Source organism: Ahaetulla prasina, chromosome 2 (assembly GCF_028640845.1).
Source record: "Ahaetulla prasina isolate Xishuangbanna chromosome 2, ASM2864084v1, whole genome shotgun sequence".
NCBI classification, from domain to species: Eukaryota; Metazoa; Chordata; class Lepidosauria; order Squamata; family Colubridae; genus Ahaetulla; species Ahaetulla prasina.
The window spans coordinates 163,386,704-163,448,896 of NC_080540.1; the positions used below are offsets into that span (position 1 = coordinate 163,386,704).

Genomic DNA, 62,193 nt, shown 5'->3' on the forward strand with positions numbered 1-62,193 from the left:
AGGAACGACTAGCACTTACATGCAAGGGGAACCTTTACCTTAATGATCAACATTCCAAACCAGGGACAGGCAATGTGTGACCCTCCAGCTGTTCTTGAACTGCGATTCCCATCCAGCATAGCCAGTGATGAAGGATAATTGGTTTTGCAGTCCAAAATGTTCTTATTCTGTAGCATGGTATTTTTGGCTAAATTGCTAGTGTATTTTATCTGTAATTTATTTCACTATCAACTGTCAATTGTTCAGAATAAAAATGCCAGGCTGGGACTTTTGCATTTTTCTAAGCTGTTCCAGTCACACAGCCAGATTATTACGCTCAGCTGGTAGTTTTCTCTGAAAATAAACTTGAAGTAAATACTTATTCTGAAAATAACAAATTGACATACTAGGATGAAAGAGCAGAGAGAATATGGTGGGGAAGTCTTCAAAGAAAAAACTGAGAGCCCAGAAACAAATCAAATTAGAATTTTGGAACCACAGTTCATTGTTTTTTTTTAAAGGAAAAAAGATTTATTTAAAGATTCCAAGTATGACACTATGTTTGGCTGATCTACTTATCTACATAACACAAAGGCCCTATTTGTGCAACATGAATGATCCAGTTCTCTTTAAGCCAATTAATTCACATAGACATACTCAGGGTACATGATCCCAAATGATAAAGATGGTCATTCAGAGACATTGTATTTATAAAGTCCTCATAGGAGGCATCACTTTCTTTACTTCATGCTCCACCCCCTAGGAAAGTAAATTTCAAATTAAAGTAGCCATCATGCAATTAAGGTGGGTGTCACTGCAGATTCATGGAGTTACACATCCCAACAGTATCTGTTCACTTTTCAGACATACACACCTGGAGGGCAATAAATGAAAAATCAAAAGGACTATAGAAATGAATGCCCACAGAAGGAGCATTTTATAGGGCTTCTCTAGTAGTATATTGTGATCAGTTGTTAAGAGGGAGTTAATTGTCTATTAAGTACCAATAGTTTGCAGGGGGGGGGGGAGAGGAAAGACTTCTTGCCAGGATAGGTTATGGGTCAATTAACTCAATTTTTGGAGTACACACATGATTAATTAGATACCCTTATAATCTAACTAAACATGTCATGCAAATAGCACCAGTAATAAGGAAGATAAGAGATAGGAAGGAATGAAAGGAATAAGATGAGAAATACAGGTTCAAGAGGGATGCTATCCTTGCCAACTAATTTCTATTTGTTCAAAAGGTTCCTGTTCTGACCTGAAGTTAGAAAATTTGGGTGAAAATGGCTGCCTAGCATTTTGAATGCAATTCAAGCAACATGTTAGCAATTTTGAAAGAAACTAGAAAAAGGCCTTCCCCAAGATTTAACTTGCTTGTTATTTTGGTGACCTAAGAATCTAAAGCCTGTGGTAGATCAGTTGGGCCTGTCCTGAATTCAGGGAGTTCCTGCCATTTTTAAATCAGTAACAATGATGCTTAATAATTCTCTACACAGAACATGATGATTAAACAGCCAGGCAGGAAGAAAAGGCCTGGAGGCTCTGAGGAAGCTTTAAAAACAAGAACCATTATTGTTATTAATGATGAGGTGATAGAACTCCACACTGCATGTCAATCTCCTGGAGGGAAACCAAACGTGACTCACACCATTTATGTTATGACTAAACCAACCAATATCAACATTTCTCCTGTCGAGCACAGTAATAAGCACATTTGCATGGATGCATTTGGGCAGAGGGAAAGGGAGGGCGGATATGTACAATTATGGATGGACAGAGAACCCCAGCCACTTTAGCTTTTCACTGTTTCCCGTTCTTTGTTTTCAGCATCTTCTGGGTATGCATGCCAGGTCAGTCTCTCTTCATAAAATGCTATCACAATTTGAGGGCACTTCACATTGGCTTCTTTTGCTAGAACCAGATCAGCCTCATCTGTGTCTTTCCTAAAATGATAAACAAAAAGCAACAAAATGAACATTGGTCACTAACTGGTTAAGCAAAAACATCCTATCCAACAGGTGGCACAATAAAAATAAACAAGGTTTTACATACCTATTTTATAATGGAAAACAGTAACAAAACAGCATCACTAGGAAACCACCAACAGCACTACCAGGAAGCCCCTATTTGAACTGCCAATTAATTTGGGATTATGAAGGGAGGCAGGTATTGCAAAGTGTCTGATACCTATTGATTTTATGAATTTTAGTTACATTTACTGCATATCATATAATATTGTACGTTTCAATGTGAATATGCTACTGCTTTAATAAGCAACTGCTCCTTCTGGACAATTCATTTATGGATGGATACTGCCAGCAGTTTCTTTTATCCCAGCTACTCTGGAGTGCTAGTGGCTAATTTAAGAGGACACTGCTGGTCCAGTGGATCCAATCTTTTGAAACTGAGGAGCCTAATGCTGCAGAAAGTTTACTGGTGTTGTAACTGCTATTAACATTCAAAAGAAAATCTCACTGCATCCTCAACTGCTATAATTGATAAAAGGGGACAGATGTATTTTTTCCATAATTCTATCTCCAGCTACAAAATGACTGAATTGCAAAAGGGAAGAGAAACATAGAGAGATATCTCCTCTTTAATTGTTTACAGGAGCTTTGTTTTTTTCAAGTAAGATGCCAAAATAAAATCAATCTGTAAAATCTGTTTTTAAAAAATATGTTCACTAACGTTTTGCCCGATTAACTAACCTGAAAGTTTTAATGACACATTTTTAGTGCAAATGCTTATATGAGTTGAAGACAGCAAGCCTCTTTTTGAGAGGCATAGCCATTTTCCAGAAGTATTATCTTAAAGAGGTAAATTTAAAAAATTTGCACCCATCTTTGGAATCTTTTATTCAATTTTGCCCAGTTTCACAAGAGATCCCCATAAAGATAATCAAGGGCAGAAAAGTACTCCAAATGTTTACAGTGCACCCTCTCCAAAAAAACCCTGTTCCTCAGATTCCCAAGTTTCATTTTCTTGATATATCATTTGGCCTTGGACTTGTATTTATGCAAATGTGTCTTTTCCTACTCTCTACAGTTATTTTAAAGACTTATTTTCTATTTTAAAATCTTAATACAAAGTCATATAAGATGAAAAGGTCCTACAGACAAATGAAAAATTGCAAAACTATTAAGCAAACAGAAAAAGTACACAACTCAATTGAGTTTGACACCCGTGTACCGGAGGGAACATCTGGGTGATACCTGGATGAGGAATTCTAACTGAAAAAAAGCATCAGTTGGTTTATTAGCTTTGTCTGTTGTTCAGTTCTACCCCTGCCCTACCTGTTTAACTACCATTCAAGGAATAGTAGTACTGATTAAGCAAACTTTAATTAATTAATGGCACTCTACTAAAGATTTCATCAGAATTAATCTTCACCCATTTAACTAAAGGGGCACAAATGACGAAAACACATTCTGAGACATCTCTTGTCTATCTGGATGCCCTATAACAGTGGTCACCAACTTTTCAGACCTCAAGGACCACTAAATTCATAATTTTCAATCCCGCGGACCACTAATATGATCTGCCTAATGACTGACTGGGTGGGCGTGGCTAAGTGGTCATGTGACTGGGTGGGCATGGCCAAGTCGATGCCTGTTGCGATATTATGCCATATGAACCCCTTTATGAAACTGTTTATAAAATTACTTATGTGCAAATATAAGCATGAGCAAGTTTTGAGAAATTGCTTATGTGCAAAAATATCAGCATAGGTAAGTCTGGCTAATTTTCATCATGTAAGCAGAAATCTGTTTGATGCCAAGGTTACAAAGATGTTTGCCAGTAAATGTAACAACACCTATGAGATAGCCATAGAACATTCCTTCTCTGATAAGGTCAGCTTCACAGAGCTTCAAAGAAGTTTGCTCCTACACACAATTATATGAGATTTATTAGTATGTAGTCAGGATGTTTCAAGATGTATTTCTGTTTGCTGTACCACGTAGGCAAAAAGCGGAGAACAAAGAACCACTTCACGGTAAAACTCCTCCCAAGAATCATGATCTTTCTCCCAAAATCATAGGCTTGTGGATGTGCTTGCAGTCACGTGTTCACGTGTTGAATATATGCTAATATGTAACCTCCCCTGCTTACCTTTTGTAACCACCCATTTTTACCTATACACAATAAAAGAGTTTGTCTCGGGCTAGCTCAGGGCTTGCTCACCCGAGGAGAATTGAACTCGCGTCTTCGTTCTCACTCCGTCCGGTGCGGATTGGCCGGACGATCTCGTGGCGAGCCCGCTGGCCGCGAGAAAAGCCACAGATGCCATTCATGTCAAGGGGTGCCTCACCAGCCTCTACTCGCCCCTCCCTTCCCAGCCACTCCTCACCTGCCCGCTCAGGCTCCTTAGGGCCCCAGCAGGTAGCAGTTGTTGGAACTAAGCAGCCACCAGGAGAAAGACTCCATAGTTTGAGGACCCCTGATTTCATGCAATATAAAAAATGCAAATAATTTTTCTGCGGACCACCAAAATTTTCTCGCGGACCACCAGTTTGTGACCACTGCCCTATTACATGGGTGTCAAACTTGTGGGCCGGATGCATCATGTGCTGCCCATGCCTGGTTTAGCGAAGGGAGAGGGAGAGAAAGTTGCAATATGTCACATGATGACACAAGTTTGACACCCCTGCCCTATAACTATGCCAGCAATTCTGATAAAAGAAATTAGAGGATGACTTTTGCATTTTTAGAAATTAGAGGATGACTTTTGCATATGTTCCCCAACGTTAGTACTTATAGTCTGTAATGCAAAAGCTTTTACAATAATCAGTAAGATTGTCAATTGTCAATGACAATTGATACAAATAAATGTTTAAGCCAAGATTTTACAACTGTAACCTTAATTTTGCTTTTTTTAAAAAACAGTAAGTACATTATTTCATATTCCAGCAGAGCTGAAAATATAGCTTTTCCTTTTTTTCTTTTGTCTATAAAATAAAAAACTTTAAAAATATATAGCTTTTCTTACAGCTATAAAGGTTACTGCTTACTAAATTTGCAAACAATTGCTACCTGATGAAATTCTCATTAGAAAATCTAATTTTTACTGGGCAAATGTAGAGCAAATGTAATAGGATTGCAATCTTAATTCAATAACCAAGTTAAAGAGTAATAACAATATGTGTTACTAATGAACATAAAGCCCATCAATTTCAAAGGTACAGTTGTGATCATAAGTTTACATATCCCGGCAGAATTTATGATTTCTTGGCCATTTTTCAGAGAATATGAATGATAACACAAAAACTTTTCTTTCACTCATGGTTAGTGTTTGGCTGAAGCCATTTATTATCAATCAACTGTGTTTACTCTTTTTCAATCATAATGACAATAGAAACTACCCAAATGACTCTGATCAAAAGTTTACATACCCCAGTTCTTAATATGGTGTATTGCCCCCTTTAACATCAATGACAGCTTGAAGTCTTGTGTGATATGTGTGGATGAGGCTCTTTATCTTCTCAGATGGTAAAGCTGCCCATTCTTCCTGGCAAAAAGCCTTCAGGTCCTGTAAATTCTTGGGCTGTCTTGCATGAACTGCACATTTGAGATCTCCCCAGAGTGGCTCAATGATATAGAGGTCAGGAGATTGAGACGGCCACTCTAGAACCTTCACTTTATTCTGCTGTAGCCAATGACAGGTCGACTTGGCCTCGTGTTTTGGATCGTTGTCATGTTGGAATGTCCAAGTATATCCCATGCACAGCTTCCGGGCTGATGAATGCAAATTGTCCTCCAGTATCTTTTGATAACATACTGCATTCATCGTGCCATCAATTCTGACTAAGTTTCCTGTGCCTTTGTAGCTCACACATCCCCAAAACATCAGTGATCCACCCCCGTGTTTCACAGTAGGAATGGTGTACTGTTCATCATAGGCCTTGCTGACTCCTCTCCAAATGTAGCATTTATGGTTGTGGCCGAAAAGCTCAATTTTGGTCTTATCACTCCAAATGACTTTGTGCCAGAAGGCTTGAGGCTTGGCTCTGTGCTGTTTGACGTATTGTAAGCGGAATACTTTGTGGCATTTGCATAGTTGTGGCTTTCTTCTGGCAACTGGACCATGCAGCCCATCTTTCTTCCAGTTCCTCCTTATTGTGCATCTTGCAACAACCACACCACATGTTTTCAGAGAGTCCTGTATTTCACCTTAAGTTATTTGTGGGTTTTTCTTTGCATCCCGAACAATTTTCCTAGCAGTTGTGGCTGAAGGCTTAGTTAGTCTACCTGACCGTGGTTTGGTTTCAACAGAACCCCTCATCTTCCACTTCTTGATTAGAGTTTGAACACTGCTGATTGGCATTCTCAATTCCTTGGATATCTTTTTATATCCCTTTCCTATTTTATACAGTTCAACTATCTTTTCCCACAGATCCTTTGACAATTCCTTTGCTTTCCCCATGACTCAAAATCCAGAAATGTCAGTGCAGCACTGGATGAAGGATGCAAAGGTCTGTCAGAAGGCCAGAAACTCATTGTCCTTTTATACAGACACTAATTACATGCAAACAGATCACAGGTGAGGATTGGTTCCTTTAATAGCCATTCACACCCCTCTGTGTCAACCTGTGTGCATGTTATCAGGCCACAATCATCAGGCTATGTAAACTTTTGATCAGGGTCATTTGGGTAGTTTCTGTTGTCATTAGGATTGAAAAAGAGTAAACACAGTTGATTGATAATAAATGGCTTCAGCCAAACACTAAGTATGAGTGACAGAAAGGTTTTTATGTTATTCATATTCTCTGAAAAATGGCCAGGAAATCATAAATTCTGCCAGGGTATGTAAACTTATGATCACAACTGTAAGATTAAAAAAAATAATCTAAAGCACAGCACAGAGTTAATTACAATTAGTGTAGCTGAACTTTGCAATCTATTCTAAGACTGTCCTGATTAATTCCACTATATAGGAGATTAGGCTCTTTCGAACTAGGTAATTTACTGGTCTGAGTGCAAATGCACTCTAAGGAATAATTTGACCTTGGCCTACAAGCCTTAGGTTTGAATCTAAACCTGAGTCAAATCTCATTCTTTTAATTCAGTTCTTTTATAAATCAGTAAAAGCAATCTAAGTCACTAGAACGTGCAAACTTTTCTATAGTATTTACTGTAATTCTTATATACAGAAAGTACTCCAATAAACTATATATGTTTAGGATGTCTAAAATATTACTCTATTAGCTTTACTGAATACATTTCTTGTCCTTCAGAATTCAGATCAGCTGACAGTGATAACCCTACACATTCAAACAGTAAGCATTTTTATCTTATTTTGATCAATAATCTGGGATTTGAAAATTAGGGCCTCAAAGTATACAATCACTCCTAAATTACAACTGCAATTCAGGTGATGCTGCAGGAATGCTCAAATTAGGAATTGCAACCATTACGGGATAATTCAGAGACCTGTTTGCATTCACTCACAGCCCCCAGCCTTCGGTCACATAACAAAGAAAACATGATGGTGGAAAACTACCAGGCCCTTTAGTACATGCTCTTCCTTCCCTCCCCCCTCTTCTCCTTTTCTAAAGAGTAGCCTGCAGCTGGATCCCCGCCCCCACTAGCTTGCGAGGAGCAGCAGCCCCATCCATCTCAGCCTAGCCAGCTCTAGAGACAGGAAAGGATGACAAGGGCTTATTTTCTCCAGTGCCTTGTTGTGGGGGAAGACCTGCTCTCCTAAGATGGAATCCTGATGGGGTTTCGAAGGAGGAAGAGGGGGGCATGGGGGGGGAGCAGCAAAAGGCAATTTTCTTAAAGGCAGCTATGCTATAACCTCTGGCTGGCTGATAAGCCAGGCTCTGCTCTTTGTCTCGGCTTCTGCTGGGGGAGGGGCAGCTGCTGCATATGCAGCCTAGCCAACTCACTCTCTGTCTCTGCTGCCCTGCCTGTCTGTCTGCAGAGAGGCTTCCCGCAGAGATAAGCTCAGGAACAAAAACAAGAGGCAAGTCAAAACCTTTCCAGAAGGATTTCCTGTGCTCTCTCTACTTTGGGGGAACAAGGAGAGAGGCAGTAAATTTGCCTTCCTTTAAGCAAAATCCATACAACTGTAAGCTCAGGGTGGACTTGCATCTGTAAAGCAGCTTAACATCCACTCCAGGGAGAACAAAGCCCAGCCAAGGAACTGCCATTAAACCATGGCGCCTCACCCAAGAGTGGCTAATTTACTGGGGTTATTTCACAAAGGAGAAAATATTCAGTTATCAGACCCCAGGATGTTTAAAAAAAAAATTAAAAATAAAGAAACACACTCACCATTTCATTAGGAACATTAAATCTCCGCAGGAGTCTGTGGCTCCGATGATTTTTTCTGGCTCCAATCCTCTTTCAAAGCCCCTGGCAATATCGGTGCTCTGATGGAGAGAAAGTGAGAAGAAAAAGAGTTAAAATATTCCTATTCCTTAGCCATTTGTTAGTCTCCTCAACCATGAAGCAGAGGCTTCCAGGGCCACTCAGAAGCAGGTGATAAACAGATGCCATACGTGGCGTGATTGTAATTAGCAGCCGAGGAGGCCTTAATATCTTTCCTGCCTGTATTATTAATCTTTACACACACACTCTCTCTCTCAACACTACATGTTGGGAGAGGGAGAGATTGTGGAGGGGAAGGAAAGAAGCCTAAAAGGGAGGAGGGAGGGGGGGGGAAGACCGAAGTCGCCATGAAAATGAGCTAAAAAAGCGATGGGGGCAGATTGAGGGAATTAAGTCATCTTGCCTTTGCAGCAGCTGCTGCAGCAGCAGCCATTCGCGATTTCCAAAGCTCCCCATCCCTGCTACGCCTCCCCCGCTCCAGAGCGCACCACCTCTACGGGCTCTCACAGTCCTTGAGGTCTTTGTGCCGGTGGTGCCGTCGATGGGTGTGTCCCATTCATGCAGAAGGGGGGGAATTTTTGGTTGGTTGTTGTTGCTGCAACCGAGAACTTAAGCCTCCGGGGGCCCCAGACAAGGGTCAATCAGCTCCCTCTGCACATACCATCTGAAGGCTGGTAACAGCTTTCAGTCACTGCAAGCCTGGAGCGAGAAGCGTTCTCCCTGCTTTGCAGCAGCAGCAGCAGCACCACCACCACCGCACGCTATTCTGCTAGAGATCCACACATTTGTTGCTCACACATACTGTCTAGCAGATGCAGCTATGCAGACCAAGCATGTCAGAGGCAGACTGCCTGGGTTTTTTTGGTTTTTTTTGCAAGTACTAAAGCCAGTTGCAAAGTGTGAAAGAAGGAAAAGAAAAGAAATGCATTACAATAAGCTGCAATAGTTAAGTGGAAGAAAAGAAACGGAAACAAGATCGAACCAACTCATTTAATGATTGGTACAACCCAGAGGAAGGAAGGAAGGAAGGAATTTACAAATTGTGCCATCTATTGCAAAAGAAATCCATCAAAAAGTACTTAAGCACACTCGCCTTTTAATTTTTCAAAAATGTTTAATATTATGGACAGGATTTTTTTTTAAACCTAAAAAAAAGACAAATTCATTTAGTGTGGGAAATTTTAAGATACAAATTGATCTTAGCCTCCCAAGACATGCATATGGTGATGATAGAAAAAACTGAGAACTTGATGCAGAATTAAAATTAGAAAAAAAAATCCAATGTATCTAGATTCAGCAGAAATGGGTACCTACAATCCTCCAATATCTCCAAGATACTGCTAAACCACAACTCCCAGAATGCCTTATTACTGGCCAAGGGAGTTGAGGTTTTGGGGAGTTGTAGTTCAGCATTTTACGTGGAGTGCTATAGCATCCCCATTCAATTTAGATACCAGTAAATAGGCATACGAAAAGAGTTTCTGAACATTTAAAAAATATCTAATTCCTTAAAAGTACCAGCAACCATTAAAATTAGTGTAGCCTTAAAGATTGCTACTATATCAGTCAGCAACTTGGTAGAAAAATTTCTTCAAACCAAAGGTCTTGGTACATACAAATTAGCCAGAGCAGTAACAGAATAATAGACTGACTAAATTATATTACTTTATAAAATTCTGTATTTTCAGCAGGATTTGTAACTATCATTAAGATTTGGTCCTACATTGTGAGATTGTAGGCCACTTATCTGTGACTACAGACAAGAGTTTTGTCTAAGCAAGCTTGTAAACATATTTAGCAAATTTAGAGACTGCCTATTTTACTCACAACACGCAGACAACTTCTTTTTCCCTCTGATCGCATTTGAAGGTTTTGAAGAAAGTTTGATTTGTTTGGGTTTTATATCTGTATATATGTACAGTTTATTAATACCATTTTGGGATGTCCAAAAAGCAGATCATACAACTTTTAATTTAAAACACCAATGCAGAAGGGAATGCTGATATTCCCTCCGGTAAATATTCCCAAAGCCAAATTCCATTACTGAAAATAAATTTAGTAAGTTAAAGATGTCACACCTTTGCCTACATTCTCCTCCTGTGCTTTAAATGACATGCCCCAAATCTGCCTTGCATATAAATAAATAAAATCTATTCTAGAAGACGAGAAAGCCCTTCATTCTTCAAAAGGCTTGCAACCAGCCATATAGAGAAAAAAAGAAAGTGAAAACCACCATCACCACCACCAATAATTTTAAAAATCCAAATAAATACTTTTCTTTGAGTATAGTGCCTATTGGAAGAAATATCCATCTGGTTCAGTTCCAAGCCAGGAGGAAGGCACTGGAAATAAAATGGAGGCTGGAGGCTGATGGGAAAGAGGGTCCATTTATTGATGAACAAAACCACATTTGTGGTTCTGGTGCAGCTGACCAAATGGAATTGTGAATGGGTGGTTTTTATACCTTCTTTGGGCTTTGTATTTGAGCTTCCTGTTCCTGTGCTTTAAAATTCTATTGGCTGTTGTGAGATTCCTATGGGGTCATGTAGGGATCATAGCTGGCTCTAGAGGCAAAAGAGGAAATGCAAATCCCATGTTGTCAGAAATGCTTGTCGGAGTGAAATTTGGTTGAAATTTCGACTGCTCTGGGGGTGGTGCAATGTCTGAAATACCCTTAGGCGATTGTACAATGTAATGAGCTCTGTGTCTACTGCCACAGAGAGGAAGGGGTCAAGCTATTTTCCAAGGCACCCAAAAGTCAGACAAGGAATAATGGATGGAAACTGATCAAGGAGAGATTCAACCTAGAAATAAGGATAAATTTTCTGACAGTGACAAAAATCAACCAATGGAACAGCTTGCCTTCGGAAGTTGTGGGAGCTTCATCACTGGAGGCTTTCAAGAAGAGATTGGACTGCCTTTTGTCAGAAATGGTTTCCTGCTTGGGCAGGGGGTTGGACTAGATGACCTACAAGGTCCCTTCCAACTCTGTTAATCTATAATCTTCTGCTATATGATAATGGGTTAATCCTGTTATGTTCTGAAAGGTCATGTCCTGTTCTTAATTCCATCAACCTGAAGCTGAAGGTCTTTTGTTTTGTAGAAAGGCTGGCCCAGTCTTAATGGATACAAAATATCTGCTTTGGGGAGATGCTATTAAGAAAGAGTGAGTGTGCTTCCTGCCTCTAACAAAACATCTTTCTCCATTTCACCCTCTGAGGAAATATAATATCCTGCCCTTTTTAATATTCCTCAAAACATTTCATTCTTCTAGGAGAGGGTAGGCCCTGACTTTCTATATGCCATTAGTACCGCAGAATCTTGAGATACCAAAGCACTTTTATAAAAGAGACCTACCTTTAACAAGCTTCATTATATTCTTGTCCCCTAGAGGATATAGGAGGCTGAGGTACAATCTACAAACCACACATTATATGCATGCACAATATTTAGTAAACTACCAAATGTGCACAATCTGAATTGATCACTCCTCTACAACTAGAGCGTTTCTCAAAACCCTAAACTGACATCTTGTAATATAGATTCAATGGCTGGATCAAACTAATACAAGACAATAACTTAAAAGATTTGTTTTTCAGGGCTGGATCTAGATATTGAATATGTTTTGGGTTCCTATTCATCCAGGCAAAAGTGTATCTTGTTCTTAAAACATTACAAACACCCACATACTGTAATAACCTTGCAAAATATTTTAGACAAGATAAAGAGAATTGAATATAAGCATCCACCTAGGCAAAATTTAAGACTTTTCTTTTAAGTTAATATTGTCTTGTGCTCCTGGTTCTTCTGCTATCTAAGTTTCTTCTTCTGCTCTCTAAGATAACTCACACGTCTATTGAACTCAAAAATAGCAAATAAGTGAAATATGTGTATTATTGCACCAATTACTTTTCCTTTCAAGTCTGATGTTACAATCCCAATTCCCTAACAGCAAATAGTTCAAACCTGTCTTTCTACTCAAAAATAGCAGATAACTGAAAACTGGAGTGATGCGTACAAGTCCATTTTAGATTGGCTTCTTTTCCTTCTTTATAACATACTGTGGGAAGTATACTCCAAAAGGACAGTGCCAGAAACCTCACAGCACCAGAAACCTCAGAAACAATGCCAAGAGACTCAAGCCAGCCCTTCCCCCTTTAAGAAAACCCCAGGCAAAAACACCAGCTGAAAGGAACACTTAGATAAGGGGAATCAAGCTAAAAATAAACTCTTCAAGATAAAGGGAAACTCCCTTTTTCCTGAGTCCCTGACAGGATTAACTCCTAGGACAGGAAAAACAAAAGACCTGGGACCAAGATTAACTCAGGAAAACAAAACTAGAATCAGAAACACATCAAAACCCATCAAGCTGCAGGAGCTTCAAAGGGGAATTAAGCATAAAAGGCTCAGAGTCACTCTTCCAAGTTTGCTTGCAAGCTAGGAACCCTCGAGCTGTGTCACTATTTTTTTTGCCTTCCTGAATTAAAGGATCCCTTTTCTGGCAGCTGGCTTTCATGTCTATTTCTTCTCAGCATCAGTGACTGCTTCCCAGTTGGGAAAGGAACTCAGGAAATTTTCTTCCAACAATACCCTCTTAAGATCAGAAAGTGAGCCAGAAGTAACTACTAAGGGGGGCTAAGGGGAACATCAAAGGGGTGATTGGACATTGTACTCTTTGGGATATACAGACACTGCAACAAGATATATAATACAGTAAGGAATGTTCTACTAAAAAGATGTTTTGCTGACTACCCTCTTAATCATATCTAAGTACTAGAGAAGATACCTACATAACAATAACATTAATTAAATTTATAACTTACAGAAAGGGAGCAAAATTGCCATGTAAGTTATTATCAGAGCAAAATGGAGTCAACTATATGCACATTTTTTTTACAAAAATACCATATATCAAATCATAGGAAAAAGGTGTACAAAGAACACAATGCTCAGAAACACATCTGATCAACATCATTGCCAATCTATGATTTCCAGTAGCTCTCCACTACTTGTACAGCCTCCTCAGAAGGCTAATTTATGGGTTGAATGTATATTTAGAATATTAACTGCTGTTAAGATTGCAAAGCCTGTTTAATAACAATAATTAAATAGCATGAAGAAATTAGGAACGTTTAGCCTTGAGAAAACTGAGGAAGAATAATGAAAGCATTCTTCAAAAACATGGAAGGATATTTATTTATCAAATTTTTACATCACCCATCTCACCTACATGACTCTGTGATATCTTCTTAGATCACTAAATTTAAGTTAAAGTCAACTGAATGGAATCTTCAATTAAATGTTAGGAAAAATATTATAAAGGCAAAAGTGATAATGGAAGCAACTATCCAGAGATGTTACTGGACACATTCACTGAATGTGTTGAAGCAGAAGCTAAAAAGACACTTATTTTAATTTGGATTCCTGTACTTAAGAGGAAATTAGGCTTCTATGAATCCCTGGAATGCATAGTTCCAATCAATCATAGTTGCTCTGAAAAAACAGAGGCACCATGTTGAACAGGAAACCATGGCAACCTAAAATGTTAAAAGAGTTGAAGTAGCTCTGGCAGGAAACAAATAATTCATTTCACAACTGACAGATTTACTTCCCACATTTTAAGGAAAAATCATAATGGTTTTATAAAACTGTAATCAGAATACACTGATAATAATCTGCTGGATATGAAATGTTTGACCTTATTACCTCTCATGATTTCATTAAGGGCTAAGAGTAGAGTGCAGATTTGAATCTCTAATGACTTAGTCATAATTTTATATAGGCATAGATGTAAAGGGCATGGCATTTTTTTTTCCAAATAAGACTCTTTAAAAAAAACATGGAATTACAGATGATTTTTCTCTTCCAGAGGGGAATGGCAAGATGTAAAATGCCACTCATAAGATCCTCATTTATATAAATTTCACAGGTTCACAGTGCCCAGTAAAGATGTCTTTTAATACTATATAACTTGAATGAATGAATGTGTAAACATAATGTATATTTAGGTTATAACTACAATTTTTACGACCAAATCCACTGAAAGCAGATTCCATGCAGCATATTGTACAATGGTTAAAAATAACATGAAAAAACATGTAATTAGTGGAAACATCACAACCAAAATCAATAGTAAGCATCACACGGGCACCTTATCAACCTGTCCCATAGCTTGTGAAACAAGCCATATATTTAAAGAATATTTCAGGGTCAGGCAGTCCAAACTTCCAGAAGGATCTATTCCAAACCTCAAGTACTATGACAGGGAAGGCATACTTCCAAAGACAAAGCAAGGGACAAATATCCAGTACACTGAATTCAGTGAGCATCTAAACTCCCAGAAAGGTTCTTTTCCCTGGTTTCCTCATGAATCGCATCTGCTCTGAACATCCTATAATTTCAGCACCAAAAGTTTCAGCACATTTAGATGCACATTTCTCCCCCCACCCCCAAGAGATTCTTAAACTACAGACTTTCAAAGCTCTTTTTTCTAGAGACAAAAGTTGGAAGAAGTTGAAGCAAACTAAAGATAATAAAAAGGAAGAATCTATCTAGGCAGAGAAGTCTTCAGCCTCATGCATTCTTTGTTTATTGTCACAATTAAGAATCTTGCTTCAGCCAGTCTTTCCAATGATAAATTGCATTTCTTCAGCTCTTAATCCACTCTACATAGTGCCCTGTTTGATTGTTAATCTTTATTATATTTTAAAGGTTGTAATTACTTTAGTGCTTCTTTTCTTTACAGTGGTAAAGAAAATAGTGGTGGCAATTAGTTTAAAATACAGCTTTAAAATACAATTACCTTAGAATGTAGTGGTGGCAATTAGTTCATTCTGTTTTACAAGATAGTTTTCCACAAGAGACATGTAAAAATTAACACAAACGAAGTAGGAGCTTTATTTTGAAAAGATGTTTTTCACTCCTGATATTATTTGAAAATCCAAACTGAAGTTTTCTGTCCAATTTTAAAACGCAGGAAGAACTGTCTAAATAAGAATGCCAAACAGAAATTGTCATAAAAAGAGGAAAGATCTTCAACGATACTCACCTCTCTCTTTTTTTTGGTTTTTATCTCTTCAGCGTTGTTGGCAAGGCTAGACTTTCGCTTGGTGCCCTCTGATTTCTCCCGAGGCTTGTTTTCACCTTCCTTCATTTTTTTGTATTTTTTCATAAACTCAGCAATCAGTTCAGGGCAATCAAGGTTCTTTTCAGGTTCCCAGGTATTATGCTCCCTGACACAACAAGAGATGGGCAACAGTGGGGGGAGAGTAACAAACAGAAGAAAAAATGAAGGCATTCCCACTCAGTGATCACAAACGTCAACTGAGAAGTGAGAGAAGTCATAATTTATAATCAACGTATGAAAGGACAGTTCCATTTTTTCCCCAGGAATTCATGACATTTACCAAAATAAATATAATTATTTCTCAAGTTTACTGAAAACTAGATTTGCTTTAAAACTCAGGCTTATACATTATGTTTTGCATTATGTTCTAATCTTAAGATAATTTTTATAAAATGATGTATCATTGGTATTTGTCACCAGAGAGATTGTCTTGAGTGTATACATATACTTCGAATCTTTGTTGAAAATGTGAATAACATGAAGGAACATTTTATCATGTGTGATGGACATGTAAAAAAGCTAAAAAATATCTTGGATACTAATAATACAGGTAGTCTTCAAGTTAATATCACAATTGGACCCGAATTTCCATTGCTAAGCAAAATGATTGAGACCTGATTTTACGACCATTTTTACATGGTTGTTAAGCAAATTACTGTAGTTAAGTGAATCATATGGTCATTAAATAAATCCAGCTTCCCCCATTGACTTTCTTATCAGAAGCTAACTGGGAAGATTGCAGATGCTGATCACATGACCCCAGGCACCGCAACCATTCTAAATACATGCTGGTTGACAAGCACCTGAATTTTGGTCATATACTGGTAACTATTGGGATGCTTCAACAGTCATAAGTGCGAGAACTGGTTGTAAGTCACTTTTTGCAATGCTGTTGTAAATTTGAATGGTTGTTAAGCAAATGGTTGTAAGTCAAATATTACCTGTACACTAATTCAGAATATTTTAAAAGTTAACATGCAATTGAAACCAGACACCTTTCTTTGAGGACTAATGGATAAACAACTAGAAAAAAGCTATGGAACTTTGTTTTTTACATGTGATAATTGCATGCTCATAAGTGGAAAAGTTTTATAATACCCACAATAGAGAAATGGCTGGTGAGTATGATTTATCCAGAGATGAATAAATTAACTTCTTTACTTAGAGAAAAAACAATATTTTCATTTATGACTGATTGGAAACCCCTTATAGAATGTAAAATGTAAAATAGAAAAATGTAGTTTGCAAAATATGATATTCAGGCACTTAAGAAATTTGTTATATTTATCTACCAATCTCATTCCTGCATAGGGCTGTTATTTACAAGTCAGTTTTGATACCTTGATATACAGATAGTCCTCGACTTACAACAGTTCGTTTAGTGACTGTTCAAAGTTATAAGGGCACTGAAGAAAGTGACTTGTTACTGTTTTTCACACAGGACTCTTGCAGCAAGCACATGAATGTGTGACAACTGACTCACATTTATGACGGTTGCAGTCTCCCGAAGTCATGTAATCCCTTTTGCGACCTTATGACAAGCAAAGTCAATGGGGAAGCCAGAATCACTTAAGAACCATGTAGTTGTAACCATGTTACTAATTTAACAACTGCAGTGATTTACTTAACAAATGTGGCAAGAAAAATTGTAAAATGGAACAAAACTCACTTAGCAACATAAATTGCGAGCTCAATTATGGTCGTAAATCGAGGATTACCTGTATAAAACATTAAATGTACATCTTTTTATAGAAATGCATATTCTAAGAATCACTTTTACAAATGGAACATATCCAGGCAAAGGGCATTTTCCCAAATATTAGGTGGATTTCCTGTATACCAGACCAGCATGACATTTAAAATGCAAAGTATTTGTCAGAAGACACCCTTATCTTACACATCCGGTTTCTTAAGATGGCAATTAAGATGTTAAATAAATGCTAATAAATAATATAATAACCCTTTATTAAAGCCAATTAAAACCACATGGCAGCAAACTAATATCTGAGTGTCAAATAAACACTTTATCCAGGCTAGAAGAAGAAATTAAAGAAATCCACTCAAGGAAAAAAGACATGTTGAGATGAAGGGGAAAAAATCCCACAGGTTAATTAGGCTAATTTGTATCCAATATATGGATCACATATGCTAAATAAATAAGATCACAGCAAAATACCATATATATCAACACATTTTGGGAATAATAAAAAAGATTAAGCTTATATGCCACCCAACTCCAAACAAGTCTGGAGATTAATAATCAACAGCTATTTTACCTCGGTAACAGAGTAAAACAGATTAACTGAAATATTGCAAGCCCCCGCCAAATATAGAAAGTTTCTAATTTTTTGCTGTGATATCAGAGGGACCTGCTGTTTCAGTTGCTGCACAATAGGTCAACATCTCAATACTGGCTTGATGGATTTACCTTCCTACAATCAAGTAGTGTGCATCCATTTAAATATCACATCCTTAAATCTGAATCTTGTAGATAATGATTTACAAACAGATAACCTACTTTGATCTTTTGGAACTGTAAAGCTAACTGGCAGAACCAGGTTAATAAACCAGGATACAAATACATATGAATACACACATTCACAAACATCTTTTTGAGAGCAATTATTCTGTAGTAAGTTAAGTGAGAAGGAATGTTCATCTTGGGTGCTTAACACCCCCTCACTCTTCTGCATATCTTGCTCTGATACACTCAACTGGGCAGTTATCTATTCACTTAAGCTCCATTACATAATCCTGGAAATTCTGCTTGGCCTATCTTGGCTTCACAGATTTTCAGGCATTATCTTGCAGTTTTCAATTTACTTTAATTGCTATAGCAGCTAGAAAGGTCCTTTAAAAAAGTAAAAACGGAAATATCCAGGATGCTGTTTAACATCCAATACCAAAATTCTGTGCTTTTATAGCATTCAAGGAGCTTACAAAATTTCCCTATGATGCAATAGAGAGATGATATTAATTTAAATGGTAACTCAATTAAATCTCAATCCGATTTGATGTTAAAATAATGTTAAATTTATTGCATATGATGCCATGGTAAAAATTAATCCATAAGGCCTTCCAAAAGAACCATGCATCTGGCCTGCTTCTGAAAGGTCCTGAGGATCCTCGCCTTGGGGACAAGGTATTCTAAAGGAGGGAGCTGCTACAGAGAACACCCATCACTAGCCTCCCCCGGCCCTGCAGTACTTCCTGATAGGTTGGGAACTCTTAGTTGTTTGGGTAGGAGGACAGAAACAGCTGGGAAAAGGCACTACTTAAGATGCCCAGGTTTTGAGCCATTGTAGGGCTTTGTAGATAATTATCTTGAATTGCACTTGGAAACTTACTGATAATCAGTGCAGCTCCTGCCACAGAGGCAGTTTTGTAATTCTTGGCTGAGCGTGCATATTGTATGAAGCTTCCACACAGTCCTCAAGGGGAGCTCCAAGTACAGCAGGTTATAGTAATCTTATTTGAAGATGAGAAAGGCGTGAAGTCATCTTCAGTGCACTGTGTTCCAAGGAAGCTGCACTGGTGAACCAGTTGAAGCTGTGCAAAAGCCCTTCTGGCCATGGTCTCCACCCGGTCTTTGACCAGTAGCCATTCACAAACCCAAACTGATTGCAATCGTGTGCTTTGCCCAAAGGTGCACAAAGCTGGTGCAATCCTAGAATCAGACATTCTCTGAAACAATAACTACTCTGTCTTGCTTGGGTTGAGTATGAACCTGCTTTTCCCCACTCAGACTGTGACTGTCTCCAGACATCAGGTCATGACTTCTATCTTTCTCCTAGTAGGCCTAGGGTAGAGAAGTGTAATCACTTATAGATGATACTTTGTTCCAAACCAACAGATAACTTCTCCCAGTGGTTTCATATAGATGTTGAAGAGGATAGGGGAAAGGACTCAACTAGGGACCTCATACAGAATTGTCTAGGAGTCTGACCTCTTTCCCTCCACAGTCAACATCTGGACACCTCAGGTAGGAGTGGAACCATTACAGAATCGTGCCTCCACCTCTCATCCCTTGCAGGCAATGCAGAAGGACTGTGGTCGACGGTATCAAAGAGATTCAGAAGAACAAGGATGGTCACGTCCAAGCCTCAATGTAGGACAGCCAGAAGAGTGACCAACATGCTTCCATCCCATGCTCAGGTCTGAACCCAAACTACCAAGGGCTAAGATAATCCACCCTCCAGAGCCTTCTGCAATTGCAGCACCACCACTTAATCAAAAAAGGAAGAGGATGTTTGTTGTATCTAGTCCTGTTTTTTAAGGAAGTTCTTCTTTAGGGGCTTCTAGGAATTCCCCTTCTCTCAAAAGAATGATTGATTACAGCCTGGATGCTACTTCTAGTCCCCTGCTTGACTGCTTTTATTAGCCAAGTGGGGCAAAAGTCCAATCCACAATGGGGAAGCTAAGATAACAGAATTATTGCAGAATTAATATATTATAGTGTGGAGTGCAGGGAATTAGCTTTTTTTTCTCTCCATGAAGCGCTTTAAGCAATAGTGCTGGTGAATAACTCAAGTGGAACTACCAACTCTGTGAAGTGAGAGAGGGAACGCAGATGCCAGTATTTCCAAAACACATTTTAAGGTCCCAGGCTTTGCCTCATGACCCACTTATTTAAATGGATGCACGCCACTCTTATTTGGAGTGAGCAAAGCAAGCTCCCACCTGTGGGGTTTACCTTCCTCCTTTAAGGGAAAGCTTGAATAATGGCAATGGATTTTTAATTTGAAACACTGCCTGGAGCTCTGCTACCAAGAAAGATCAAAGCCCATGTCAGAAGGAAAGTTGGACTTACTCAGAGAATCCTTTCCACTTGAGAAGATACTCCACTTGACCCTTCACAACACGCCTGTCTAGAACCTTCTCCACAACATATTCCTCCTCTTCTTCAGAGGACGAACTATCTGCTGTCCTCTTGTTTCTTTTTCCCATAGCGCAGAAGTTGTACCTAATGCACCAAGGCTACCCAATTCCTGCAAATCGGAAGTGAAATGTTAATTGGTGGTAACTGCAAACCGGTTTCTGTTTCCATAAATCTCATGCTAAACATCCATCCATATAGTACACATATCAAAGGTCTCATATCTGATTACTAACATTCATTGCTTAACAGGGAAATCTAGAAGCATATTTTAGAGGAGAATTTTGATACCAAGGAGAAATAAACAGTTAATATTTTTCTTACATGTTCTCCTTTAAGATGGTTGATACAAGCATAATAATCCACAAAACCACATACAATTTTAAAGCTACCTACAATTCAGCTAAAACATCAACCATTTTGATACCAGTTGCTAAAGACTGTGCAGCTGAATTAATTGATATAATTTATAACATCCAGAAAATAGTTTCTCTTTCATCTCATAAAAAAATCCACAATGGTAAAATTAGCCCACAAATTATTAAATACCAATGTTTTATTTATTGCAGATCTGACTGGAATTCAACAAACTGAGCATTGTTTGGCTGTTCATTTTAAATTCAAAATTCTTTGTACATAAACAATGAGAATATCCAAATCAAGGCCCAATCTCCTACATTTATTAGCATATTCTTAAGCCCTATTTATTTAAATTCTATCTTTCCTCTAAAAAGTGTTTTAACATAGGGATCAATTATTTAAAATGAATGACTGAAACCAAGAAAAAGTCTTGTCCTTGCCTCTGTCCACAGAAATTTATTTGTGCAGTATCTTATTCTTAAAATGAATGGTAATTTCACACATATTTTAAATGAATAATTCATTTACAGCTTCCAGAAAACAGAATTATTTGTCATTGTCATCTGCTATGTACACAGGGCCTGTAAGACTGTTTAAAAATCTTCTCAAATGTAAACATTTAAAAGTTTGAGAAGTTTAAAAATCTTCTCAAGCAGAGGGAGCATCCAGATTATTGTTCTCCCACGTTTTCCCTACCTTAATATTTACTTAAGTGCATGAAGAAATGCACCTCCCACTTTTTTCACCTTTAGCACTTTTTACAGATCTTCTTGAAAACAAATTAGAATGAAACTTTGTTAAGTCACTGACTGAATTCAGACTTTTCTACTCCACCTTGGAGCAGAATTAAAAATTTCCAATTTAGCTTACTTTGCCTCAGGATCCAGGTTCCACCAAATCCAATATATAGTCACAGAAAACTCTGGTGAACTTCAGGGGTTACTAACGTTATGACGTTAGAATAATGTTGAACATTAAAAAGCATACTTTTCGTGCTTTCTGCTAATCACTGTATATGTATTCAATATAAAGGTTTCCAAATAGGCATTTCACTTTCTGGAAGTAAGAACTAATGAACTCATTTGTACTTACTTTGGAACACAGTACAAAGATAAATTTGTTACTTTAGTACAAAGATAAATCTAAGTAACTTAATTGAGGAAAGAAAAGGCAGAAAGTATGTCAAATTGGAATCTACAAGAAGTTACCATTAGAACAGGAACTGTATTTATTTGATAGTCTACATCCTATTTTTCAAAAGCTCAAGGCGGCTTCCATGGGGATTGCACTTCATTTCATCTCCACAACACTCTTGTGAGATGGATTAGTCTGAAAGAGAGTGACTGGCCCAAAGTTACCCAGTAATTTTTCATGGCTAAAAGTGGATATGAAGCTGGGTATCCTTGATCAAAATCCAACACCTTAACCATTATACTATAGCACAATGATGGCTAACCTTTTCCAGACCAAGTGCCCAAAGCGCGCAAAATCCCCAAAATACAATGCATGTGTGCCCCCTGCCCCCACGCATGTGGCCCTCCCATACATGCCCTTCCCCCTGCACATGCATGGCAGAGACTCAAAGACCAGCTAGCCGGCAGGAGGCATGTGCGCATGTGTGGCAGAGCTGAACTGGGGCGATGGCTCACGTGCCATCAGAGAGGGCACTGCGTTCCACCTCTGGCACAGATTCATAGGTTCACCAACACGGCTATAGCATAATGCTCAGAAAATAAACGTTTGCTTATATTGCTAGATTGCCCTTATTACTCATGTTATAGAAGCATATAAACATTTTAACATTTATAGTGTTAGATATAGCGACTAGGGAAACAGCAAAGGAGTCATTCTGGGAATATTAGGAATGTGGATGGAGAATGGATTTCAAAAAGAAAGATCTAGAAATAAAAAGGAGGGGGGGAAGAGAGACATGACACTCTTGACAGCAAGAAATATTTGATATGAAATATTTAAATCTTTGCTGCAAGGGTAATTGGATGTTTATTTCGTTAAAAAAAACACCTTCAAATATTGCTCTACTTCTACACAATTAAAAGATAAACACATTATCTTAAATCCTCATCTTCCCATTGCAAAAACAAGACATACACATACATAATAAGTTATTTATATTCATAGCAGGTAGATAATTCATTTGTTAATTAGGTAATTTAGTGGACTTATTGATAAACAAAATTAAATTTTTTAAAAATGCCATACAAATAAGTGGAAGTTTGAGTCAAAAGTGGAGTTGAAAGACTAAATAACTGAAATGATTGATTCTTCTTATGACCTAGAGTCCCACTGCTACAGCTACAATAACCTGGACTGCAGTGATGTTGTGTTCATGGATCAGTAGTTAAAAGTACTGTCACAGCTACTTATACAAAGGCATTATTTTCCCAGCAATTTATAACTTGGCTATAAACATTCACCGCAGTTTGAAATATTGACTTAGGAGGACTCAGCTCTGAGTGAATGCTAATATTCCGCCCTTCAAGGAAACATGTGGATTTGATTGATTATATGTTCTTAGTGAACCCATAGACTTCTTCCAAGATGATCTGTCTCCAATCTGGCTCTTCAGGTCTTCCAAGAGTAAAAAATCAATTACCTGTACCACATGAGTTACCAGACTACAAGAGGGAAGGGGAGTAATTATACTTTCCTTGGACAATTATAAATTACATTCCCAGTTTTAAATAATTTGAATGTAGTAGATGATTACTACATAAACACAATTCAGCTGTGCTTGGTGCAGTTTTTTTAAAAAAATTCTTATTAATTACATCATTTTCATTAATATAATTACACAATACTGAAATAAAATTATGTCAATGTCTTAAACTGCTTTATTAACAATGGTAATTTTATTTTGCAATTTATCTCTAACCAGATTTTGTCCATTGTCTAAGACCAAAATGAAATTCTGTTTATTGTTTCTAAAGTCCTTTAAGCTGAGTTTTGGAAGTCTCCATTTTACTATACTTCCAGAAGACTAAAGCTATTAAATATTAATTAAATATTGATTTAATAATAGCACAGGGCACGGACATCTATATTTAAACAATAATTTTATTTATTAGTGACCCTGAGTATGAGTTCCAACCCAAAGCACTGATGATGTTACCTAGTTTGGGTAATGAAACAAGTGAGTTCAGAGAGCATCAAGGACCCCACAACTTGAAGTCTTCATGCTTTTGCAATCTATAACAGTATGGCGCTAAACCTTTATTTATTTCTGAATAAGAGTTTAATATTTTCACATTTAATAGATTACATTTAAATTGTCTTAACTAAATCTGTCTACTTTGCAAAATACTATCAACCTAGGGATCAAAATAAGAAATTTAAAAAGCAATCTCCTTGCGGTGACCAAGCAGCACTGAATGACAGTCTCTTTGGCAAACATAATTGAAGAGAAACAATGACAAATAAACCTTGACATGAAATATGTTTATTTGCTCACATATTGTCTAAAACGTTTTGGTTCTTTGTACTAAGGCTAAAAGGAATATTTCTCTGCTTGTTGAAACATCTGTTCACAATCAGTCACTTAACAGTGACACTTAATGTCTCAAGGTGCAATAAACCAACACATACATATATACATATATATACATACATACATACATACATACATACATACATATATATATATATATATATATATATATATATATATATATATATACACACACTCAAACTGGCCTTCAGAAGGCCAGTTTGAGCAACATGAAAACATAAATGTAGAAAAAATGTTGTAACTAGACTGTATTAAATCAGTGGTAGACCACATATTATCTACCCCTAATATTCAAATGAATGTGCTTGTAATTTATCCTAGCAAATAGCTTTAGACCGGAGTTATGTATCCAGACTTTTTTCCCCTTCGCTAAACTGGGCGTGGGAGTGGCCAATGCGTGACCCATCCAGGCTGCGGGTTTGATAGACAATGTCAGACAATGTAAAAATGATAAGAACAGAGTATTTATTTATTTACAGAATTTATGTGGCTGCTGGCTAAACTTTAACAATGACTCAAAATGGCTTAAAACCCACCCAAACAACAATAAACAATAAAATTAATGACAGGCAACCTGATTCACATTCATACTATTTCAGAGTCATTTTGTTACAAGATGGGCGGCAAATACATTTAATAAATAAATTTTCTGATGGGAATTTACTCAAGCCCCAACACTCAGGGTAGTCATATTTTCAAGCCCTTTTTAAACAGGGCCAACTGAAAAATGGGAAAGAAATTGTTCCAGGGGGCAGACACCATTACTGAAAAGGCAGCTATTGGCTCCTATCATGTGGCACCGTTTCAGTGAAGAGATCCAAAGCATGGCCACTCTATTAAAATGAGAGAGACAAGTAGATGTCTTTAAAAAGAGGTAGTAACAAAAATAACTCAATCCTTTGCCAGATAGGTTTATAAGTATAACCAGCATCTTAAATTGCCCCTGGAAACTATTAGAGAGCCACTGAAGCTCACGTAGTGCTGTTACATGGATAACCCAAGGTGTGCCCATAACTACCCACACTACCCTGTCTTTACAAACACGGAGGAGATTCTAACACAGGAGGAGGCAATTCCCATGGAACCATGGATTACTAAAAAAACCAAACGACGGAAGCGAAGGAAGAGAGGTAAACGAGCTGGGATCTTAAACAGATTAAGAAATCGCATTAAAACTCCTCTGCCTTCGATTTTCCTAACAAATATACGTTGGAAACCATACTATTCGCTTCGTGAATTTTCCTCATTTCTTCTGATTGCTGTTTATGTCCCACCACTAGCCTGCGTAAACAAGGCATTACGAACTCTAGCTGACCAAATCATGGAGGCTGAAGCCAAACACCCTGATTCACTGGCCATTGTTTTGGGAGATCTAAACAAGGCAAACTTAAGGAAAGAGCTACCAAAATACTTTCAGCATGTCAATTGTCCCACCAGAGGCAAGAATACTCTAGACCAGTGGTTCTCAACCTTTATAATGCTGCAACCCCTTTAACCTTTAACCCCACGATGTGGCGACCCCTTTAATACAATTCCCCATGATGTGGCGACCCCAACCATAAAATTATTTTTGTTTTGAATTTATCGCGCCTGAAGCCGTATTGGCTAGCGATCTGAACTGCTTGCAATTGCCTTGAGGACGGAGGCATTAAAGCGGAGACTCCTCCCCTATTAAGTTTATGACGCCTGAAGCCAGATTAGGCTAGCGATTGGGAGTGATTGCAGCTGGCTTGAGAGGGAGACATCAGAGCAAAGATTTCTCTCTTTTTTAATTCATCGCGCCTGAAACCGAATTCGGCTAGCGATTTGAAGAGCCTGCAGCTGGCTTGTGGAGTCAACCATTGGAGCGCGATTCTTCGACTCGCAAGTATACTTCCCATATTTCCGATGGTCTTAGGAGACCCCTGGCAAATCGTCATTCGACCCCCAATGGGGTCCCGACCCACAGGTTGAGAACCGCTGCTCTAGACCATTGCTACACAACACTAAAAGATGCTTATCGGTCTTTACCATGTGCAGCTGTAGGACACTCTGATCATTGCATGCTTACAGGCAAAGACTTAAAACCACAAAACCAACAATTAAATCAGTAAAGACCTGGACGGAGGAGTCAAAATTAAAGCTACAGGCATGCTTTGACTGCACTGATTGGAATATTTTTGAAGATACCTCTGCAGACCTGGATGAACTCACAGATACTGTAACATCATATGTCAGCTTCTGTGAAGACCTAAAGAATCAGTTTTCAGCAAATGAACCAGCAAACATGTGGAAAACTCTTAAAAATATCACCGGCTATGGCAAACCTCCTTCCCAGGCTGAAGGTAATCAACAACTGGCAGATGACCTGAATGAGTTTTACTGCAGGTTTGAAAAGAAACTACAGCCACCTATCTCCACAACCCCCATCTCAGACACACCAACAACAGCCAAGCCTCCTACAACTGACCCCATCCCATTGGGTTCACAACACCTAGTGATCACAGAAAAAGAAGTGCAGGACCTATTTCACAGACAAAAGCCAGGAAAAGCTCCAGGCCCAGACAAGATAAATCCTTCTTGCTTAAAAGTCTGTGCTGACCAATTGGCCCCCATCTTCACCCATATTTTCAATAAATCACTAGAGATGTGCTATGTTCCTTCTTGCTTCAAATGCTCTACCATCATCCCAGTGCCGAAGAAGCCCACCATCAAGGAACTGAATGACTACAGACCAGTTGCTTTAACATCTGTAGTCATGAAAACCTTTGAAAGGCTAGTGCTTTCCTACCTGAAAACCATCACGGATCCACTGTTAGACCCCTTGCAATTTGCATACCGAGCAAATAGATCAACAGATGATGCTGTTAATATGGCTCTGCACTACATCCTACAACATCTTGAGTCTCCAAAGACCTATGCAAGGGTCCTTTTTGTAGACTTTAGTTCAGCATTCAATACCATCATTCCAGACATTCTTCTAACTAAGCTAAACCAGCTACAGGTACCGGAACAGACTTGTAAGTGGATCACAAGCTTCCTAACAAACAGGAAGCAGCAGGTGAAGCTAAGCAAGATCACATCAAATACCTGTACAATTAGCACAGGGGCCCCCCAAGGCTGTGTGCTCTCCCCACTTCTCTTCTCTCTGTATACCAATGACTGCATCTCCAACGATCCATCTGTTAAACTACTGAAGTTCGCAGATGACACAACAGTGATTGGTCTCATTTGAGACAATGACGAATCCGCATATAGACGAGAGATCGAACGACTAGCCTTGTACAACCAAAACAATCTGGAACTGAACACACTCAAAACCGTAGAAATGGTCGTAGACTTTAGGAGAAACCCTTCCATACTTCCACCTCTCACAATACTAGACAACACAGTATCAACAGTAGAAACCTTTAAATTTCTAGGTTCTATCATATCGCAAGATCTAAAATGGACAGCTAACATCAAAAACATCATCAAAAAAGGACAACAAAGAATGTTCTTTCTGCGCCAACTCAGTAAGCTCAAACTGCCCAAGGAGCTGCTGATTCAGTTCTACAGAGGAATTATTGAGTCTGTCATTTGCACCTCTATAACTGTCTGGTTCGGTTCTGCAACCCAACAAGAAAGACACAGACTTCAGAGGATAATTAGAACTGCAGAAAAAATAATTGCTACCAACCTGCCTTCCATTGAGGACCTGTATACTGCATGAGTCAAAAAGAGGGCCGTGAAAATATTTACAGATCCCTCACATCCAGGACATAAACTGTTTCAACTCCTACCCTCAAAACGACGCTATAGAGCACTGCACACCAGAACAACTAGACACAAGAACAGTTTTTTTCCCGAAGGCCATCACTCTGCTAAACAAATAATTCCCTCAACACTGTCAAACTATTTACTAAATCTGCACTACTATTAATCTTCTCATCGTTCCCATCACCAATCTCTTTCCACTTATGACTGTGTGACTGTAACTTTGTTGCTGGCAATCCTTATGATTTATATTGATATATTGACCATCATTTGTGTTGTAAATGTTGTACCTTGATGAACGTATCTTTTCTTTTATGTACACTGAGAGCATATGCACCAAGACAAATTCCTTGTGTGTCCAATCACACTTGGCCAATAAAAAATTCTATTCTATTCTATTCTAGTCAATGAGGGTTGAGAGGCGGCAGGATCAGCAAGGAATGATGAAATACAGGATGAACATGGAAATTGAAAAGTAATTTGAGCCGGAAATCATTGGGTTGATAATAGCTTCCATTGGAAATGGCCCTAGGAAGCAGTGATCCTATTTTTTACTGTGTTATAGGAAGCAAGAATGAACACCCATTCTAAGTCCACACAACTCGGAGGATCTGCCTGGCAACAATGGTCAGCAAAGTGTTTATAAAATCCCTGGACTTCTGTAACTAATTTTGAAGAATTTGATGAATAGCTTGCAGTTAGTGCAAGAGCTGATCTGAGTTTGGGAAAGAAGCAGCTGGTGATTCAGTGGGAAAAAATCAGAGGTGGAAGGCCTAGTTAGCATTGAATGGCATTTGGCTGGAGATATAGTGTGCATTATCATAAACAAACTCCACCTGTGCTAGCTATCTTGGAGTTATACAGGGAAGGATTTAGAAAACACGTGCTTGTGGGGGAAAGGTTAAGATTGTGTTTCTGCCCACTTAGTTATATAGAAATGAATAAGTTGAGAGATATGGGGAAGCTAAATCATAGCAGAATGGAGTTGAAAATATATAAAGACAATGTGTATATATTGAATGTAAGGATGGAAAGGTATTAAGAGAAATAGTGAATTTTTTTGGTGCAAGTTACATTAAGTTTCTGGAGTTTTCCTTATCTAACTAATTAGATAGAGATACACAGAAGGTAAAGTAAAAGGTAAAGGTTCCCTTCGCACATACGTGCTAGTCGTTGCCGACTCTAGGGGGCGGTGCTCATCTCTGTTTCAAAGCCGAAGAGCCAGTGCTGTCCGAAGACATCTCCGTGGTCATGTGGCTGGCATGACTCAATGCCAAAGGCGCACGGAATGCTGTTATCTTCCCACCAAGGTGGTCCCTATTTTTTCTACTTGCATTTTTAGGTGCTTTCGAAACTGCTAGGTTGGCAGAAGCTGGGACAAGTAACGGGAGCTCACCCCGTTACATGGCAGCACTAGGGATTCGAACCACTGAGCTGCCAGCCTTTCGATCAACAAACTCAACGTCCTAGCCCCTGAGCCACCGTGTCCGGATAAGGAGTTTTTCTTATCTAACTAATTAGATAGAGATACACAGAAGGGTAGTTTACTATTTCTTACTTTTCTATGCTTTGCGTAATATCCCTTACCTCAAAAGGAAACCATGTGTGTTTTAAAAAATTAGATATTCTGATGGTTGTGTAATTACTGTTGAATATTTTGGAGAACAATTAATCATGCTAAACAGATGCACATAACATTGAACCATATTAGGAAGACATAAAAAACCATGGTTATGATGGAAGAGCAAAGCAGAAAAAAAGATATTCAAGACACTAAAGTATTGAACTGACTCAGGTGATCTACTGTGTAGAATGATACAAATAACTGCAGGTCTATTATTATTAGAATAACCCAATTCAAGAAGAAAGTATTTCTGAACTGCTGATAGCACTTTCAAAACTTTCCAATTAAGGAATTGCTCAGTGTCCTGCTCCATAGAAAAATGATGTGACTGATCAATGCCTTAGTTCCTCTGTTCTTCAATGTTTAGAAGCCAATCAGGAAGAAGCATCCTTATTAACTTGCTTTCTTTTTATTATGCTCCAAGCAAGTACCAATATTTTTGAGGATTACCTACAGTGGATTTGTAGAGATCTTAATCTTCAAAAAAGGAAAAAAAACAGATCCAGGAAACTACAGACCTATCAGCCTGACCTCAATACTGGGGAAGATTCTGGAAAAGATAATCAAGCAACGAATCACTGAAAACCTAGAAGCAAACAACGTAATAACCAAAAGCCAACATAGGTTTGTCAAAAACAGATCATGCCAGACTAATCTTATTGCATTCTTTGACAAAGTGACAAAATTAGTAGACCAGAGAAATGCTGTCGATATAATTTACTTGGACTTCAGTAAAGCATTTGATAAAGTAGACCATAACCTACTACTAGATAAAGTAGAAAAATGTGGGTTAGACAGCACCACCACCAGGTGGATTTGTAACTGTCTGACCAACCGCACTCAACGTGTAGTCCTCAATGGAACTACAACCACATGGATGGAAGTATGAAGTGGAGTACCCCAAGGCTCTGTTTTAGGCCCAGTACTCTTCAACATCTTCATCAATGACTTGGACAAGGGGATAGATGGGGAACTCATCAAATCTGCAGATGACACCAAGCTGGCAGGTATAGCCCACACTCCAGAAGATAGGCTCAAGTTACAGAAGGATCTTGACAGATTTGAACATTGGGCGCTATCTAACAAAATGAAATTCAACAATGAAAAAAGTAAGGTTCTACATTTAGGCAAAAAAAACCCAAAATGCACAGGTACTGTATATGTGGTACCTTGCTCAATAGCAGTACCTGTGAGAGGGATCTTGGAGTCCTAGTGGACAACCATTTAGATATGAGCCAGCAGTGTGCAGCTGCTGCTAAAAAAGCCAACACAGTTCTGGGCTGCATAAACAGAGGGATAGAATCAAGATCACGTGAAGTGTTAGTGCCACTTTATAATGCCTTGGTAAGGCCATACTTGGAATACTGCATTCAGTTTTGCTCGCCGCAATGTAAAAAAGATGCTGAGACTCTAGAAAGAGTGCAGAGAAGAGCAACAAAGATGATTAGGGGACTGGAAGCTAAAATATATGAAGAACGGTTGCAGGAACTGGGTATGTCTAGTTTAATAAAAAGAAGGACTAGGGGAGACATGATAGCAGTGTTCCAATATCTCAGGGGTTGCCACAAAGAAGAGGGAGTCGGGCTGTTCTTCAAAGCACCTGAGGGTAGAACAAAAAGCAATGGGTGGAAACTGATCAAGGAAAGAAGCAACTTAGAACTAAGGAGAAATTTCCTGACAGAACAATTAATAAGTGGAACGACTTGCCTGCAGAAGTTGTGAATGCTCCAACACTGGAAATTTTTAAGAAAATGTTGGATAACCATCTGTCTGAGATGGTGTAGGGTTTCCTGCCTGGGCAGGGGGTTGGACTAGAAGGCCTCCAAGGTCCCTTCCAACTCTGTTGTTATTATTATTAATGAGATGAATTGATGCTGTTCTACTTGCACATACATAGTTCTCTTCTCCAACCACAATTGGGCCTGAAGTTCTATCAAGTGAAGCAGCTGTTAAGGGAGACATATGAGACTGCTTCAATGACTGCAATCCCAGCTCACCCAATTGTGGTCATTAAGTGAACAAAAGTGGAGCACTAGGAGAGGACCTGGGCCTCCCAGGCTTAGTGGAGTAGATTATCAAGAGTTGCAAGCAAGTAAAAGCAGTAGGATAAATTTTCTGAAATGTTCTCATAGTTCAACTCATATTCTTAAACTATATTACATGATTACATGATTGTTGCAACTATAAAAACGAAAGTATCTGAAACTATGCAAATTATGTCTTTTTTAAAACAAGTGGTTATAATAAATTATAAAAATGTTCTTGCCTAGAAATAATCTTCATTCTATCCAATGCATTCACTTATTTGCAATTCCTGGTTACCTGCAATTACCAGTTAAATATGAATTTAAGCTGCACTAAGCTAATAATCATCTTATAAAATGAACCTAATGGATACACCAGATTCTGTTCTGGCAGCTAGTTTCCATTTCTAATTATAAAGTTCAAAAGAAAAAGCAATCTGTGTACATTTCCTTTCTGGTTCTTTCTCCAAATGAACCCCAAAGCATAGCCTTATACCAGATAAAGCCTATAGAAATTTCAAGTACCTTCAGTAAATTTTAAAAGTGGCTGAAATTTAATTATGTACCAAAAGTTTATTAAAGGCATGATAATGCCTCTTTCAATTTTGTATTCTAATATCACTCAAATGCACTTGTCATACGGATTATGTTCAAGTTTTAAAGCCTAGAACTTAGAGACATAAAATCAAAATAGTTTTGAAGTTTCATCCATACCATGCAAGAGTAACCCTGGCAGAGTCTTAACCATCCATTATAATCCAAAGCAATTTCTCTTTACAGCAATTTAAAAGCTGTAAAAAATACAATGGTTGATGACAGGAGAAACAAACCACACTAGAGGTTATTGAACCTTGTAGGTTGTCTGAAGTGCCTCCATTGACCTTTTAGTTTGAGTAATTTTGCTACAATATCTTAAAATGTGCCCAGTGTTGCAGACACTATTATTTGAATGGCAATCAAAAATTTGGTTCCAAAAATGAAAATACAAAGAGAAAGCTTTCTAATAGTGTTATTTGTGTTATAAAATGAATCAGTTACATAATTTAGAGACCTGAGAAAAATGTCTAAATAGTGCTTACTAGAGTCATAAATATAAATCTAATAAACTTGTTTTAATATGAATAGCACAAGACTGATTTTAAATTCATGTGTGTGTTAATTTAAGAATTAGTTTCACAAAGTTATTTCTCTTTCCTGATGAAGGAATGATCTTTCTCCTATAACACTAAGCACATTAAAACACAGCATGACCATAATCCTGAAAAGTGACCAGTTTCACCTACATATAGGACCAACATGTCCCCTTCCACCTATTTCTGTTCTAAATAACCTTGGGGGAAGAGTGACCATGTCATATTAAAATTCAATATAATGCAGACCAAGATTTCAGTCCCAATTGTGGTCATAAGGAAGGACAATCTGTAGTGACCTCATCAGAATTGACAGAGCCAACTTTGGAATCTAAGCTATTTTAATGATGCAAATGGAAAGGGAGTGGGAATACTTTAGTAGGTCTCTCACTCCATTCCCTCAATTTTAAAAAGAGAAAAACTCAACTGTCAAGTCTCAGCCATTTTGCTATTGAATTTTTAGTAGCATGACTTTCCAATAGGGAGGAAGGTATAAATTGAAAATCTGGATGGATCCCTGCATTGCCTTTCCTTGTACTGGATACAAGGTACTGGATCTGACCACAAGATAAAGAAAAATATAATAGAAATGTCTCTTATATGAAGAAGAATACAGGGAAAACCTATTGGTTTCATCATAGTACAATATTTTGCTTCTTATCCACTTTATGTTATTTGATCAAAGTTTGTTCATCTTTACACATCTTTACACATCTCACAATGCTGATTTCTAACAAGAGATCAGTGTATTTGTGGCTGTTAAGCACTTCAACAGGTAGAAAAATTCAGTTGGCTCCATACAATCACTTTTATTTTCCACTCCTGATTCTTAGCTGTCACTACAGGTAGCTCTTCTGATAATTTTGAAGCAACTGGGAGTGGAGGGGGGTGGCTGCAACAAATAAAAGGTAATTTGATGGGGAGAAGCAACATTATTTTTTTTAAGTAAAATCACCATGACTTTATAAAATGAATCATATATTTATTTATTTTTATTTTTTTTGAATTTATATCCCGCCCTTCTCCGAAGACTCAGGGCGGCTTACATTGTGTAAGGCAATAGTCTCATTCTATTTGTATATTTATATACAAAGTCAACTTATTGCCCCCCCAACAATCTGGGTCCTCATTTTACCTACCATATAAAGGATGGAAGGCCGAGTCAACCTTGGGCCTGGTGGGACTCAAGCCTGCAGTAATTGTAATTGCAGGCAGCTGTGTGTTAATAACAGGCTGCATTAGCCTGGTGAGCCACTTCCCAGCCCTATTAAAGTTCATTTGTAATTTTAAGTATGATTGATGTATAAAACTCAACATTTCAGTTTATTCAGACAATAAAAACATTGTTTGAATTTAAAACCATGTTAATATTAATTGCAAATATAGCTACAAGCCACTGAAATCTGGAGAATTAAGAGATGGCAATATATAGCCACCATTTTGTTAGTTGCTTGTCAGTTTCTATGACGTCCAAATGAAAGTCCATATCAGATGACTTTTGATATTCATTGCTGAAATGTCCCCATTTCTTCAAATAGTTTGGTGAGTGCTGCCATTTTAGCTTTCAGTCCATAGTATAATTAAGAGAAACTACCATTTTCAACATTTATGGTCATATTAATATACTAAACTATCAGTACCACCCTTAGCAACATTGATGTGAATATTCATCCTCCTTCAAAATAATTTCCAATCACAACTAATATCTTCTGAGGCAGAAGCCCATGTTTAATATTAACTTACCAGTAGTTACCATTTTATCAGATGAATGAGGCCTTTAGAACAAAATAATACAACACCAATCAGCACAAAAATGTAAATACTAATATCATGGTATGCAACTGAACTCTAATATTTATATATTTTAAGTATATAAGGCAGGATCCAATACATATGCCTTTTCTATAAAATCATTTCTTACTCTCCCTGCCCAGGACAATTCTAGAGCAGATTTTGAGGGCATTCACAAAGATTTGTTGAAGAAAGGAAGAATAGTTTTTATTTCATAATAGAAACTTTGTGGAAATATTTAATTAAAATCCATCCGTAATACAACTTATCATTAAAGAACATATTACTCAGTTGTCCAGAAGTATTTTTATAATATAATAATATAACAACAGAGTTGGAAGGGACCTTGGAGGCCTTCTAGTCCAACCCCCTGCCCAGGCAGGAAACCCTACACCATCTCAGACAGATGGTTATCCAACATTTTCTTAAAAATTTCCAGTGTTGGAGCATTCACAACTTCTGCAGGCAAGTTGTTCCACTTATTAATTGTTCTGTCAGGAAATTTCTCCTTAGTTCTAAGTTGCTTCTTTCCTTGATCAGTTTCCACCCATTGCTTCTTGTTCTACCCTCAGGTGCTTTGGAGAACAGCCCGACTCCCTCTTCTTTGTGGCAACCCCTGAGATATTGGAACACTGCTATCATGTCTCCCCTAGTCCTTTTTATTAAACTAGACATACCCAGTTCCTGCAACCGTTCTTCATATGTTTTAGCCTCCAGTCCCCTAATCATCTTTGTTGCTCTTCTCTGCACTCTTTCTAGAGTCTCAACATCTTTTTTACATCGTGGCGACCAAAACTGGATGCAATATTCCAAGTGTGGCCTTACCAAGGCATTATAAAGTGGCACTAACACTTCACGTGATCTTGATTCTATCCCTCTGTTTATGCAGCCCAGAACTGTGTTGGCTTTTTTAGCAGCAGCTGCACACTGCTGGCTCATATCTAAATTGTTATCCACTAGAATTCCAAGATCCCTCTCACAGGTACTACTATTGAGCAAGGTATCACATATACGATACCTGTGCATTTTGGTTTTTGCCTAAATGTAGAACCTTACTTTTTTCACTGTTGAATTTCATTTTGAGACAAGCCTGATTCCTAGTGATTTTATGGATGTGTCCATGTAGATTTCTTGGTTTGCTATTGCCTTCTTCTGATTTTTTTTAACTTTTCAATCTAGGTATATCCATGATACTCCCTGATACTTCAGCCAAGTATCAACCAAGTTCAAGCCTTGCTTAGCTTAAGCCCAGACAAGAATGACCATCTACTGTCTCCTGGATCATCTATTTTGAATTAAATATACTTTCTTAAAAACATACCTTTGAATTGCTATTCACTACAAATTACTCATTTTCAGGACACCTGCATTATAATTATCTATTGATAATGTCTAATTTAAAACAATTAAAATGTTAAACATCAAACTCTTAAGTGTTGAAATATGATCTAATAAATTTCTTAGTCGTTATTTACATTTATTTTATAGCAATAGCAGTAACCTATGCTATCACCAATTGTCTAATGAAACCTATTTTCAAACCACTTGTGTACATGGTTCTTGTTCCAGTTTAACAATACATGGAATTGCTTCTAGAGTATATATTAATGAGCACTCTACATTCACTCTGGCAGCAAATGAAACTCACTCCATAACTGTCTCTGTCTGCCTGATTTTGTTTTGTAACACAGCTGTGTTTCATACAGCTTTATAATTTTATCTTTGATATTTTTATTAACAAGGAACCCCTGTAACCTAATTTAAGGGTCAAATCATTGAAGGGAATAAAAATAATTCTCTATGTTGTGTTAAAAAAACGTTACTAAGACATATATACTATTTATTAATTTTGAACATAAATGGCTCCATCTGCCTTTTAAATAATTGTTCAAAGTTCTGGTGGCACTGAACAAAGGGACTTACGATCTGTCTCTGAAGTAAAGTGATTGCACAGGCTAATGTTCAAAATTAAGACACTTGGCAGCCTGCTTCCATGACCGCAAGGGAGCTTCAACTCTCCCACCCATCTTTCCCTATGTCCTTTTAATCCACCCTGCCACCCTGCACACTGCTGTCCCAACTGACATTCACCATCTTCTTGCTCCCACTGCTGATGAGGTGTGTCTGGCCTGACCTTTTGTGAGATAGCTGCTGGCTGCATGAGGCTCTCTCCCTAATGTTGTGCAGTAGTTTCTTTGCAAGACCTGGGGAAGATGGCCACATGGCCAGCAACTGCCTTGCGAAGATCAGGGTGACAGGGCAACAGGGTCCTTGGAGTGAAAGGTGATAAGGACAATTAGGGCAGCTGTGACTTTGCACCATGCTACAGCTGAACTGGGCTGTAGCTCAGGGCCATCTTGCAGCCCCAGAGCTGCAGCATACCAAGAAGCCCCTTTGCACTGCACTGCTGGGCCAGGTTGGATCTGGGCTTCACATTGGTTCAGGGCCTTTTTGCAGTTCCAGGGTTGAAAGATGTCAAGAAGCCTGAGCTGCAGTGGAGCAAGCAGGGGAGTTAGTAGCACTCCTTCACCTTACTCAGGCTTGAGCTGGGAGGGGCAAAGCCCCAAATGGTTTGCCTTGGCTTATGTGGGTCCTTGGCTAACAATTAATAGAGTTTGCTTAATGGTAGTAATGAGGAGTGCCAGAATTGTCATCCTTTAGCAATACGATCATGCGACATGGCACTTTATGACCATAACAGTGGAAATTCTGATCCCAGTCGTTATAAGATCAGGTAGGTGATCAGGTATTTCCATTCTTCCGAATATAAAATTAGAGAACTCTTTCTACCTAAAATATGATTGTGCCCATTTCAGGAATCACTCTAAAAGATCATCCATTTACCTTATCTGATTAATAACATATGACTCCACACTGAATATACCATAGTTAACATTTGTTCAAGATTGCCAGATAATAGTTAATCTGATGATAAGACCTGACAGTTCCCATAAGAACACACTTATGTTTTCTAGATCACAGAAGGAATTATTAATGATTCAAAAGGTTAAAAATTGATAAGCTAGTGTGGTATTTCCCAGCCATGCCAATTTTTTGAAGATACCAATTTGAGATCTTTGAAATAAGATTACACATGTAATAAAACACATGATAAAAATTTGCTCAGAGTACCGTTTGCAACTTGGGCGTTCTCCTGGATGCTCGGCTGTCATTAGAAGAACATATGACGGCCGTTGCCAGGGGAGCTTTTTATCAGGTGCGCCTGATTCGCCAGTTATGCCCCTTCATAGACTGGGATTCCCTATGCATGGTCACTCATGCCCTCGTCACTTCCCGCCTGGACTACTGTAATGCTCTCTACATGGGGCTCCCCTTGAAGAGCACCCGGAGGCTCCAACTGGTCCAGAATGCGGCTGCACGGGTAATAGAGGGAGCTACTCGTGGCTCCCATATAACACCTCTCCTGCACAAGCTGCACTGGTTGCCGGTGGTCTTCCGGGTGCAATTCAAGGTGTTGGTTACCACCTTTAATGCCCTCCATGACATAGGACCGGGCTATTTACGGGACCACCTGCTGCCACCGATAGCCTCCCACCGACCTGTGCGCTCACACAGGGAGGGTCTCCTCAGGGTGCCCTCAGCCAAACAATGTCAGCTGGTGACCCCCAGGGGGAGAGCCTTCTCTGTGTGAGCATCTACCCTGTGGAATGAGCTTCCTCTGGGGTTACGATTACTCCCCGATCTCTGGACCTTCCGCTGTGAACTCAAGACCTTTCTGTTTCATCGTGCAGGGCTGGCCTGATACACTAAGGTTTTAATTGGGTTTTTTTTATCATTTTTATTATAGTTTTAAATGGGGTTAGCCAAATTGAATAAGATTTTTTAAATGTTTTTAATTCTATTTATAATTTGTTTTATGCTGGCTGTAAACCGCCCTGAGTCCTTCGGGAAAAGGGCAGTATAAAAATCTAATAAATAAATAAATAAAGTAAATAAATAAATGCTATATTCTTAGTTTTTCTAGTTTTTTTTAATGTAGCTTTAAAACTATCCTAAAATTATAACGGCCTCTTATTACACCAGCTTCTTGATAGATTAGCAAATTTCAATATCCTCTTTAATCTTTGAGTAAAATGAACATCATTCATACAATGCAAATACAACTACAAATATGTACAGCTACATGGAATAGCACTGATTATTTGTATTGGTTAATTTCTTGTATATAATGGTATTTTGCAGTCTTCTCAAGATACTCACATATCTCTATAAAGTTGGCTTCCAAATATTTTATATGATTTACTGACTATAGAAAGTTTTAAACTTTTTTCAAAACTATAATTATACATTTCAAAATAATATAGCTTAATTTCAATATATTGGTCTTCTCACAACTTTTATCAAACATTCATTCACTGTACTTCAAATCATATTTAACTATTTCTGATCCTGAAACCAGTAATAGACATTTTATCCAAAAAGTGAAAGAGATCTTATAATTCAACTTTAAAGCAAAAAAAAAAAAAAAAGGGGGGGGGCAGGCTGAAAACAGAAAAGTTCTAAAATTCTCATTGTTTTGACAGTCCTTGTACTTTAAATAAAAATATTGGTAGTCCCTGCACTTCAGTTTAAATATATTTACTTTTTGTATATGAAAAGGGTTTATTATATGGCAAATTAGGAATACATATATTTTACCTCATATCTTAAACTAGCTTAATATTGTAAACAAATCTGTTATTCGTTCAGAAGTGTTTAAGCAGCATGCTAAAGACAATATAGAGTAACAAAATCAGAGTTACATTAAAAAAAGGAATTTTAAAAATAATTGCCAATGTATTTGCCAAATTGCTGTATTAATCTAATTAGTTCTTATTTTAATGTGCAAGAAAAATAGTTGATAGAAATAAAATTTATATTGAAACAAAAAATTTATTGAAGCAGCATTCTTAAAGTGCTAAAGTAGTCATGTTTTCTGGAAAACTCAATACAGCTGGTTGTTTCTGCATGCCTCTGCAAAAAGATGTTTTACTAGTACAGTAGTTTCAATGGAAGTGATGTATGTCTATGTATAAACACTAACATAAAGACGGTTAGAAAAAAAACTTTCACAGAGTTGTGCTGAATTTTTTGGAGGACAATGTTAATTTAATATTCAGAGAATGAGTGTATTGTTTAAATCAATGTCCTTTGATAAATTAACTTTTTGGAAGTTAATTTTGGAAGTTTGGTGCACCAAAATTTCTGGATAATTTAGAGATTACATTCCTCCCAGAGAGCAAAAAAAATGTTTAAATTTTTTCGAAGTGCCTAAGCCATAAATCTAGATAATTTTTTTTTGACTTATTAAATCTAATATAGGGAAATGTGCTTTAAATTCATGGATTGGATTCACACTATGTATAGAAATCTCCCCCATGCCTAGTTTACTTTTCTTAATAAAGGGACAATGAAACTGGTAACAATGAATTGAATCTGCCACTACTTCATTTTGCAGTTAGAAGTTCTGATTTGCTAAAAAATACAGATTGCATTTAACACTACAGTATGGACTCACCTCTATATCGAAGAACTAGAAAATCATTAAAAGTGTTACATACATACATACATACATACATACATACATACAATCTGATCATCCACTTAAGTCTATAGGGAACCTTTTTTTGTCTTTTGCAAGGATTTCCAACATTATTTGGGTCAATTGGCACACTTAAGAGTTTTGGGAGTTATGTGGGTATTATTATTGCATCCACCTATTCCTATTTTCTAATTCTATCTCTGGAGTCATAAAGCATGGTTAAAATGCAAGTTTGACTTGAGGCTGGTGGTTTGCTTTGTAGCATGATAGTTTTAATTGGAAAAGAGTTGAAAATTACCCACAAACGACATTTAGCAAGCTAAGAGTTTGATGAGCACCAAGAAACATATCAATGAGTACATTGTCATTTCAGGGCTCCCACCATTGCATAAGCACCCTAATGTGCTGAGTTTCAAGCTAAATATTTTATCTTTTGCTCATGTAAGCTATGTTCATGTGCACCTCAATTATATATGCTTTTTTTTACAAGTTATTCCTGCTTTTTTTTTACAAATATGGATCTCATTAATCAAAACCATGTTACTTATTTTGTGTACATAACAGAAAAACAGAAAAAAAATTATTTTTAAGCAAAAATAAAGCTACAGTGTAAATAGTACATATGATAAACAGCCAGAAGATTAGATTCTGTTCTTATTCTGAGTAAAAGTTTCATTTAATAGCAAACTAATTTTATGTTTACTAGAAAATAACCTGAAATGTACCAACATAATCCATATTGAGATTAAGAAATGAACTTTTTACATTTCAAGAGGAATATGTCTTGAAATCTCCTGAACGTTCCAAGCTGAATCGTTGTGATTGCTCTTCAGTTTTCTTCTATTCTTGAGTCAAGTTATCAAGTTTATGATAACCAGGATACTATTTATCAGTACAGATTACTGTGAATAGGCAATAACTATCTCTTCCACGCTAAATACTAAACAAAAAGTTAGGGTGCAATAAGCACTTACCTGTAAACTTTACAACGTATAGAGTTTCATGTAAGCCACGCTTAAATGCACTATTAATAGGATATTATGGCTATATATGGCCAACATGAAAAACACTGCAAGTGTGGGGGGCAATAGAACAATTAAGAACATTTTGAATCTAATATCCAGAACTGCACTGACTTCCACGTTAAGGTTTTTCCCCCCAAGCATGCTACATCATACGTACATGCAGTTCTTAATTATTACTGAGAAGCAAACCACAAATTTACCACCATTCCAGCAACCAATTTAAGGTTTCCCCTCAATTTAGAACTGTATATTTAATTTGTTTCCCTCCTTTATTGTTTTACAAATAGCTCAAAGCGGTGAACATTCCAACACATCTTCCTTCTCCTGTTTTCCCCACAACAACCCTGTGAGGTGGGTTGGGCTAAGAGAGAATGATTTGCCCAAAGTCATCCAGCTGGCTTTCATGACTTAAGGAGGGGCTTGCAACTATGTGACCTGCTGGTACCTCAACTACTAGACCAAACTGGCTCTATGTACTTTATATGTATATACCATCATGTTATCAGGCATAAATTGTCCTCAGGCAGACTGGGTACTAGTGAGAACTTGGTAGTCCTTGACTTACAACCATAATGGAGCCTGCTCATTACAATTGTAAGTTATAGCAATCGTTAACTGAGGCACCCACGTGATCACCATGCTTAATGACTACAATCCCTGCTCTTCCCACTGCAGTCATTAAGTGACCATGCAGCCCATTTCATTAGTAATTCCTTTTTGTCCCTAAAAGAAAGGTGTTTTCTTCAAGATGATCTTCATGCCATATGGTGCATCGTGAGCAAAGAAATTTCATTCCTTTCCTCATGGAGGCAAATGCTTTCTACAATTTTAGAGGTAACTAGTAAATTTCTCATCAACATCACATCCAAATACCATGCATTCATAGATCTCCAGATGTTTTAAGTATCAAAGTAGGGCTCAATAAAGCGTATCTCAGAAAACTGCATGATTTTTAGTCCTGTTATTGTTCTTACTGTTGCCATTTTGCACAATAGCTACACACAATAACTACTGTAAGAGATAGTCCTCGACTTACAACCACAATGGAGTTCAAAATTTATACTGTTAAGTGAGACATTTGTTAAGTGGATTTTGCCCCATTTACAACCTTTCTTGCACCAGTTAAGTGAATCACTGCAGTTGATAAATTAGTAACCCAGTTAAGTGAATCTGACTTCCCCATTGACTTTGCTGGGCAGAAGGTCACAAACGGTGATCACATTGACCAGGACACAGCAACAGTAAATATGAACCAGTTGCCAAACATCTGAATTTTGATCACAGAATTATGGGGAAGCTGGAAAGGTTGTAACTGTGACAAATGGTCATAAGTCATATTTTTCAGTGCCATTGTAACTTTGAACAATCACTAAATAAACTGTTGTAAGTCAAGAACTACTTGTATATTCCTAGCTTACTGTAAAACAATCCAGGCATGATGTCTATGGAGATTCTGTCATAGTTGTCCCAAAGGTACTTTTTCAAGAGGCAATTGAACTTCCTTGGATTTTTTTGACATTTTTCTTCTCATTCAAAAAGCTTCTTCAGCTCTAACTGGATGGTGGGAAATGGAAGATGTATACTCATTGCAGGCAACTGGCCATTTGCATTTTTTTAGAGAGTCATTAAGGCCACTTGGAGATTTAACTATGTCATCAGGGTCATCTGAGTAGTACAAGTGGGTGTGCAGCCTTCTTGGAACTGTTGAAAGGACTGTGTTGTAGACTGGAGACAGACGACGCAGTATCCCTCCTCTTCTCTGTTCAGTTTTGACCTAGATGGCCTCTTTGACCCCTCTTTCAAACCAGCAGTCCTCTCTGTCCAAAATGTAACTTTGCTGTCTTCAAAAGAGCGGCCTTTGTCTTTAAAATGCAGATGAGACTGCTGAATCTTGTCCTGATGGGTTTGTTCTCCTATGTTATGCCATGCATTTATGATGTGGTTGCTTTGTTTACTCAGTGTACAGATCTGCACATGGCTCACTGCTTTGTACTGCATATTTATTTATTTATTTATTTGATTTTTATACCGCCCTTCTCCCGAAGGACTCAGGGCGGTGTACAGGCAGAATAAAACCAACAAAGAACAATATACAATATACAAAATTAAAATCAGTTAAAAACTTATTAAATGAGCCTGAAAAATTTAAGAAATTTACCATAAAACCAATAACCCCATTAAAATTGCTAAAAATTTAAGTTTAAAATTTCATTCAAGCCAGCCCCGCGCGAATAAAAAGATATGTTTTCAGTTCGCGACGGAATGTCCGAAGGTCAGATATCTGGCGTAAGCCGGGGAGTTCGTTCCAGAGTGTGGGGCCCCACAGAAGGCCCGTCCTGGGGCCACCAGCCGACATTGTTTGGCGGATGGCACCCTGAGAGTCCCTCTCTGTGAGAGCGCACGGGTCGGTGGGAGGCATGTGGTAGCAGTAGGCGGTCCCGTAAGTACCCAGGTCCTAAGCCATGGGCGCCTTAAAGGTCGTGACTAACACCTTAAAGTGCACCGAGAGGCCACAGGTAGCCAGTGCAGCCTGCGCAGGAGAGGTGTTACATGGGAGCTGCGTGCAGCTCCTCTATCACCAGCGGCTGCGTTCTGGACTAACTGAAGCCTCCGGACGCACTTCAAGGGAGCCCCATGTAGAGAGCATTACAATAATCCAAGCGAGAGGTAACGAGCGCATGAGTGACCGTGCATAAGGCATCCCGATCAAGGAAGGCGCAACTGCCGAACCAGGCGAACCTGGTGGAAGGCCCTCCTGGAGACGGCCGTCAAATGATCTTCAAGCGACAGCGGTCATCCAGGAGGACACCCAAGTTGCGCACCCTATCCTTTGGGGCCAATAACTGCCCCCAACAGCCAGCGCGGTTGCAGCTGGCTGAATCGGGATGCCGGCATCCACAGCCACTCCGTCTTGGAGGATTAAGCTTGAGCCTGTTTCTCCCCATCCAGACCCGTCGGCCTCCAAACACCGGGACAGCACTTCAACAGCTTCATTGGGGTGGCCGGGGTGGAAAAATACAGCTGGGTGTCGTCAGCGTACTGCTGGTATCTCACCCCAAAGCCACTGATGATCTCACCCAGCGGCTTCATATAGATGTTGAACAGCAGGGCGAGAGGATCGACCCTGCGGGACCCCACAAGTGAGGCCCCTCGCGGTGACCTCTGCCCCCGTCAACACCGTCTGCGACCGGTCAGAGAGATAGGAGGAGAACCACCGATATCGGTGCCTCCCACTCCCAATCCCTCCAACCGGCGCAGCAGGATACCATGGTCGATGGTATCAAAAGCCGCTGAGAGGTCTAACAGGACCAGAGCAGAGGAATAACCCCTGTCCCTGGCCCTCCAGAGATCATCCACCAATGCGACCAAAGCCGTCTCTGTGCTGTATCCGGTCGGAAACCGGACTGGACCGGGACCAGATAGACATCTTCATCCAGGTACTGGGGTAGCTGTCGAGCCACAGCACTCTCTACAACCTTCGCAACAAAGCGAAGATTGGAGATCGGACGATAGTTACTTAAAATAGCTGGGTCCAGAGAAGGCTTCTTAAGGAGGGGTCTCACCACCGCCTCTTTCAAGGCGGCGGGGAAAACTCCCTCCAACAAAGAAGCATTGATAATCCTCTGGAGCCAGCCTCGTGTCACTTCCTGAGTAGCCAGTACCAGCCAGGAAGGGCACGGGTCCAGTAAACATGTCGTGGCATGGAGCCTCCCCAATAACCTGTCCACGTCCTCGGGAGCCACAGGATCAAACTGATCCCAAACAGACTCAACAAGCCGTGCCTCCTCTCGCCCGCTTGGATCATCCCAAATTCGGTCCAGATCGTCCCGGAGCTGAGCGATTTTATCGTATAGATAACCACTAAACTCCTCGGCACGTCCCTGCAAAGGGTCATCCCGCACCTCCTGATGAAGGAGGAGCGGTCACCAAACAGGGCGGCCGGGCGGTTATCTGCCGGCGCAATGAGGGTGGGCGTGATCGCCTCGCCTCCCCATTGCCACTAGGTAGGTCCTAGTATAGGACCTAACTAGTGTCGATCAACCGGGCGACTGGACCTCCAAGTGCTCTCTAGGCGTCTTCGCGGCGTTTCATCTCCCTCAGCCCCTCGGAGAACCAAGGGGCCAGACGAGACCTACGCCGGGTCAGAGGCCGCAAAGGCACGACACGGTCTAAGGCCTCCGCCCGCGCCTGTTCCCCGGCCGCGACGAGTTCCTCAGTCGTGCCGTGGGCCAGATCCTCAGGGAAAGGCCCAAGCTCCGTCAGGAACCTCTCAGGGTCCATCAGGCGCCTGGGACGGAACCAACGTATAGGTTCCGTCTCCCTGCGATGGTGAATGGCGGTTCGGAAGTCTAGGCGAAGGAGAAAATGATCGGACCATGACATTGGTTCTGTTACTAAATCATCTAGTACCAGATCATTTAACCACTGACCAGAGATATAAATCAAGTCCAGCGTGCCTCCCCCCATGTGCGTAGGGCCATCATTTACTCGAGTCAGGTCTAAGGCCGTCATGGAAGCCTCAAACTCCCGAGCTGCCGTTGATGACAAGCCAACTGACGGCAGGTTGAAATCCCCCATAACTATAAGTCTGGGGGTCTCAACCGCCACAGCGGCAAGCACCTCCAACAGCTCTGGCAGGGCTGTGGTCACGCAGCAAGGAGCCAGGTACGTGACCAACAAGCCCAACTGGCTCCTATGGCCCCACCGCACATAGAGGGATTCACAGCCGGCAATCTGAGGAACAGTGGCCTCCCTCGGCTCTAGATATACCACATTGCTCAGTTTGTGTCTGGGTGTTTTATCCTTGGGGTGGACAAGCTTCTGCCTTAGTGTAGTTGGGTTTGAAGTGTGCACATAGGTTGTGTTGGCTCTTGAACTTTTCTGATATTACTGCAACGAATGGAAAGACGATGTTGCTTTGTTTATTGTTCTCTTCTTTATCTGTTATGGAGGGGCTCCTGTTGGGTCTTTTTTGAGTTTGATGAAGACCCACTTAAGATAGCCACACATTCATAGAGCTTCCTTGATCTGTTTTAGTTCTTTTTCTTTCCTATCTTTGTTGATAGGCAGGCCTTCACCTCAGTGGTGCAGGGTTTGATAACTCCCATTTTGTGCTCCAGTGGGTGTGAGAATGAAAAAGTAAATATTGATCTCTGGGTGGGGGTGGGTTTCGGTAAACTTCAGTGTTAAGGCTTCCGTCTTCCTTAATGCGTACTGCACAATCCAGGAAGGCTATATTATTTTCCTTAACATCTACCCGTGTGAATTTGATCTATCTGTCAACAGGGTTAAGTTTGGTGAATGGTTCTAATTCCTGTGTTTTGATCTTAACCTAAGTATCGTCCACATACCTATACCAGTGAGTGGGTGGAATTCCTGTGAAGGAATTTAGGGCTTTGGTTTCTACCTCTTCCATGTAGAGATTGGCCACAATAGGGGACACAGGTGAACCAGTGGCGCAACCATGTTTTTGTCTGTAGAAACCTTCACTGTATTTAAAATAGGTAGTGGTCAGGCCCAGGTCCAGCATGGCACACTTGTGGTCTGGGGTGAGGTTGGTTCTGTCACCTAAAGTGCTGTCTTGTAGCAATCGTTTCTTTACTACCATGACAGCTTCAATTGTTGAATTGCAGGTGAAGAGGAAATTAATAACATAGGAAACTATAGTCTCATCTGGGTACAATTTTAGTTTCCAAACCTTGCTGATGAAATCCTGTGAATTGTTGATGTGATGGGTAATGCTGACAACTAGAGAAGTTAATAAGGTGGTTAGATGTTTTGCAATGTTGCAGGTGACAGAATTGATGCTGCTGACAATTGGTCTAAATGGAATTTTGGGTAGTCCATATGGTTTGCCCAACACAGAGACACTAGTATTGTGGCTTGTCGATGGCATTGTCCTTCAGTAGTTGTTGCAAGAAATCAATGACCTTTTTCTTGCAATTATTATGGGATTTCTTCAGGTCTCATATATGGCAGTGTCCTTCAGTAAACTGTTCACCTTGGCCTTGTAGTCAGTCATCTGTGTTCAGGATGACTGTGCATTTTCCTTTATCAAGTGGCACTGATATAGGAAGATGAACACCACCTACAACACTGCAAAACATCTAACAACCTTATTAGCTCCTCTGGTTGGCAACACCACCCATCATATCAACAATTCACAGGCTTTGTCAGCAAGATTTGCAAACTAAAATTGGATCCTGATGAGACCATGGTTTTCAATGATACATCAGATTCACACAGGAAGATATTAAGGAAAATAATCTAGCCTTCCTGGATTGTGCAGTACACTTTAAGGAAGACAGAAGCCTTAACACTGAAGTTTACAGAAACCCCTCCACAGAGATCATTATTTACTTTTTCTTTCTCACACCCACTGGAGCACAAAATGAGAGTTATCAGAACCCTGCACCATTGAGCTAAAGGCCTGTCTACCAGCAAAGATAGGAACGAAAAAGAATTAAAACACATCAAGGAAGCCCTAAGAACATGTGGCTATCCCAAGTGGCCTTCATCAAACTCAAAAAAGACCAACAGGAGCCCCTCCATAACAGACAAAAGAAGAGAACAATTGTTGTGCCTCGTCCGCTTTCCTCGCAGTCGGGCCCATCTTATCTGCTTCCGAACACTGAGGAATGTCCTAGCATGCCTCCCAGCCCCAGCCCTGGCTCCATGTCCAGACAGGCCGAGGAGGAAGAAGTGCCTCCAGCCCCCAGCTCTGGCTCCATGCCCAGGCAAACGGAGCAACTAGACCCCTCCCCCACAGCATGTGAGCCTGAGGAAGGTCAATTACCAAAAGCTGCAGACTGGAGTGACCCTCGCTTCAGGAGAATTGATAGGCGAAGGCAACAGAAGGAAGGGAGGGGCAGGCCTGGATAAGTGCTGAGTCATGGAGCCACACCCCATGGCCTATATAAAGGATCTGCTTTCTGGCCTTCTCTGAGTCAGGCAAAGTCTACCTTATCTTGCTGAAGTCACTTTCTGGTCTACTGCCTGCCTTGAGAACTTTGCTAGGACTTTGGCAGAGCTGCAGAGGCACGCCTGATTCGGATTTCCCTGACCCGGCCGTCAGCGGAGGAGTGGGACACGACAACAATAAATGAAGCAACATCGTCATCCCATACGTTGCACGAATATCAGAAAAGCTCAAGAGCCAACACAACCTATGTGCACACTTCAAACCCAACTACACTAAGGCAGAAACTTGTCCACCTCAAGGATAAAACACCCAGACACAAACTGAGCAATGTGGTATATGCAGTACAAAGCAGTGAGCCATGTGCAGATCTGTACACTGGGTAAACAAAGCAACCACATCATAAACACATGGCAAAACATAGGAGAACAAACCCATCATGACAAGATTCAGCAGTCTCATCTGCATTTTAAAGACACAGGCCACTCCTTTGAAGACAGCAAAGTCACATTTTGGAGAGAGAGGACTGCTGGTTTGAAAGAGGAGTCAAAGAGGCCATTAACGCCAAAATTGAACAGAGTGGAGGACCAGCTGTCTGCAAAGAGTATAAATTTTTCTATTCTCCACCATCCAGTCAGAGTTGAAGAAGCTTCTTGAGTAAGAAGCAAAATGTCAAGTAAAACAAGGAAGTCCAGTTGCCACTTGAAAAAGCACCTTTGGACAGTCCAGGATGAACATAAAGGGGAAGAAACTTTATTGCATGAAAATGTTGCTTTCATATTTTTAAGAGTCAATGAAATTTACTAATAACATCCAGATGCTTTATTAGTTCCACAAATTCTTTCAATTAAAAAATAGAAATGCCTGCCTGTGGCTATGCTATTATAGATAAAATATACATGTATACATTTATTGGCTCAAAGATTTATAGTATCACAACATAATTCTCCAGTCATTTCTTAGGGACTTCATATGATATCTCACATAAATGCTACCAGACTGGACAAAAATTAACCCACCTTTAAGTTCTATTTTTCTTAAAGCAATATATAAACCAACAAAAATAGTAAAACAGGTATGATAGAAGTACAAATGTTTATCACAGTAAATAATAATGCTCTAGAATGTATGCATATAAAGTAGTTCGTATCATGCAATTATTGGGATACTCAAGTTTACATTTATCAGAGTTGCAACCATCACATTCCTGGCTTGTAGGTAATTAGGGTGGCTTGCAGGTAATTGCAGGGTGGCTTGCAGGTAATTAGGGACCGTCTAAAGTCACAGGAAAGGACGGTCAAGACTAGGGCGTCGAGTAACTAATTATTTTTATTGTTGAAAAATGATTGTAAAATTCTCCATACATAATACAGAAACCATGTTAAGTGAAGGTGCAGATACCCGGCCAAAACTTTTATAGAAAACGACTCGCACTTTCTGTTGCTCGGGGGGAAAAGCTTGGCGAGAAATTCTGCATGGGAAACAGAATAAGACGCAAGCCAAATGAGCGCCTATCCACTGAGTGGGTGGAGTCACGGCGGGAACGCTTTGCACTCCTAGATTCCTCCCCCCCACCACTTCCATAAGGAAGTGCTCTTTGTAGCCGTTCATTGGCCAGACTGCACATCAATCAAACGGCACCGGCCAACCCTCCCGAAGACAAACACAGCACCCCCGTTGGTTAAAACGCCTGTTACTTCACACACTGGATCTCAACGTTCTGACGCTGTTAACTGTCTCAAGCTTTCACACTCATTCGGCTGTCACTCACTTTTGAGGGCTCCGCCCAAGTTGCAAGCTCCGCCCTCTTCCCAACGGTGTCTCACGGCTCAGTCAATCAGGTTCCCAATCACACCGAAACCACACCCTCTTCCGAAGAATCACTGGCTCTCGGTAACGCGCTCCCCTCCAAGACTGTTTCCCGTGGTCGCTCACCTGGGGAAAGTAACGGCTCGGTACGAAACCAACTTCCCCCTCCCTGGTTTGTAACCCCTCACGGCCACCGCTTCTGCGCAACGCCCGCCAAAACAGCTTTCTAATGCGCACGCGCTAGCCCCTCCGCCCCCTTCCCAGCTTTACCGCGCTGGCGTGAGGCGCGCGCACCTCACTATCTTCCTCAACCGTTCCTTCGGCGGATATATTTCAAGACGCATGCGCATATGTACAATACGCCTCACCGTATACGCCTGCCTGGAAACAAGTTTTATACATAAAACGATCTTTTTTTTCCCTTCTACCCTGGCATGTACCTTCACCACCACAGGGATGAATATAGTTATAACCACCGACCCAAACCCGTGTAGAACACGAACTTAATTCCCGCCTCTATAATAATGAATGAAGACAAGATAGACCAATCTTTATAAAGATGGCCGGTCGTAAAAGCCAATCAGAAAGACTTACTCTCGGAATGCTCCAATGAGAAGGAAACAATGTGAAGGAGAAGGGTGTTGCCTTGCAGCTGCAGCTCTAGGAGTAGAGGGCGGGAAAATTCACCAAATCAAAGGAGTGACAGAAATTTAACCAATAGAAAGTCAAAGGAGGTGGGACAATGAAGAGGAAACGGGCGAAACTTTGCGTATTCGTCCACTAAGGAGCAAACTATTTTCCTATTGACCAATAGGCATCGACAAAAGCTACAGAGCCATCCAATGACAGTGGACAGGGCTGGGTGTTGATAGTGAAGCGACGACGTACGAGTGACTCTGCCCCTTTCGGTATCGGGTGCAGTGAGAGGTAGCGTCGTCTGTGAAGAAGGCCGGCCTTAGCCATTTGCTATCGCCAACATGTCCAAATCTGAGGTAAGAGCCTATGACGGGCATTTTTATTTTGTTTTTAAGACTCTATACCAGTGGCTTGTTTTTGTGGAATTATGTTTCCTTTGCCTTTAGGGATCGTCTGATTATGGGTGCGATCTGTCGCCTAACGCAGTAAGTGTTACAAATACCGTTTCTCTCCTCATTCCCGCTACTGAAATGCATTGTTTTCCTTTTGCGCTCGTTTTTTTCCGCCGCTTGTCAGCTTTTGGCTTTTTCTGAGCCTCTTTTGTAGTAGGTCTTTCTTTTCTCCGGTTGGGCCTGCTTCCCCCTCCCTTCCGTCACGGGGACTTCAAAACAGCGCATGCGCGTTGTGTTGCTAGCTTAGGCGCCATCTTTTCCAGTGCGTGGCGTTCGCAGCTGCCATCTCCTGCGCTCGTCATGGCTGCGCTTGCGCCGTGCGGCGGGCCGTGCTATGGAAGCGTGCGCCTGCGCACTTCCACGGAGCACTTGGAGTTTGCGTGAGGGGGATGGGAAGATGCGAAGGCCACGTGCTCCCTTGCTTTGTCTCTGGTTGCTGATATCTCGGCCTGTTAATTTCACGTTTCTCTGCTCCAACTTCTCTGCAAATGGGAAGAGAGAGCGGGTGGCTCTTATTCCTTTTCCTTCGGGTGATTTTTTTTATGTGCGGGTGAAAAGAGAATGCATGCCCATTCTGAACAAAGACTTTTGCCCGAGGAAGCTCTAGTTAAAAGTTTAAAAATTTTGAAAGCACATAATTGGCAAATAGGTGGCTGAGAAAGCGTGTTGCATCAGCCGTTGTATGTGTTTTATTATAAGTTTTAAGGTTGTTATACAATGTTGGAAATTGGAACGTAATCTCGCTTTTCCCCCTTGAATGGTATGTTTACGCCTTAGTATCAGAGCAACTACTTTGCTGGAAACACTAAAACGGGTCTCCAACCTTGGCAATTTTAAGTCTGGCGGACTTCAACTCCCAGAGCTGGCTGGGGAATTCTGGGAGTTGAAGTCCTCCAGGCTTAAAGTTGCCAAGGTTGGAGACCCCTGCACTAAAATACATCTAATTTGGGGAAATGGGAATAAAGTTATTAAGACAGTAGTAATCCTATTTTGGTAGGCCTAATAAAAGTATTCCTGAATTGCCTTAAAAGGACGATCTGTTGTATTTTTCCTTTTGGAGGCATATCAGAACAGTGGCTTTTGTTCGTAAAATATAATTCCTTAGTGTGTAACAATATAAAAGCAGCCAACAATGTACAGTAAATGCTTTAGGCATCTTAATTGCATTAGAGGTGCATGCTAATGTTTATGTTGTATTTATTGTTTTGGGATTCTGTATACATTAACAAGAAAATGTTGATGCAGTGTGAAAGTTCGCATTTTATGACACCACAGAATGGCTCAAAGAAAAAATAAGGCTACATTTTCTGAGTGATCCCTAAATTACAGGTAGTCTTTGATTTACAGCCATTTTTGTAGTAACAGTTTGAAGTTATAAGGACACTGAAAAAGGTTACTTATAACTGGGTTTCCATACTTAAAACCATTGCAGCATCCCCATGTCATATAATCAAAATTTGGAAGTGTTGTAACGCATGTATTTATGAAGATTGTCCTGAGGTCATGTGACCACCTTTTGTGACCTGACAAGCAAAGGGGGGGGACCCAGATTCACTTAACTGCAATGATTTACTTAATAATTGTGACTAGAAAGGTTGTAAAATGCGGAAAATTCACTTAATTGTCTTGCTTAGCTTCACAAGTTTGGTCATAGGTCAAGGACTATTTGTACTTAGATTTTGCAATTGTTAGATAAAAACCTAATGGGGGGGGAGTCACACCACCAAGTCAGAAATTGTTTTTCAGGTTTTATGAGCTTGCTTCTGGTACAACAACTATATTGCTTGTGCATGTGCTAAAAGCACTTCCTATTTCTTAAATAGCTAATTACTGTACTTTTTATCTGGCTCTGGTTGATGGGACCTGGTATTATATGCTGAATAAATCATGCTTATTTTAATTAGCCCCCCCCCCCCCATACACTGTGATCCTTCCTAGTGTTGCCTACTTTTTTGTTTCAGTCCCCCAAGGAACCTGAACAGCTGCGAAAACTCTTTATTGGTGGCCTGAGTTTTGAGACAACAGATGAGAGCCTTCGCAATCATTTTGAGCAATGGGGCACACTTACAGATTGTGTGGTAAGTATATGTCAGCTTGTGTCAAGATGGGCGGCAAACAAATTTAATAAATAAATATCTGTACTTTGCTTGAATTAAGGTATATGAAGTATAGAATAGTCAGGAAAAAAATTCCAACTACTAGATTAAGTACTAATGTTGCCTTTATATCACTACCCTATTTCTAGGAAAACAGGGCAATTCAGTTTTTCTAAATTAAACATTGCTTGCAACCGTATATTGTTTCCTCTTAGGTAATGAGAGACCCAAATACTAAGCGCTCCAGGGGGTTTGGATTTGTCACTTACTCAACAGTGGAGGAGGTTGATGCTGCCATGAATGCCAGACCACACAAGGTTGATGGCAGAGTTGTTGAACCAAAGAGAGCAGTATCTAGAGAGGTAAGAAAAACTACTGTTGGATGTACAGTCAACAGGTTCAAAGTCTTAGCAAAAATGCTGGAAGCCCAAAATGTATCCTACACAGAACATTGATAATATAGTTGGCTTAATAGTTACTGCTGTATTAGGCATATTTAGTATAAATTTATTTATTTGTAAATTTTATTAGCTTTTAGTTTAAATTATTTTGTTTTTATGATTTTTGCTATGAGCTGTGCAAAGTTAGAGCTTATAAGATGGATGTCCGTATAAGTTTTCTTAAATAAGTTCTCCTTTTTAAAAAAATCATGAATTGCAGTTGGAACAAAACATAAAATTTAGTTTTAATTGCTCCTCCTCCCTTCCTTCTACTCTACCAATATCTTAGCTAAGAATGAAATAATTGGGTTGGGTTTTTTTCTGCACTGCCAGGTGGAGAAATTTAGGGTTACAGTATGTTAACATTTGAAATTGATAGGCTTGAAATTTTAAATACCCATGTCTTTAAGATACATCAGTTGTTCTCTGGCAATATGGATAATCTCCAAGCAGCCACAAATACTAAGAGTTTAAAATGTATTTGTCCTGTCTCATAGGACTCCCAGAGACCTGGAGCACATTTGACAGTGAAGAAAATCTTTGTTGGGGGGATTAAGGAAGATACAGAGGAGCACCATTTGAGGGAATATTTTGAACTGTATGGCAAAATTGAAGTCATAGAAATAATGACTGATCGTGGCAGTGGCAAAAAGAGGGGGTTTGCCTTTGTTACTTTTGATGATCATGACTCTGTGGACAAGATTGTCAGTAAGTATCTTATTTCATCCTTTCAGCTATGCCCTAACTTGTTCTGGTTTCTCTCTATGTAGCTTCTACGGAGATTTTGATACTATTTTATCTTTTCATGTCTAGTTCAAAAATACCATACTGTAAATGGACATAATTGTGAAGTCCGAAAGGCTCTGTCAAAACAGGAAATGGCCAGTGCCTCTTCCAGTCAGCGAGGTAAGTGTGCAGTATTTGAACACATATAACTGTAATGACATTTTCCAGGAATGCTACATCATGTTGTTGTTCATAGGTCGCAGTAGCTCTGGAAGTTTTGGCAGTGGGCGTGGAGGTGGATTTGGCGGTGGTGACAATTTCAACCGTGGTAGCAATTTTGGAGGCCGTGGTAAGTAAGGTTTTTGAAGATTTAAAACTCATTTTAAGATCTTAATCACAATAGGGACTTAAAGGAATGCATTATTGCATCTTATTAACATTGCTGGGTTTCTTTCTGGGATTAAGCAGTACTTTGGATCTGTGTATCTTCTATATACTTCTACTTTTTTTTTTTACACAAATGCCAAACTTATGTGTGTGAATATCAGAAGTTCACTATAAATCTGAAATAAGATCAATATGCTAATATTTTATTTTTTTTCCCCTCAGGTGGGTTTGGCAGCCGCAGTGGTGGTGGTAGTGGAGGAGGAGGAGGAGGAGGATACGGGGGCAGTGGAGATGGCTATAATGGGTTTGGCAATGATGGTAAGTTCATACAACTTTTGAAAATTGCTGTTTTTCATAAGCTATCGTATTGATTTATTTTTTGTTGATTTATTTTTAGGGTATCTTTGTGTATCTATCACGTACATAAAATTTAAAAATTGTTATAGTCGTCTTCATTTTAGAGATTTGTAAAATATACACCGGCAATGTTCTGCACTTCAGTATCTTACTTGCTTTGTAGGTTATGGAGGCAGTGGCCCTGGATATTCTGGAGGAAGCCGGGGTTACGGTGGCAGTGGAAGCTATGATGGATACAACAACGGCGGGGGCGGCTTTGGTGGTGGCAGTGGGGGTAAATGTCAGTTTGATTTTGAGCACCAAGATTGTTATTTTATCTAGTACAACTTGATTTGCAGAGGCTGCATAAAAATGGCCTGGGTTCTTCAGGAGTAACAGACTGGTTCTCCATAGCCACCTAAAAAATAGTTTAAAAAAAAAAAACAGTAAGACCCTCTGTTGTGCAATTTACAGAGGCTCCAGAGAAGGAGAGCATGGCCCTCTTGCATAACTTCCAGAAGCCATGTGAGAACTGAGCTGTGGGAGCAATTGCATCATTCCCCAGGCTTACGCTTCTTGGGGAGAACACAAAGTGGCTTTTTTGAGAGGCACTAGTGCTAGGACTGAAGTTGAGGCCCAGGCCCAGATTTAGTCTCAAGCTGCTGGGTGCCACTGTTCAGGGTGGCCTAGATGGGGAGGAGGAGAAAATGGTTTCCGTTTGGTTGAGGGTGTGTAATGTACCAGCAGAGTCCAGTTAGGAAATTTTTGACCTGCCCAACCTAAACAGTTTGCCTTCAGGTCTAGAGAATTGCAAAAACAAAAAACCAAATATTTGCTGCCATCTAGTTGTAGTATGAATTTTTGCAGTCTACTGTATTAGGCTTAGCATGCACCTTTATTTAAGTATGCTCAGTATATTTGGGGAAATATCTAGACAGATATGAAGGAATTTCATAGATGAAAATATTTGGGGTCTTGTAAATTTGTGGATGATTTTTATTCTGTTCAGGAAGCAGCTTTGGAGGTGGAGGAAGCTACAATGATTTTGGCAGTTACAACAATCAGTCTTCAAATTTTGGGCCCATGAAAGGAGGAAACTTTGGAGGGAGGAGCTCTGGCCCTTATGGTGGAAGTGGTGGTAAGTGTATTATCTAATTGACTAGGAGGAAAATGGATCACATTAATTGCTCGTAGAATTCTTGGATGATTGACATGAAAAACTGAGGTCAGCCCTCACAATTTCCTCATTCTTTCTCATTATAAAGATAGTAGTCTATTTTTCTAAACAGTTTCTTTTTTTACCCATTCCCATTTAAGATAACTTACTTATTCTTTTTAGGTGGCTATGGGGGCTCTGGTAGTAGCAGTAGCTATGGTGGTGGAAGGCGGTTTTAATTCCTAGGTAAGACTTCCTCCATTTGCGCATGGATAGATATGGAGCACTAAATGAATTGTAACAGTAATTCATAATATGGCTGAGCAAGTTATTGTAGTTTAAGCATATTTGGAATAAATGCAGATGTTAAAGCTAATAAATGGATTGGCAATCGGGGGAACAACTTGATATTGGATTATAGCCTTGAGTTTCAATATGTTTAGATTAACAACTTTATTCCATATTATTCAACAGGAAACAAAGCTTAGCAGGAGAGGAGAGCCAGAGAAGTGACAGGGAAGCTACAGGTTACCACAGTTGTGAACTCAGCCAAACAGAGTTGTGGCAGGGTAGAACTGCCTCATGAAGACATGTGTTAGACAAGCGCTTGTTTGCAAACATCAGGACTGTATTTGTGACTAACTGTATAACAGGATATTTTAGTTTTTGTGTTTTGTGGAAAGTGCAAAGCATTCCAACCAGGGTTTTTATGTAGATTTTTTTCCACACCCATGCTATTGACTGCAAACTGTAATAGACTGATCATGACGCTGAATAAATGTGTCTTTTTTTTTAAACGTGCTGTGTTAAGTTAGTTTACTATAAGTTAATGTACATTGATTTTCACCACATGGAAAAGATTAGTGAAGGTCAAATAGCAGAGAATGATTCTCAGAATGCCAAGAAATCTTTATATTCAAAGCCAAATACATTGATTTTGTGTCTTCTTTAACTTCATGAAAAACAAATTTGCAGAAATTTCCTCAATGAAGGACCACTTCCAAAATGTATTCCTTATTTAAATAAGGACATCATCTCGGTAGCTTGACCATTGTTCTTTCCTGTTTGCTTTTTCAGCTCAAGTTTAAAGAGTGCCAGTGACTGAGGCAGGAGATTTTATATGCTGAATTAAAGGCAAATAAAAAGATTGGCCACATCAGCATATAGGCATAGCAGCTCAACTTAACAAGGAGCTTGAAATGGGACATTTGGCAAATAAGTTATTACTGGAGCCTGCTATGCTTACGATATCTCAGGGTAGTTATCCAGTTGGACCTAAGTCGCCCCAATACAGTGTCAGCATTTTATCTGAACTATAGAAATTTCAATTTCTTGGGCTTGACAGCAAGAGAAAATTGTCAGCTGTCAAAAGCTGAAATGTCCAATAACTGGGATATTGATACGAGGTTGCTTTGACTCCCTTGCAGTCTTGTTTTTATAATAAAAGGAAACACCGAAGAGAATAGCAAAATACATGACTTTTAATCCACTGCTAGCTGAATGTATAAATTAATACCACTCATGTTAATATTTGCTAAAATTGGTAAGAGTCACATTGCTTGTTTGAAGATGGGCAGCAAACAAATTCAGTAAATAAAAATGGATGAAAGTATCCCAACTAATGGTGGGGTGGAAGGGTCACGAGGTTGTGCAGGGTAATTCATATAAGTGATATCTGTTAGGCAAAAGTTTTATAAAAAGCCATTGGTCTATATTAAAATTTGACAGTGCTCTCTTCTCAAAGGTAGATTAGATGTTATACTGAGAAGTTCTAGCATGAGAAAAATAGTGTGAATCTTATTACGGCACTCTTAAGTTAATTTTGTGGTAATAAAAGTGCTACTATTTCCTTACTTGTCCCCAAATTGGTTCATTCCTGTGAGGGAGCCAAAAAGGTTTTCATCTCTGTTAAAGCTCAGTTGCATTTTGAAACCAGAAATTCATTGTTTCCATTTTATGAAATACATTTCATATATTTCCCCACTTAATGCAACTCTTACCATACAAAATGGGTACACTGGCTCCTATTTTCAGGTTCCATTAAACATGGTAGTATGTTTCTGTTCCACAAGATGGAAGTAGAAATGTACTTAAAAATTGGAGGGGTATAGATAATGTCATGGAATTGCATTATACTTCCGTCAATCAATCTTCTGTCCGATCTGAATACACCTTAGCATTTCTATCTTAGTGTCTTATGAAATAAGACAAATGTGTGCTTAAATATGTTATGGATGCAATGGTGCTTGTATATGGTGTGTGTACAAGTGTATTTCTATATAAAACTTCTGATTGGTGACTGGCTTAATTTAGAATGCAAAATTAATAGTCCTGATGGGTTTTTCCCGTGGCTGAGTTTGCAGTAGCAGGTGGATCCTGACAAGACCTCAGGATTCATGAAATAATACTCGTTTTTGGCATGGTAGCATAACCACAACAAAGGAGAGCACTCCAGGACCCGAAAACTAAGTAGCATTACAAAACCGGGAGGCATGCAGATGTTTGAGCTACTAGGAACGGCTAGCAAGCATAGCTCCGAATGGCTTCCAGATCAGACGCTACTACAGCTGAGAGTAGACACGTGTTTTGAGTCAAGTGGACAGATAAGCCAGGTGCAGGCTTCTGCTGACTAGAAGGGAGTACTCAGTGACCATCGGAAGGAGGCAGACGAGAGTAAGGATCCTTGCTCTTAGGACTAGCAGAAGGAAGGAAAGGTTAAATTACTGTACTGGTAGGTAAGAACAGATTTTACTTACGTCCTATACAGTTTTGTTATCCTACTAAACTTTCTCCAAGACTGAGTTTACCTTGTAAATACCAGTCTAGCTATCTTTTAATTCATCCAGTGCTGTAATATGCAAGCAGTAGATGGATAGAACATTACTAATTAATATTTTACTGTCACAGGCCTGGCAACATCATTAATGAAATGTACTTTAATAAAAGCAATGCCTTTTCATCCCTCTTTGCGTGGCCTTGTTGACAAACAATTTTAGCATAACACAGTGCACTGGCTGTGCTGCTATAAAGGCAGAGAATTTATGGGGGTTGGGAATGCTTATATAAAGTGTGAATAGGGATTCTATAAAATTGGGTGGTATTTAATTTTTCTTCCTTTTTATAGGAAAAGAGGAACGGTCTGGTGCTAAAATGCCTTTGTTCCTGACAGATGGACTGTCTTTGGATTTCCTTTTTCTTTTTAAAGGTAAAAACAATGCTAAATTGTGGGAATATGGTTTCCAATACAAATAAGCTAAGATACAGTAAATAAGTTTGTGCTGTAATTTAATTTGAGAGGCAGATTATAAGAGTGGTGAACTTTGAATGTTTACAGGTAAGAGTCCAAAATTTCTACTGTTAAATGAGACGTTAGTTAAGTGAGTTTCCCCTATTTTATGACCTTTCTTGCATAGTTGTTAAGTGAATCACTGAAATTGGTAAGTTAGTAACCCAGTTGTTAAGTGGATCTGGCTCCCCTGTTGGAAGAGGACACAGCAACTGTCATAAATATGTACCATTGGCTACGCATCTGACTTGATCATGGGGGTGCTGTAAAGGTCATAACTGAAAAATGGTCATAAGTCACAATTTTTCAGTGCCATTGTAACTTTGAACGGTCACTAAACAAACTTGTATGTCGAGGACTACCTGTACTTATTTAACATAGTAGCAAAAGTTAACATAATTAGAAAATGGGGATTTTTGTGTCCAAAAGTGCACCCCCCTCCCTACCATAATTTATCTGATCTTAAAATTTATTATTGCTGTTTGTCTTGCAGGACTCCTCAGCTGGATGTACCATAAACCTTTCAAAGAAAGTTATGTTGCTACTAGGTAGCTGTACGTATAATCTATTATTATGAATAGTTTTATTTAATAAAACAGTTTTTGATATAAATTTCTTGTCTACCTTTTTGTTAACATCTCTTCCAAAAGAACGTTAGAATGTGTTTAAGAATGAATAAGCTTCTATGATAGCAAATCAGTATTGGTCTGAGGGACACACTTAACACATTTTTTCAGAAACATTTTCTCTACAGTGTGAAATCCTCTTGGTCATTTACTTACAGTGTATGTTCTTAATAAATTAGCTTTCCTAAAATGATATAGAAATGCAAGTTTGCGGCTCTTGAAGCCATTTTGCTTCTTGAACTAGTATTAAAAATAATTAGATTGACTTTTGGGATTTAGCGATTAGATAGATTTGTTGTTATAGAAATGGCTAGTTTAAACTATTATGTAAAAGTAAAAAGTTGAGGTTTGATATTAATGCATTACTCGACTGCACCAAACGGAGTTGGAAGTCAATGCCTTTTCTTTCTTTTCCCCCCTCTATTTCCTTCCCATTTCCCTTCCCCCATTTTTGCTATTATTCGCTGCTTTTGTATTTTATTTGTATGCTACATTATAAACTAATAAAAAAAGAAGCCCGGCCTTCATTAAATGGTGTGCTGCACAGAGCTACCTGATGGTGGCCCCGGGAACATGAGAGAGATTATTCTAGTCCTTGACTTTTTGGCAGAAGATTCTTTTTTTGTAGATAAGGGTGCTCAACTTCTATTGGGTCAGACGTTACCCATGGCATGCCAAGAGGCATACTCCAAAAATAGGCGCAAGGGGCTATGGTATCTGGAAAATGGGATTGAGGAGTTGGAACAAGTGCCTTAATCCTCTATGACGGATCTCCAACCTTGGCAACTTGAAAACTGGTGGACTCAAATTCCCAGAATTCCTCAGCCAGCTTTGCTGCCTGAGGAATTCTGGGGATTGAAGTCCACAAGTCTTCAAGTTGTCAAGGTTGGAGACCCCTGCTCTATGAGACTTGTACCCATTTTAACTCCCCTTTTCCCCAAATCACAGGTTTTCTTGGCAAAGAAGCCCTACCTTCTTGGCAAAACACAAAGGGATGCTAGATGGCTAACTCGGTCACTCATACCTGTTGTAAACACTGATTTTCTCTACATCTGAAGAGTAGCCCTCATTTATGTGGAAAAACATCAAAAAATAATAATAATAAACACCTCGAACTGCCTTAATAGTCAAAACTGAGGTCTTAGTATTGTTGCTCATCTTGTGTTTCAGGCACTAATATTTTCCTAAGCAATTGGCCTGGAGTTTTACAGGTAGTCCTCAACGTAGGACTACAATTGAGCCCAAAATTTAGGTTGCTAAATAAATTGGTTGAGTTTTGCCCATTTTACTACTTTTCTTGCCACATTGGTTAAGTGAATCGTTGCAGTTTTTAAATTAGTCACAACAATTGTTAAGTGAATCTGGTTTCTCCATTGACTTTGCTTGTCAGAAGGTTGCAAAAAGGGATCCTATGACTCCAGAACACTGCAACCGTCATAAATGTGAATCGGTTGTCAAACATATGAATGTAAAACCAGGTGGGAATGCTGCAACAGTCATAAGTATGAAAAATGGTCATAACTCACTTTTTTCAGTGCCTTTGTAACTTTGAATAGTCACTAAGCGAACTGTTGTAAACTGAGGACTACCTGTATTGTATAGGGAATGAATGACTTTCCAAACAAGTCAGAATTCTGGTACAACAGTTGAGCTAGTTATTCAAATTATGCATTTGTATCATCTTTACATTTTATACAGACATTTCCAGTAGCCAAGATGGACCAGAACCATGCAAAATAGTGTTCTCTAATTTCAGTTAAATGCTGTTACCAAAGCATGTTACAGCCTAGCCCGGGTGTCTGGCAACCTGCAGTTCCAGAGCTGCCTGCAGCTCTTTTGCCGCTGCTCCAGCTCCCTGTCTGGTGATCCCACCACTGGCTGGCCCCCTCGCCCTCTCCTCCCAGTCCTCGCCTAGCCTGAGAAGGTAAGGGTGACGGCAGGGGTAGAGATTCACTCCATATTCCAGAGCAGGAGTGAAGTGCCCCTGTACTTGCTGGGTCTCACGGGCATTTCTTCGCCTCCCAGATGTCAGTTGCTGTGATGCCCCGCCTCCCAGCTGATTGTCGACACACTGCTAGTCTCATCCTTGCAGCAGCAGTACCAGTGCAACAGGCGTGCACGATTCAATTGCAAGTTTCTCCCAGCCTCCTCCTGTGGGGGAAGCGACTGGCAGCCTGGGACTTCCAAGTATGGGGCTCGCACCTTGGATGGAAGGGGGAGACTCTGTAGTTGGCAGTGCACTTCTTGGT

General features: G+C 39.5%; 2 protein-coding genes across 10 annotated transcripts; one reads left to right on the forward strand and one right to left on the reverse strand.

Annotated features, from left to right (window-relative positions):
- Positions 1-968: 968 nt before the first annotated feature.
- On the reverse strand, positions 969-50,293 carry CBX5 (chromobox 5). 3 transcript variants are annotated; one of them, XM_058173870.1, is made up of 5 exons: positions 50,244-50,293; positions 20,253-20,430; positions 15,365-15,548; positions 8,260-8,357; positions 969-1,928 (listed from the first exon to the last, which is right to left on the reverse strand). In XM_058173870.1, the coding sequence occupies exons 2-5, from the start codon at positions 20,387-20,389 to the stop codon at positions 1,778-1,780; spliced, it is 570 nt and encodes a 189-aa protein (XP_058029853.1). In that variant the 5' UTR covers positions 20,390-20,430; positions 50,244-50,293; the 3' UTR covers positions 969-1,777. The 3 variants fall into 3 exon arrangements, with proteins under 3 accessions (XP_058029853.1, XP_058029851.1, XP_058029852.1); XM_058173868.1 differs by lacking the exon at positions 50,244-50,293 and adding an exon at positions 49,930-50,050; XM_058173869.1 differs by lacking the exon at positions 50,244-50,293 and adding an exon at positions 49,766-49,922.
- A 352-nt stretch (positions 50,294-50,645) lies between these two features.
- On the forward strand, positions 50,646-59,930 carry HNRNPA1 (heterogeneous nuclear ribonucleoprotein A1). Of its 7 annotated transcripts, none has more exons than XM_058174121.1 (12): positions 50,676-50,795; positions 50,886-50,924; positions 52,853-52,969; positions 53,203-53,349; positions 53,925-54,135; positions 54,241-54,333; positions 54,410-54,502; positions 54,763-54,858; positions 55,061-55,171; positions 55,886-56,014; positions 59,157-59,237; positions 59,812-59,930. In XM_058174121.1, the coding sequence occupies exons 1-12, from the start codon at positions 50,781-50,783 to the stop codon at positions 59,868-59,870; spliced, it is 1,191 nt and encodes a 396-aa protein (XP_058030104.1). In that variant the 5' UTR covers positions 50,676-50,780; the 3' UTR covers positions 59,871-59,930. The 7 variants fall into 7 exon arrangements, with proteins under 7 accessions (XP_058030105.1, XP_058030110.1, XP_058030111.1 ...); XM_058174123.1 differs by lacking the exons at positions 59,157-59,237; positions 59,812-59,930 and adding exons at positions 56,216-56,278; positions 56,507-56,829; XM_058174122.1 differs by lacking the exon at positions 50,886-50,924 and having other exon boundaries at positions 50,646-50,795.
- Positions 59,931-62,193: the final 2,263 nt, after the last annotated feature.

What these genes read in the sequence shown, in the direction of transcription:
- CBX5 (XM_058173870.1), bottom strand. Translation starts at nt 20,389, where the DNA reads ATGGGAAAAAGAAACAAGAGGACAGCAGATAGTTCGTCCTCTGAAGAA. An exon ending in AAACCAAAAAAAAGAGAGAG is followed by an intron (nt 8,358 to 15,364) that starts GTGAGTATCGTT and finishes TCTCTCCATCAG; the next exon opens with AGCACCGATATTGCCAGGGG. An exon ending in TTAATGTTCCTAATGAAATG is followed by an intron (nt 1,929 to 8,259) that starts GTGAGTGTGTTT and finishes TTATCATTTTAG; the next exon opens with GAAAGACACAGATGAGGCTG.
- HNRNPA1 (XM_058174121.1), top strand. An exon ending in GCACACTTACAGATTGTGTG is followed by an intron (nt 52,970 to 53,202) that starts GTAAGTATATGT and finishes GTTTCCTCTTAG; the next exon opens with GTAATGAGAGACCCAAATAC. An exon ending in TGCCTCTTCCAGTCAGCGAG is followed by an intron (nt 54,334 to 54,409) that starts GTAAGTGTGCAG and finishes TGTTGTTCATAG; the next exon opens with GTCGCAGTAGCTCTGGAAGT.